General features: G+C 39.8%; 1 protein-coding gene across 1 annotated transcript; it reads left to right on the top strand.

The window, feature by feature from the left end:
- Nucleotides 1-12,726: 12,726 nt before the first annotated feature.
- Nucleotides 12,727-42,509, top strand: LOC107740439 (transducin-like enhancer protein 3). Its single transcript, XM_016552880.1, has 19 exons — nucleotides 12,727-13,359; nucleotides 14,101-14,292; nucleotides 14,994-15,094; nucleotides 15,436-15,499; nucleotides 16,867-16,911; nucleotides 23,586-23,648; nucleotides 23,757-23,861; nucleotides 31,397-31,601; nucleotides 31,752-31,768; nucleotides 35,201-35,320; nucleotides 36,037-36,087; nucleotides 36,171-36,323; nucleotides 36,737-36,869; nucleotides 37,113-37,362; nucleotides 38,009-38,258; nucleotides 38,961-39,208; nucleotides 39,324-39,471; nucleotides 39,970-40,147; nucleotides 40,818-42,509. The coding sequence occupies exons 2-19, from the start codon at nucleotides 14,269-14,271 to the stop codon at nucleotides 40,955-40,957; spliced, it is 2,295 nt and encodes a 764-aa protein (XP_016408366.1). The 5' UTR covers nucleotides 12,727-13,359; nucleotides 14,101-14,268; the 3' UTR covers nucleotides 40,958-42,509.
- The last annotated feature ends 26,754 nt before the right edge of the window (nucleotides 42,510-69,263 follow it).

Below are 69,263 nucleotides of genomic sequence, written 5' to 3'. Positions count from 1 at the left end.
TTTTTTGTTTTTTTTTGAAATTTTGGGGGGGGGGGGGGAATCACTGTTATTATGGATGATATAAGGTTTGGTTTTACTTTGATGAGGATATATCCATCTTCAGGTGCTCAGTTCCCCAGATGTAGAAGCACCTTTAATTATTGAAAAAACAAACAAAAAAAAACATGAAAATACAGATGTTCCTGAATGAACTTCTGCAGGACAGTCATGGTCCTGGATGAGAGTCTCCATACAACAGAATCTCCAACCTTCCTGCATCATCATTTTACCCTTTAGAGGGACACTGTATTGATCAATCTTACTAGCTGTATAAAATATTAAAGGGATAGTTAAGAGAAAAATTTAAATTCTGTCATTAATTACTCTCCCTCATGTCGCTCCAAACCCGTAAGACCCGTACTCTCGATAATGGTGGCAGACTGGTCCGGGAGAGAAAAAAATGGTTGAATAAAGTCATTATTTTTGATTTCTTTGCACAAACTGATATCACATGGACTATTTTAACGATGTCCTTACTACCTTTCTTTGAACGTGGTAGTTGCATTTCTGTCTATGGAGGGTCAGAAAGCTCTCAGATGTGTTCCAAAGATGAACGAAGGTCTTACGGGTTTGGAACGAATTTTTAATTTTGGGTGACCTATCACTTTAATATTTTTTTATATAGATTTTTTAGTTATACATTTTAATGATAGTATTTCAGTGGGTAAATGATGGGGCAACATAATAAAAATGTTTGTAAACAAAAAGTGTGATGACCGTCTTACGAACAGCTCTGCAAAACAGTTTTTTTCATTTTTCGAGGTTTTCGGCATTGCCCTCTGCATACAGCAGGTATGACAAAATGGAAAACAATACATTTTTAATGTGTGATTCAAAATGCTGACAAAGATACGGGACTCCCTCTGCTGAAAATCTATATCTCTTGAATAAATAATCATCATAGAAAACTTTTTTTTCTTTTTTGGTCAATTTCAAAAATTATTTCCCTGTGAAGAGATTTGTCACTTTGCGCAGAGCTATGGATTGATATCTGTTTGTGATCTGTTCCTAAGGGGTCACTGTTTAGCTGATTACAATGGAACCTTGCTTGTGGCATTTGAATTTGCTACAGCTAGTTCTAAAAAATGACCAGTGTATTCTTACATAAAATAATTTTTTCAGGCAATATATAGATCAGTGATATTAAATTGTGTGTTTTTTCCATTTTTTGCAGCATGGGGCTAGTCAATGGACTCTGCCATCTGCCAATTGCCAAAGTGTTTTCATGATGTCATGTTCTCATGATCACTGTGGCATTCTATGGTACTATGGCTACGAACACCAGTCCATGTATCCATCACTATGGTACCAGAAATCCTGTCTGGCCTGAACTCCAACTGCCTGACTGCATATAAAGGACAAGGATCACTTATTGGGCGGGAAGGACAGATGGTTGAAGACAGGAGTGAAAAGGGTAGGGTAACACCACATGTTAGTCATTTAGTCCATACAGTTCTTCCTGGGGAGTTTTGCCCTAATTCACACAGAGGTCCGGATTCACACCATCAGGAAAGAAACTCACACGGCGACGTGCAAGCCTTGTGACATTATGGTGTGTGACTCACAGAGCCACTTGGCAAAAATGTCTTAAATGAAAAAACACAGTTTCCTGGCTATCCACATGAGAGAAATGTGAACTGGAAACACAGGTGTAATAGATACAATCTTTTCAAAGGGTTGCAATTTAACAAGACTGACCTTGAAGACTGCTGTGAAATGCTTTCTCTGATTGTTTTAGTTTGAAGTGGATAAATACGAAATAAGTTCACTGGCACCAAATTGTACAGTAATTTAAGCCATTAGCGCCAGTTAAATATGCTATTTGTTTTTCGCTTGCCATCAGCCATACTCATAATAATTGCTTGAGAGCTTGTTGGAGATACATTAACATGGAGCAGTCTGATAATTAGAGAATTAAAAGAAAGTCCATTTTTAATCTTCTTTGGAAAAGAAGACTAATGGATTTCACACACACACACACACACACACACACACACACACGGTTAGTGCATTAATCTCTGTTGATTTGGCTAATCGCTTTCTCTCTCTTGTGTGTAAGATCATAGAAAGATGATTATGAGGTTTTTGGTTTGGAGACGTTTTCGGTCCAGAAGAAACAGCTGAATGTTACGATCGATGAATCTTGTATCAGACCCCGGTAGACTTCATGATCCGTGAGGAGGTTAATCAGTGCTAATCAGAGTAACTGACTGCTCTGAGCTAGCACACACCTCTTTGTGTGTGTGTGTGTGTGTTGAGCTTTCATGATTGTTAAACCAACACCATGCGTTTGTGAGGTGTGTGTTTGTGTTTATTAGGATGTGTAAGCGGGACTGTGGGTTTTAATGTCTGCATGATAAGAGGGAGCCTGAGGCGCATTTGATGTGTATCGCAACCCCTGCTCGGTGCTTTTTGATAACTCCATGTTTGAAGCGGTTCTGTGCCTTCACTCTCGCTCTTTCCCTTCATCTCTTTCCTTCCCTCCATCTCATCGTCTAGTTGAGTGTGTTCTGACAGGAAATAGAGCTCAACAACAATCCATTGCCAGTGAAGGGGATATTTTTAGAGAGACTGTGTCATTCAGAGACCATGGCAGTACTTGTGTGAAGTCAATTTCGCCTGGAGGGGGGATTTAAGTTGCAGTGAGGACCAGAGGGGAAGCTTTTTTTTTCTTTCATTTTTTTCTGGGAAGGTCATGAAATTAGCATCTAGGAGGAGTGAGTCAGAAGGGGCCTGCAGTGACAGATAGCCTTTGTGTTCAACAGGAAAACACAGTGGTGTGTATTGTCATGGCATGCCCGCCTGCTCCCGTCTCCTCCAGAAAGTGTGTGAAGTACATAGTGACCAGAACACTCTGTGTATGTGTCAAAGGGAACAGGCGGGATTTACACGTCTAAATCATATTGATTCATTGAACATGTAATTTTATGTAGAATAAGACATTTTTTGTTTTCCAGACTTTAATAGACTGCAGTCTTCAGCTTTTATAGCCTCAAGCATTTGGTCCAAGGTCTTAAGAGGTGATAGTGGACACTGAACCCATTTAGCACTGAACTGATAAGTCACATCCCCACTGCTGACACTCTTGGCCTCTTTACAAGTGCTCTTAACTTTCTTTCTCACCCTCTGCTCTGCTCATTGTCTATAGCAGGGCTACAAAGAAACTCAAGTGTTTGTTTTGCTTTCTCCACATGAACAAGCAGTTCACATATTGCATATGAAATACTAGACTTTAAACATTTCTGCCTAGTGACATACATATGGTTTGTAGGAGAATAAATTAATGTCGCCTTGTGTCATTCAAAACTCGTATGACTTTCTGTCTTCTGTAGAACAAAATATATTTTGAAGACCATTTAAATTGATTTTGTCCACACAGTGAAAGTCAGTGGGGCCCCAAAACAACATTGGACTCTATTAACTTTCACTGTATTAACAAAAACATACGAAGGCATTTTTTTAAGTATCTTATTTTGTTCCACAGAAGATAGAAAGTCATACTGGTGTGACATGAGAAACATGAGGTTGAAAGCAAAATAGGGCTAGAGTTTCTGTTGTAACTCATCAAATTCTTACTATTCACATTCCATCTCTACACCCATCCATCAGAATTTATTTAAGATAAAACAATACTTATATGAACCAGCTGAACACCTAAGGAGCAACCTGAGCAATATTATTTTCCTTTAGTAATTCTATTATCCAAACTACATTTTCATCACTCTCCAAATGAACACTGATGGCAGACTGCTGTACCTATGAATGAGAAAGTCTATTTGTATGGGCATGGGGGGGAACAGTGGGACCCCTCAGCTGTTACCGTATGCTGTTGATCACGTTTTGTCAGAAACTCATCTGCTCTGGATGGTTTCTGAAGAGGCCCCTGAGTGGGTCTGTCATTCACATGGAGCCTCTTGAACCTGCCCGCCCTCAACCTCCCTACATCCCAATTAATGGGAAAAAAGGCTGAGAGGGGGTGCTTGACTCTGACAGATGCTCTTTAATTGTTATCCTCCATCCCTACGGATACTCTAGTTTTCGCATTCGCAGACACAGGCTGCCTGATTGCTCTGCGCCTCTCTGCATAAGCTGAACACCCTCTGCCTTGAAGGAAGATGTGCTAAGCATATAAGTACTTTTGTGTTCAAATATCATTTTATCTTGTCCTATTTTGTGAGATATCTATCTATCTATCTATCTATCTATCTATCTGTCTGTCTGTCTGTCTGTCTGTCTATCTATCTATCTATCTGTCTATCTGTCTGTCTGTGTCCGTCCGTCCGTCCGTGTCTGTCTGTTATTTTATGTATCATTCTGTCTTTCTAATGTTTTTTCTGTCTGTAAGGCCTATAAACAAATTCAGCCAAACTTCATAAAAAAATTCGGCCGGCCAACAATAAAACTTTGTCTCAAAAGAATTTGAATTGGAATGACTGGATAAAGAATCTGTCTCTGTTTCTGTCTGTCCGTTTGTCCAAAAATTGAACCGGCCAACATTAAACATTTGTTTTGAGAATTGTTGCTTTTTTGTTCAAAGTAGAAATTTGTATTTATTTTTTAAATTACAATTAGTTTAATTATATATATCTTTTTACATTTCTTTTCAAATTATTATTATGCATCATGTTTGCAACCTCAATTAAATTGTAATTTGACGCCTTTCAATTGACGTATAACCCTGGTGGGAATTTTGCAGTTCAGTGTCATAGACCTTTCTGATCTACAGACTACATAAACATTGCAACTGACATTACTCAAATCTATACAAACATTTTCCTCACACGTCAGTCTGCGTCGATGCTTACATCAGCAGTGTAAATGCAAATCTCATTTAATGCCTCTGATCTTGGTCTTTGTTCGTATGTCCTCAGATATTTGCGGCTGACTTTAGCAAATAACCGTTGTGTAATGACACTGGCTACGCCCTAATGTGAAATTCATCGCCCTTCATTATAAGGAAGTGTACAATTCTAATCCATCAACTATGGTTTACACAAAATGCCTGTGATGTTTACCTTCACTTGTTTTGACTGTTTGCAGGATCTGGTTGGCTGAATTCACCTTTGAAACCATTTCCTATTCTCTCTGCTTGTGATGGCAACCAGTCACTCCACCTCATGCTGTCGAGTTATTTGTGTTTGTGGGTGTGTGAGTGTGTGTAGTGGGTTTTGTGTGCGTGTGTGTTTGAGAGAGAGCAGAGAGAGAAATTTCACTCCCTGTAGGTTGTAGGCTGTCAGTGACGCATATTCCAGAATGTCCGCCCAGGCCTCTGTCACAGCGCCATTAACACTAGTGCATGCTGGGAGTGCCACTCTTCTCTGTGAGTGCATTAATAGAGCCTTTAAAAAGGAAGGTTAAAAGCAGCCCATCCTGCTCAAATCAATTCTTTATTGTGGTAGTGAACAGTGGCTCCTGTGACTCTTTCCTCTTGTTAACATAATGCTTTAAAAAGCAACCGAAAGGATTTTACTGTATAAATAATGCAAATGGAAGGTTATCACTAAAAGCAACAGGTTATGGCACACTCATCACTTTTCAGTGCCAGTGGCAAACTGTACACAGACTTAAAAGCTTTCTGCTGTGAGAGAAGGAAAGAAGAAGGAAAATGCAGCGCTTTACGTGAGTTGAATAAAGCAGCAGCATTGATAGAGAAGTACAGAGACAGCGTTTTGTATTCCCAGAAACACCATCACCTCACAGAAGGGGACAAACCACTTAAGACCTGAGCATTAGATACAGCACGGCTGCTTTATTCCAGCAGCGTTCATTAGGTCAAGACGACGGCTTGGGCTTTCTTAAAGCACTCAAGCAGAGTTCATGGTCATTTATGAAGCAGGCAGTGGAGGTTAGAAGAAAAAAAAAACAACACATCACAACCATGTTGTTAGCAACTGAGGAGTTTGTACTCTTCAAGGCACTGCAAAAAATAAGGGAACAAAGAGATTGAATAGTTTTTCAATAATCTATTTTGTTTCAATCTCATAACCTTGTTTTAATCTTTACATAATCATGTTTCTCACCGGAAAGAGGTCGTGTTTATTCTCTGTAGCATAATTAGAACAGGATACGGTAGAACTTCATTGATCCCTGAGGAAAATCTCTTGTTATAATAACAGATCCCTGGAAACAGCAGCAGGACCAAATGCGTCATATCACAGAGAACATGACTTACAAACATGTTTAAGAAAAGGTAAACCTGTTGTGAAAAGAGAATTATATTTTTACTTTGATTTTTGCAAATGCATTCAACATTATATAAACACTGATTAATGGAAATAAAAGAACATTTGTTATAGTTTTGAATAATGTATAGTTGGTAGGAAAAAAATAAGAATAGTACTGAATTTAAAATGGTTAAAAGAGGGGGAAAATGCATTAAAAGTATAATTTTGAATTAAAAATGAAAGGATCTTTATTAAGTGATGTACTTGCTAAATGAAAGTAGCTTATTTTGGTGTCAGCATGCAAACTAAGAAAAAATATTTGAAATAGCTTCAAAAACCACAAAGTTGATTAATTTGGTATTTTGTGTACCGTAAATAGAAAACTAAACAAAGTTCAAAAGGAAATAAACACTTACCTCAAGTCCTCCGGCATCCCTCCGCCAACCCAACTCCTGTTTTATTATGTATTAAAAATTATATAAACATTAATTAATTAGTCTAGGGGTGGTGGATCCAGAGGCTTGAGGCGAGTTTTGTGTTTGAGTCCTTCATCATGGACAGAAAGCCAAGATATTTAGTAAATCATCTCCCTCGAAGGTTATATAAAAATTCGAACTTATAAACTCAGGTTATCATTGTTAGAATATATTTTGTAAATAGATATTTAGTAAATCATGATTTGAATACATCATTGATTTTTTTTACTCTGAAAACATTTTAGAGCACTATAGCATAATCTAATACCAAAAACACCCCCTTTGAATGTAAACAAAATAGTACCATCAACAAGAGATATCGATCCATTTTTCACTTATTCACCCATCCTCTGAGTCCTTCTGAGGTTATGAATATCATTATGAAAAATGCCTGCAGAAATGTGGGCCTGACGGTGGGTTGTGAGCCGTGACAATGAGCTCTGTCCTTCTGCACTAGTGTCAAACTCACTCTTTAATATCATCAAAGAGTACTTAACCTTATCTGAGTTTCACAATATGATTGGCTACACACCGATGGAGTTTGTCCAAGAGTTTCTGAAATGTGTTACTATCTATGAGACAGATAAAGAAAGAGAGAGAATTACAGTGGCAGAATAGTCAGCACTCTCTCATGAGTTAGATGGACCTTGGGCAGCTCCCTAGCCTTTTGCTAAGTGGACTACAGGGAGACACTGATAACAAGGTAGCAGCACTCTGTGAAGTCAACAGAAAGAGAGAGCGGGGGATTGGAGATGTTAAAAGCCTGATAGAGGTCCACAGGAGTTTCAGATTAAGGATGTGACAAGAATATCTTCCGCTTGTGTTTGTGTAAATGGGAGAAAGAGATGTTGTACAGTACATAAGTCCACACAAGGAAAACCTGTTTGTGTGATGTATTTGATAGTGTCCAGTGTGTGAATGTCTATGTATACACAACAGGTCTCTGGTTTTGTGTGGTCTGTGCGTATTTCAGTTCAAGTCCACAGAGATGAATAAACATACAGTGCTGTGTGTGTTTGCCATGTTTATTGGGGATTTATTTTTGATCAACATAAAGGCACAAGATAATGAGCAATAAGAATGATATAATGAAGAAGAGAGCTGCTGAATGATAGACATTTCTGAGTAAAGGACTAGGACAAAAATCTGAAGCTCTTCACAGGAACGACAGCTGGGAAAAATAGATAAAGGCCCTTTCATCATAACAATTACTGCTAAAATTATTTTAGAATAATCTATAGTTTCGTTTTTGGTCTTAAACTAAAACTCATATACAGACCTCTGGGTAGAAGAACTAAATAAAAGTTTGTTGTTTCATAAAAACCATTGTGAAATAACTGTTGTGAAGGAGTTTTGATCTTAACTGTCATGAAAATTAAGTTATGTTTAATAATTTGTGTAATAATAATAATAATAATAATTATTATTATTATTATTATCAGGAAGTGTTTTGTGTTTGTAATTTTTATCACAAGAGGTATCCCATATCTTGCAACTGATCCTAATTTAATATAACATCTCTAACCTTAAAAATAATACTTTTAATTACAATATTTAAAAAGAAAAACACTAGGATCTTTAATGCAGGTTCACTTTAAGTTTGTTGTGCTTGGGGGCTGATAGCATGGACAGATTGGGTGTGCTAACCTGATCACAGCTGTGTCATGCTAATGAGACCCTCAGGGCTGGGCTGGGCTGGACTACTGCTCTTTGTTGTGTGTTTCCCATAAGACCTGATCTGAGGTGATAACCTTTGTTTTACACTGGGCCTCCTACAATACTGCATTTAGACAGGTGTGTATGTGTGTGTGTGTGTGTCACTGGATAGGGGAATAGTTACATGAAATCTTCCTCAGAGAACAATATCTCCCCCAGGGAAATTTTGAGTGCTTGTGATTTGTTGAATTGTTCACACAGCGTCTGAAAGAGGATGAGAACAAAAGATACAGATAGGTCTTTCCATCATACAAAACCCTCACATTTACAGTCTCATCAGTTACAGTATGGATGGAATTGTCTTTCTTTTATTAGAACAAATGATGAGTTTCTCATTAAACAGTTGTAAAAAGGTACTTTTTGATGAGAGGTACCATGCGAGAGAGAGTTCAGTAGAGCCTCTCCACAGCTAGTAAGCATGAACAAGTGTATCTGTGGGTGTTTGTGTGTGTAGGTGTAGAGTCAGCTATATTTCCTCTCATCCACTGTTCTCTCTGTCAGATGATAGCTCGGTTGGCAGTACAGATACTGGCAGTGTTGAGGAGGTGCTTGACTTTTCGTCCCCCCAAGCTTTCACACGCACCTGGCCACTTTGTTGACCTGCTTTTAAAGCCCTATCCACTTGTGTCTCAATCACCAAAAATAACTGCACCCCCCTGAAGAACTCCAGACTCACTTGCTTCTTTTGGTGTCACTCCATTGCAATTTCTCCAGCACTATAAGTAATATTCCAGCAGCAATGGTAATTTCTTATCACTGTTTCTATCACTCTGTGTGTGTGTTTGTGTGTTCCAGACAGACACTAATGCACTAGTCTGTCCATTAGTGGTAGAGATTTTAGAGTGACTCTTTTTGCAGGTTACAACACTTCACCAGTAGATGGCGAAAAGTAACTGTCTTCATGAGTGAGTCACTGATTCGTTCATTAAACCAATTCGTTCAAATGCACTGATTCATTCAGCAATGAAACAAGTGACTCTTTTTACGAGTGAGTCATTGAATCAATCACTCAACCAATTTGTTCAAAAACACAGATTCATTTGCAGCTCCTGTATGTTGCTTAGAGATGTGAACAGTCGCTTCTGTGGCTTCATTTGGAAATTTTTGCATTGGCAATGGTGAAGTTAAAGTCATAAGTTCCCAGAAAAAATAATACTCAAGTAAAGTACCGATACTCGAAAAGTGTACTTAAGTACAATACTTAAGTAAATGTACTTAGTTACTGTCCGCCTCTGTTGCTAATGTACAGTTCGTGTGAGACAGCATTCATTCTCCAATAACCAATGAAATGTCAGACTCTTATGGATGCTAAAATGTTCTCCATTACTCTATTTTTACTAAATAAAGTCTAACATACTGTACACAAAGAGGCCCCATAAATGTTTTTACCCTTGGAAAATAATCCAGATTCTCTTGAAATGTGTACTTAACCTGTCTCTGAACCTAAGAGTGGACACAGCTATTGATTCCTTAGACAACATGGAGGAAAAACTCAGTAAAGTATATGGCTGCCAAGTTTTTTCAAGAGAGCTCTCATGCCCCTGTGGCTTACCCCTGGAGCTTTTCAAATAGTTGTGATAGGCAGCTGTGTCCCAAACAGGCTTATGAACATATAACACCCTCTCCAAACACACGCACACACACACACACACACACTCTCGGCTGTGCTCAAAACAGGCTTATACACACTCACACACACTGTGACAGACAGCTGAGTTCTCAACAGGCTTATGTGCCACAGGTTCCCGTGTGGAATCCCTTTCTTCTTTATGGTGAGATTATAGTGAATCCATCAGTACAGATGCAGATTGGATTGGGAGGAGAATCCCTAAAGAGAAGCTTTTCTTTACCCATCATCTCTGGCAGCTCCCAAATCAAAGTGTTGGATTAACGCTCACAGATCCACAAGCACCGAGTCCTTTTATACGGATATATATCATCCATTACCTGCACATTAGCATCTAATATATGCTGTTTCTGCGAGGGGCGTGTGAATCAGCACGATTACGCCGCAGCTCCTGTACTGAAGATATTACTTTTACTGGAACAGAATGAGAATTTCCAAGTGCTCATTGGCTCGATTTCTCTCCCTCGTTCTCACACACACATACTCCACATACAACAGGCCAGGGCCAACTGCCAAAGCCTCCATCTTTCTTACTCTTGTTTTCATTTGGCGACAGTGCTCATGTCTGCGTTTGTCTCTTTTGATAAGGCTTTTCATCCTGTTTGCATTGATTACAGTCTGACAAGTCGCTCTGATACACCATGGCCCATTCAGCCTAGCGCTGCACACTGAAGCTATTGTAAGCAGGAATGTCTCTTTTCAGGCCCCAATCCCACGTATGAAAGCACGTCAATAATCCAGAGACAAAGGCGCCCCACAATACATGCACGCCATGCAGAGTCAGACCTAGTTTTCTGCTCCACTACCAGGGAAATCAAGCAAAGAAGAGAGAGCTAGGTAGCGGAAGGTTGCATGCATGAAAAACAGGCAGGCAGAGACTGAGAAAGAAACATTTCTCACATACTGAGGATAATCCTGCCAGCTATCATTTGGAGCTGCATTAGCATGAAAATACAAAGCGTGTTTGTCAGAACAAAGGTGCGAATGAACAGGCACTTGGATATGAAACTGTTGTGCGTTTCCGCTCCATAATTACAGCTAAATCAGTTCCATCCTCTAGCAATGGTTATATAGCAACGCATAAATCTGTGCTGAAATGAATCTCTTGCAGGTATATGGCAAATACTTGGTTTTATAGCCCAGGCAGTAATTTGAAAAGAGGGGTGGAGTGAAGTCTGTCATCTTCAGCTGTTACTACGGTCGTCAAAATAGACTTGACACGACTATGGTAGCCCTTGTCTGTGGCTTGAAAACTCATTGAGTCACACTTTTGTTGTATTATACGGAACGTTTTTGTGAGGGGTCACTGAGCAAGCAGGAAATCTCTATTATCTCTGCACACACAAACGGTACACAAGTAGCTTGCAGAGAGCTTACTGTTCATAGAAGTGTGTCTGCCATTAACCCAGTATAGCATTTTGAACATTTTTGTAATTCCAGGAGAAAGAATCAATATTACATTTGTGCACTGACAAAATGTAGTTCTCTTAAATGTTAGAGCAGTGGTGTGTCAATAATGGCTCTCAGTATGACTCCATGCTCCATCCTCGGCTCCACTCCAGACATTTGTTCCAGCCAATAACCCTCTCAAATGGGATGGACAAAAGTTTACAGTTTAATCGAACAATGGTTAGCTTTTTCCCAGATCTTTGTATTGAAATGACCCTGAAGTCCCTGGGTGCAAACATCTTAAACGTGTCCAATTAGTCCGTTTAAAAGTACATTCCACCTTCCATGTTAAGGTAATGTCTAATAGCCTATTATTTTTTTAAATGATCAAATAAATAAATAAATAAGCACAGATGATTATTAAGCATATCAGATTACACCCCTATTTGGAGAAAACAAATAAAGCCAGAAACAATTGGCTAGGATGAACCAGCCTTTGAGTGGAATAAATGTTTTGTTTTGTGGTAATACGACTTGCATACATAGAAAAAAAATCTAACTGATATTTAGCCCCTACTAGCTTTTCCCTCTTTTGTTTTACGCAGGGCTCTTTTTACCACATGGTAGTGACAGATTGTTTGAGCTGGAAGGAAAAGCCATTCGAAGCTAATTAAGCAGCCATTCCAAGCACTATTCGCAGGCGGGAGGCTGAGAGGCACAGGCATTTGTCAGCGCTCTACCCCTCGTGGGCTTGATTGACAACTTAGGTCTCGAACTGACAACCCGTGTCGCTCTTAGCCAATCAGATACACGCAAGTGCTCTGATTGGTCAGCAGGCGCAGAACAAGGAGCTGCGCCCCACGTGGGTCTGAGCAACACATGATAGGTTGGGGTTTTTTCGGGCGCAGACGTGGGCATGGAGGGTGTTGCTGAGCAGACAGCGTGAATCAAGTAATGAGGGCTGATTTCACAGATTATGCTGTTAATTTGAGTTACATTCAAAATCGGTAGCATAACTATACATTGGCAATGAGGGTGCTCTCTCGCGTCACTGTGCTAGACGTCACTGGAAAGGATAAAACAGGACTTTTGATGGATGTTTTGGCTCAAATCAGTCGATCAGCTGCTCACATATTATTTTACATCAGTGACGGATTCGCAGTGCATTAAAACATTATTTATGGAACATCAAAGCAAGTATAACCAGATTTGATGCAACTTCCACTGCTTTTCGTTTAAACAGCAGCAGTCATGCTGATAAATAGGTGAATAGAAGCGCAACAGACAATTTCGCTTGTAATATGTATTTCTTAGGCTAGTACAATCTATCTCTTGAGATTTCAGTTGGTGTCTAGACTTCGAACAATCGTCGCTCATGTAAGTTGTTTGTCTCCGAGGAAAGCAACCTATTTAGAGCCAAAATGGCGAACATGAGGTCAGATTTTTATTGGCCAATCAGCACGCGCGGAACTGACGTGCCCCACGTGGGGATCCCGCGTTTGATTGGTCGGCGCGGTGAAGTCCTTTCCGAGCTTTGATTGGTTGCGTTCGCTTGTTCTCGCGGTAGTTGAGCCCGCGTGTCAGTGGGCAGTCTGTGTGTGGTACTGCGAGTGTTTGAGAAACTAGGCAAAGCGATTGCGAGCGGCTGGCACGTACGAGGCAAACTTTTCACAATCAGACATTTTTAAACAAACAAGCAAATAGGTATTGGGAGAATTTACCAACAGCGGGAATACTGCGAATTGTGTTCAAGCGAGAACCGAGTCTTAACTGAAGAAAACATTCTCGAAGCGATTGTAGGCGCTGTTTTTTAGGGTTGGGATTGATTCCCAACCAGCGCCTAATACTGTTCGTATAAAGTCACGAGTGGAGGACTTCGACGTTTCCTCGGTGCAAGGAATTATTGCTGTGTTTACATTCGTGGAAAAGGATTTTATGGAGACTAAAGGTAACGCGGAAGATAACTTTCAAAAGAATCCACTTGTAATCCACTGTTTATTTAGCAAATTCAACACTCTGCGTGCTTTATTTTCTCCGTTCCTGTTTTGTAATTTGCAAAGCTGCTATTGCCGTATTTACTACGACATTGTGCTAAACGGAATAAGTGTAATTAATTTTTGACCCATTTATCGAGAAATTTGCTCTAAGTTGATCGGGGTTCTATTGCTTTGTCTTATCTAGCGTGTTTTGACTAAAGGTAACGCGGAAGATAACTTTCAAAAGAATCCACTTGTAATCCACTGTTTATTTAGCAAATTCAACACTCTGCGTGCTTTATTTTCTCCGTTCCTGTTTTGTAATTTGCAAAGCTGCTATTGCCGTATTTACTACGACATTGTGCTAAACAGAATAAGTGTAATTAATTTTTGACCCATTTATCGAGAAATTTGCTCTAAGTTGATCGGGGTTCTGTTGCTTTGTCTTATCTAGCGTGTTTTACATTGTTCTGTAATCTTGTCGGGTTACATTCAAGCAAACAGCAGTCAGGTAATCTTGTTATTTCGAGAAGACTCATAAGCAGTTTGTTAGTCGCAGCTCGCAGCGCAGATGACAAGCAGCAAATGTGTGTTTGACTCGCTCTATACAACTATTCTGTGTTTGCAGCACGCGCAGCTGAATGCTTGAATCTTATTGGAGATAATGAGCCAGCGCGCTGTGTTTTTGTCTTGTTCCTCGGCTGTGTGTGAAGGATAACGGGGTTAAATCGGGTATAAGGAGCGGGAGAAGCGGTGGACGGACTGGGCTTTGTGTGTCCGCGAGTGCAGGGAGGGGTGACCGACGGGCTCTCGCTCATCTACTCGGATTACTGAAGAGCGCCACATCCCTGGATCTTCACCTCAGAAAGGATACATTCAGGATGTATCCGCAGGGCCGGCATCCGGTGAGTAACATAAATTATGTTGATGCATTGTGTTCAGGCAGCTCCGCGCAAGAGCGCGTTTACCTTCTCCGTTGAGCACTATTGTGTCGCGTGACGTCTCCCTCGCCTCGGTCCTTTATTTCTGCACAAACTAAACAAGGATGTACTCCTCTGGACGTCCGTTAACTTGCTTCTGAACAGTAGTGCGTTTTCATTTCACTTTAAAGTGGAAAAACGTTTAGAAAAAAATGAAAGGAGCGGAGTCAGCTGCTCGTTTTTCTCCGGGGCTGTTTAGACGCAGTGACCCGTCTGTGTCACGCCGACCGCTGCTGAGTGTTGGAGGCTCAAAACCATCGACAGGCTGAGCTCGAGGGAGCGCCTGGGCACTTCTGACAAACCGCAGTTCAGCTCCGATGAAATATCATTTCCCTGAAAATCGGGAAGCATGAAATGTGTTATTGACACCCGTGGTTATACCCATGACTTGCTCAAAAACACAGTGAAAGTAAAACCTGAAACCTATGGACTGCCGTAAAAGGAGTAATGGAGAAGGTCGTAGGTTGTGTTGGTAATGGTGGTAGGAAGTCAAAGGTACAATGACATGCTAAAAACACTGTTGTTGGAGTAATAGCATACTGCATCAGTGACTAGGTTGGATTGTATTAGTAACATGAAGTTTATCCTTTGCAACAGTTCACATAAATGATTGATATTTTTTTCAGGCACCTCACCAGCCTGGTCAGCCAGGCTTCAAATTCACTGTAGCAGAATCTTGTGACAGGATCAAAGATGAATTCCAGTTCCTTCAAGCTCAGTACCACAGGTAAATATGGCTGTGACTCATTTCACACCTGTTACTAGACTCTGAGGCGGCTCTGATGCTGCTTTGATTCTGTGTAAATCAAATGCAGCATTAGTGCAACCTTAAACTTTGCAGTTGTTGAAAAGTAACTATAACAATGTTGTACGTAATATACCTGTGTATGTGTGTGTCTGTGTAGTAACTCTAACGAACTGTTTATAGTTACATATTTGTATATGTAATTGTCCCTGCATAAATACATAATATGTCAATAAGTTGCATGTGTATGTGACCACCTAGAGATCTTTAAGTGGTTTTGCTATCCAGGAACGGAACTCATAATGGTCTTTCTCTCTCCTTAGTCTTAAAGTGGAGTATGACAAACTGGCCAATGAGAAGACAGAGATGCAGCGGCATTATGTCATGGTAAGAGCAAGATGTGGTTTGTTTTTTTTATCCGAGGTCTTCTATCTGTTGATCTTTTGTTCCTCTGAAAACATCAATAGGGTCACCAGCCAGCTATCTGAGCTGGTGTTTAGTATCCACTACCCCTATTTATTGTGTGATAGTATTTGCATTGATTGCACTGGAGGATCAGTGTTGAGATTATGAGAGTGTGGGTGTTTTTATTTGTTGTGAAATGCCTGGAGGCTGTTTTGGGCAGGGAGTTACTGCTTGTTCCATCCACTCTGACCCGAGGTGCTGAGTGTCTCTTGATTCGTGTGAGAGAAAGGCAGACTTGCTCAGTTTAATCAGATTTGGATTTTTGGAACAAACAGCATTTAAGAGACCAGTGTAAATAATTTGTCAAGATTAAATAATAATTTTATGATGATAATGTGCAGTGAATGTAATCAACAAAGATCTTGTCAGCTAACGAATTAAAAATCAACCAGTTTATTCAGTGGAGGTGTGTATAGTTGTTTTTGTCTTAAATTACATAGAGACCTGACCCAGATGAAACGTTATCAACCTTCAGAATGATTGCAGTCTCACTCAATATTGACCCTTGTGTGCGATTCAGGAATTACACTAGTATTAGTGTGGCTGAACGCCGCTTATTAGAAGTCCAGTGAGTGGAAACTGAATTCCATCAGGATGTGATGTAATAGTGCACAGGTTGAACACTGTTAACCGAGCTCTACTCTCTCTTATCTTATTTGAACATGCAGTAGATATTGACTCAACGTGTCGGCACCTTTGTTAAATATTATTTTTTGGAGGAATGCCGAGTGGTAAAAAGGCCACTACCAGATAAACGAAATGAAATACACAGCTATGCTCTTAGAAAAAATTTTTTTTTCAGTAGTTGTTCAGATGAACATAGTCTGAACGGCTATTTTGAGTATAGAAAACCACTTTTCTCTTGAATTGACAGAGATGCCTATGATGGAACTGAAATGAAATTTTCAATGAAAATAAATGTTTCTTAGAGATGGAAGAGCAGTGAGGAAAGGGAGGGTAAATAATGGTGGATGAGATGCTTATTTGTCAATCTTTGCATAGTTTATTTTTTTAAACAACTGTTTAGTAACTTTTATAAAAAGTGTGCTTTCATGAATGCTAGTAGTGAGTAAATGCCACTAAACAAATGTTGCCAGAGAGATTCATAAACATTGCTCTCTACTCCTATAATCAGGCAATTATCCTAGCTTTGTGTACACGTTTTTTCATGGGTGTTAAACTTGGTAATAAATTGGGTGCATGATATAGGTGATACTCTGCACTACTGCAGTCAATAGCATTATACTATTGTGTGCTAAATGCATTTCTCTTTTTTTTTTTTCTTGCAGTATTATGAGATGTCCTATGGGCTGAACATTGAAATGCATAAACAGGTATGTGATCTTCTCGGACCCCATATTCTTTTCATTGTACATTGCGTGGGTTTCATTTGTGTGATTATTTTTATTGTACAAGACAAATTCTTCTGGTCAGAAAGATGATAATGACATGGAAGGTTTCTTGCAGATATTACAACGGGTGCGTGCACAAAAACATGCAAGCGTACAGTTTGAGTAGTAATACGTATGATTAAATTGATTACTGTAGTTAGAGGTAGGGTTGTGACGGTGAGGAAATTTTCCCACCGGTTAATCGACGTGTGACAACACCGGTAATACCGGTATCACCGTGGGGGCGAGGCGTTCCCTCTTTTCCTCGCTTTCGCGCGGTGGGCAAGTGACGTAACCGGTGTTGCGGCTTAACTCCGGTATCACCGTCAACACCGTCTATCGCGGCAAGCCTAGTTAGAGGCATAGTTATTAGTGCATGGTTGAATCTGGCTTGTGCAAGTCTGAATCCATTTCCTGTTCATTCTGTTCCCTTTTTGTCTCTTTGTTTCCTATGCTGCCCCTATAAATAAAAGTGGCAGAAAGTGGTGTTTGCACGCAACAGAACTAAAAATAAAAGGATAAGCAAGAGAAAGATGGAGACCTGGCCAGATAAAGGTCACTAGGTCAGCCGTGTCCAGCAGGAAAAGTTATTTAACCTCTTTTAGTAATTGATGTGAATGGTTGGCATCACAGGCAGTCCTAATTGTTGTCAGCCTGTATGGGTTTTTTTTCTGCAACTGATCAATTGGGGTTTTGTAACCAAGTGAGGTTAAGAAATTGATGCATTTTAAAAGAGATACCAGGCAACACCCCCATTTCCTCTATTTCTCTATCTCTCGATGTCATTAGTAGTGATATGATGTATAGTTATATGAGGAGGGCTCAGTTTGAAGAGGCCCTTTATGGTTCTCACCCTGAGGCCTCACAAGGTTAATGGTATCAGTGTGAGGGTGGTGAATTGGAACAGCATGCACAATCCATCAGCTACTCCGAGTGTGTGTGTGTGTCTGGGCCACATGTCTCTCTCACAGACACTGCATTTTCTGAAAGGTTCTGTCAGGCACTTATCTCCAGCTGTGAGAGAGACGGAGAGAAAATGAAAAGGGAGGGAAGGGAAGGTACAGGGGCTTTGCGCAAACAGGTTAATCGACTGGCTTTTTTTTTCAGAGCCTCTTTTGTTTATCAATAGGGCTCTGACTGAGTGGACTCAAACGCATGAATTATTCATCGGAGCATGGACTCCCTGCTCTCTCCGGAGTTAGTGATGACAGCAGTCTGATAACACAGTCTGCCCTTCATGTAGTGCTTTTGGAAAAGAAAGGAAAGGGAGGAAAATGCATCTAGGTGCCAGATTTGTCATGTGCTTTCAGGATCCACCAGATTTGGATTAGTGTTAAATAACCGTTTAATGTAAACACACTCGAGAGTTTGTAATGGTGCGAGGTCAGTGCTAATCTTGCGGAACGTTAGAGCCTCGGGGCAGGATGGTGAGTTTTACGGTCATGAGGGGAGGGCTGTCCGTGTGGGGGCAGGAAGTGGACTGTGCTGTGCTTGTCAATGTAGCCCTTTAATTACTGAGCCTCCGAGGCCCCTGATCTGCTGTCCCTCTGTGTTTAACACAGTTCCCTCTGTCTTCATTTTCTTCCTCATTTTGTCCTGAAGTGCTCGCTGCTGAATGAATGCAGAACTAGTGTGTGTGTGTGTGTGTTATCATTGGTGTGGCCGTATTTGGTCATTTCTTTGTGTGCACACACTAAGCCAGATTCATTAAGTGAAGCTCAATCTGTGGCCTTAGAGGGTGAGAGAGAGCGAGGAGGGGGGTTGAGACTGGCAGCGGGGAGGGAACTTGTTCAGATGAATAATTTATTCAGGATTCCAGGAATTGTTTGCCAAGGTGATGATGGTCGATTTGATTCTGAGCCAAAGCAAACTGACTCGGAGCACACTGCAGTCTCTTTTCAGAAGTGTTTGTGTACATGTGAGTGAGATGTCTAGTGGTGACAAAATGCGCCCGCATTATCATGGCAGGCCAGTTAATTCCTTACAGAATGCAGGGTTATATTATAATATTTTATTCTGAAAGTTTGCCTAGTTTAAAACGCACAATTTTTTTTGAGCTTATCAGGGTTCATTTGTTTGTATTTTTATTTATTTTGTGTTACATTTACTTTATTGCACCAATAATCCGTTTTTATTTGCATAATGCCTGATATTAAGATCTGTATTTTTAAAAAAAAAAAAAACGTGAAATCGATTGCTTTAATAGTGAATTGGCATCACAACATTATAATTTGTAATATGCAACATTTTTAATTTTATTTAGCTGAAAATTGCATTTGTTTGAATTATTTAATGCTTTAAAAATTAACTTTAAGTGAGCACTCGGTTAAATATCCAGTATCAGCCAACATAACGTATGTTTTAAATGTAAACCAATACTCATAAGTTAAAAAGTCTCTAATATTGAACAATTGATCTATTTGTTTTCCTCCAGAGAAAAAGCTGCACTGAATGAAGTGTTTTATTGGACTGCAATATGTAATCAAATGCAAGCATATAGGACATTTTAAGCTGCTTGCTACATTGCATCTTCATTGTTGAATATAGATATTGTTGTGTGTGTGTTTGTGTATAAAGTTTGGGTCACATCTGTCTCTCAGCTCTGTGCACTGAACCAGGTGGTCGTGTCTGTGTCCTTTGTGTCCGGCTTCAGGAGATGAATGCACAGAGAGACACAAACATCACTAAACGGTTCCAACAGGATTTGTGCTGGATATGCAGCGAGGGCAAGACAGAGGCACCCTGTACAGACGGCTGCTGCTCAATGCAGCCTTTCAGCCCGAGGGAAGCCGAGGGTTAGAAGAGCCTGTGTCAGGCGGGAAGGAATGAACTCGAGTGTGTGAATGCCACTGAGTGCTTTGGTTTATTTGTTAACTTGTCTTATCCGTGAAGATGGCTTCATCTGTCATCAGAATGTACAGTAGTCAACATTTGAAGTGGATCAAAACCTTTCATCAAAGTTAACCTAAAACCAAAATGTGTTCTTGTCTTAGGACAACTTTGATGAACTTTTTTGATCCACTTCAAATGTTGAGTACTGTATATGTTTGAGTGAGCATGTAAATGTAAGTTCAACTGTACAAACTCGCTCTCTACTTTCCCTCTCTTTTGTGTGTAATTGTTCATTGAGTCACAGAGAGAGAGTGCAGTGGTCTGTGTGTGTGTTCATTTGTCAGTGAGTGGCTCTCCTTCAGTTGTTTTGCAGCATATTTAATCCTCATCAGTGTCTCCCTGCTCTCAGCTCGTACCCACAGCAACAGGTAAATGGCTTCTGGCGTGCCATTGACAGGGCTGTGTGTGAGAGCTCTTCACACGCTGCTTGACAGCACTGAGCACCTGGGATTGTGAAGATGAGCAGAAAGCCTCTCTCTGCTGAAGGGCCTTGTTTTCACTCCCTGTGCCCTATTTTTTTTTATCAGCCTGTGTGGGAGCTGTTCTAGTAGTTTACGGCACGCCTCTGGAACTCCGCAATACTGCTCTTCCTGTTCTTATCCCATGGCGCAGGGGTTTAATCTGAGGTTAATGTAGGTTTGTGTAAAGTGATTCTGATTCAAGTCTTTTTGGCTTTTTTTTATGGAGTCTGTCAACGGTAAAACTCACAAAATACGTCCAGGGCAGAAAAAAGAAAGAAAAAACGAGTTATTTCGCTAAAGAAAGAAAAATATTATTTGCATTGTGGTTAGGGATGCACCGAATGTTCGGCAACCGAAATTATTCGGCCGAAAATTGCAAAAAAAGCTCTTTCGGTGTTCGGCCGAATAAGTAAAAAGACTGAATAAATTGTACCAAACAATGATATGAACTGTCCGAGAAAGACGCAAAAATCATTACAAGCACCGACAGCGAGAGACCGTTTAGGACTGCATCGCATGTCTTCAATGAGAAGAGGAAGGGGTGATTGTTGCTGGTTACTGTATGATGATTGAAATTGTGAAATGGCCTTAAACAATTAGTAAATAAACTGCAGAACGTTGCGTTTTCTAAAACATGCACGAATTGCATGTATTCTGACAGCGCTGCATGAACTCGCAGCAGATCTGCTTGTTAACCACAGGGTTCAAAGTCCAAAGCGCGAGGAAAATCTTCGCTGAACCAGTGTTACTCGTCAGTTGCTCAGTCACATTTTTATGAATTTTTACAAGGCATGTGACCATGTGATACGTGCGACGTATTCGTAATGAGACTCATTTATAAATCTGCTGTTAACAAAAACAAGCGCTGAGGTCTTCCTGCGCGTTTCTGCCAAAATAAAAGCAAGAACTCATCAACATTTATAAATGTTAGTATTGTCATTTTACTGTTGTTCTGTAAAATAAAATAAAAAGTAAGACGATAATAATGATACTAATCATTACCACAGCTCTGTTAATACATTTATTATAACATTCACACATAGTGTTAAAATTAGGATCTGTAATATTTTCTAATGTTTTAAAAGAAGTTGATGGGGGATGGGGGAGGGGGGAAGAAGAACTCAAAAAATCGTATTCGGCCTTTGGCCTAGTGTTTCATTTTGTTCGGTTTTGTCTTTGGCCAAGAATTTTCATTTCGGTGCGTCCTTAATTGTGGCAGTTTCATGACTATTTTTTTCCCTCTCAATTTATTATTACTTGCTTTTTTTGTTGTTTGGTAATTCCCTTAATTATCTCTAAATTGATTCTCTTTTTTTTATTATTATAATGGCAGTGCAGTATTTTTTGTAGCATAATTAGATTAGAGGATAAAATGTGAGTCAGTGTCAATGCAAAAAATCTTATTTGTAGGATCATGATGCAAAACATTTTTGTTTTTATGAGATTCACCCTTGTATCATATCTTCCCTTAAAGTGTTTATTTATTTTTTATGAATGTAAATGTAGATATTTTTACCACAAGCTGCATTGTTTGATTCAAACTGGCATCACAACAGGAAGCTGTTTTGCTAAAGCAGGTGCTTACTGCTCTCTGTATTTAGATTCTGTGGTACATAGTGTGCCGTGTACTAACAAGTCATATGCCGTATATCAGTGGGAAAGTCATTTCTGATAATTGCTGTGGAATATCTTCTCCTTTGGACAGTCACCAGGGTTTTTTGGCTCAGGCAGCTGAGTAGTGTTTCCCAATCTTCCCTCTCTTAACACACACACGCGCACACACACACACACTTCACCCCACCCATGAAAGAGAAGCCGTTACTCCCCCTCCCCCATCTGCCCCCTTTCATCCCACATTAATTTGCCGAGTTGATCTGATCGACAGGCTGAAAATTCAATTTAATGACCTGCCCCTGTGCGCGTAATATGATTTTACTGCCTGTTATGGTCAAGCAGAGCTCCAATTTACATAATGATCTGAGGGAGAGATAGGGGCGGACCGGTTGCTGTGGCAACCTCAGAGTGGCATACAGGAATGGAAGCCAAGGGGAGGAGGGGGGTGAAGCGATGGAAAGAGAAGCTCAGTGTACGGCTGGCGTATGAGAACAGGCAGCGTTTTCATGTTCGAATATTTCCTCGCTTTGGTTAGATACCAACAGATTATTGTTGTTGTACGTGTTTGTTTTGCGAAGGAGTGTGTTTGTGTAGCAAAGCCGGGCTGAGAAAGCATTAATAGCTCAATGACTCTGAAGGGGTGTGGAGAGGGCTGAGATCCTTTGTTCACATCCCTAGAGACAGTTCATCACAGGTCAGAACTCATCCACTCTCGCCCGCTCTAAAGAGAGACCAAATCCATCAGAGTGCCAGGGTCAGCACCCTCCCACAGGTGCAGAGGTCACGCTGCCAAAAAATGAACGGAATGTGGCTTGCAGTGAAAGAGAGCGAAATTTCTCTCCTTCCTCACCTGCTGGGCCATCTGCTCCAACCTATAATCAATTTGTTCACCGCCCCATACTTCCTCTCCCCCCTCCCTCACGCTCTCCTTTCCCTTCTCTCCTTTTCATTCTGAAGCGTTACCATATCTCATGATGAAATATAGCTCTTGGGGGCTTCAGGTAGCCGTGAGTAATGCAGGAGAACCAGAGCATGTTGGCTGATTACCCTGTCCGTCTCTCCATATCAATAAAAGTCATTTTGAATATTGCTGTAGGGCTCCGGTTCCTCGCCTCCTGCGCTGCTGGAATGGGAGCATGGGGGAAAATGGTAATTGCTCAGTATTGCCATCGTTAATCTCCCAGCACCAAATCAGCATTAGCATATTTCTCCCTCCTTCCCTCTCACCATCTCTTGGCCAGATGGGCACCGCAGGCCTTCTGCCCATCTTGCCCTGGCAGAGCTGTGGATTTGGCCAGATCTGTTTCAGTAGCAGTGTGCTGGAGCGCTGTTTGGCTTTGTGAGCCACACACACACCATATCAGTGCTCAAATCGCCTCGTGTTCATTATGCGGCGAATCTGACACATGGCAACATCAGCGAAGACCGACGTTTCTGAAGTTTTTACTTCATTAATCAGGAGTTCTGGAGGTATCCCATCATGCCTCGTTTAGATGCACGGAGGCTTGATTAGAGCATTCAGCAATGTGAAAGTAACGTGAGAGTGTTTGAACGCATGCTGTCGTGAATTAAGTACATTTGAGTGATTAGAGAAGAGCTGACAACATTTAATAACCGTACTGTTTGTATGTCTCTGTTATTCTATTTCAGACTGAGATTGCCAAACGGCTAAATGCGATTCTTGCTCAAATCATGCCTTTTTTGTCACAAGAGGTAAATATTCTCAATTTCTGTTCATAAAATAAGCCATCTTAGTGCCATTATTTCTGTTAGCCCATGCTAATTTTCAGTTTATTGATTTGTCTTTTCTCTTTCCTCCAGCACCAACAGCAGGTTGCACAGGCTGTTGAACGTGCTAAGCAAGTGACAATGACAGAGTTGAATGCCATCATCGGGGTACGTGGACTTCCCAATCTGCCTCTTACCGTGTGTATACCCCTCTTTCTCCTTCATTTGACCAGGGCCAGGGACAAACCTGCACACATGCAGCTCAGTGTACTAATGCATTCATGCCTGGCTCCTAAATGACAATTGGATTTATAGTATGTAGCAATAAAGATCAAATTAGCTGCTAAAGAAGGTAAACTAGCCTACTCCCACAGGCGGGGTTTGGGTCAAAGGTGATACATCAGCTGTAATCCTCCACTGTAAAACCTTCAATCCGACACCTATCACCTCAACAGCTCGTAAACAGTCCAAGGGCAAATCCGTGATTGCCAGAGACGTTTATACTTGTGTTCTAGGCGGAGATCAGGATTGTTGGTGTGTCTTAGTCCCATCAGTCTCTTGCTGCAGATTTGCCCCTGCCCTTCATGGTCTGATTTTACTTTTTAATTTGTGATGTCATATGTTTACACCATGATGTTTGCTTTTTTATGCCATTGTTGTTTATGTCTCGTCGGTGTGTGCCGCTCGGATCATTTGAGTTCATTTGTGCGTGTAGTGCTTCTCTCTCTGTGTGTCTGTTTGTCACAGGGTTTGAGAGGCATGTGGAGGGAAACATGTTTAGGCTTGTGTAGTTAAGCTCTTGTTTTGATCACACAAAGGGAGTAGTCTAATTCGGTCAGGTTTGTCTGTGATTAGCCATGTTAAATACTTTAAAGAGCTTGTGTTAAAGGCAGAGTGAGTGATTTCTGGTAGCCAATGTTGATATTTGAAATCACCAAAACAAACACGCCTCTACCCCAAAAGGGTCTTGCCCCTATTTTGATAGCTCCGCCCCACATATACGTACGCAACCCAGGCAACGATTAGTTCTGTGAAACAAAGCAAAACCAATGTTACACCGTGTCTACGGACGTGAGCGGCGCGGTGCAACAAATCCCCGACAGAAAACTGCTGCCGGGTTCTATTTATGACGTGCTGACACAAATTTCAAATGGTTTTCAACGGCCGTTTGATCGCGTCCAGTGTAGGCAGACTTTAGCTGTTGTAGACGGTGTTACTCACCTATTGAGAAGAAACAACGCAACCTCGGCGTCCGATCGCAGGCCTCCGCTCCTTGAGTTCTCTCCAGCGCTGGAAAGCTGATCCGATATTTACACGGGTCCTACTTCTTGCCTTATCGTTCCGCAGACGTTTTCCTCTTTTGTTTTTTATCCGCCATCTCTATCTCTCTGTCGCTCGGCTCGGCTAATGTCCGTCCCATGCACTGAACGCGCTCTCATCCACATCACGAGTAGACACGCCCCTTATTGCTGATTGGCTACAAGTTTGTTTTGCGATTCGGCCCGAATCAGTTTTATAAAGTGTTTTTGAAAAATCACTTACTATGCCTTTAAGGAGCATTGAGAAGCTTCCCATTGACTTGGGCAACAAACCTTACTTGAATTTAACCCGTTTCTGTATTAGGCTAATTACACTGCCTAACCCTTGGTTATTGTCATTCTAAAGCTGGCTTTTAACCCTGAGTAAAGGTATTTTTCATACTTGTATTTTAGAAGCGGGGTTAGCAACGCTTTTTACCTAGAGTTGGCATATTAAATTGTGGTGCCAATCTTGTGCAAAGTGAAAAGATGCTGTGTTAGAATGTTATGGCTAGATGCTTAGCAACAGACAATCAATCACATACCTCATATTACCATTATGGAAACTGCACTGTGTATAAACATCATTTGATTTGGAAAATGTCAAATAGTGACAAACAGTGTCATGCTTATCTTTATAGTGTGTTAACTTATAGTACAGTCACCAACACACAAGATGAGGATGCCATTAAACATGTTGCTTGCTGTGGTTGTCCAGTCAATGACACTGACATCACATATAGGAACATTAACCTGGGATGTAGGAATGCACTGTGTGAAACGTCAGCATATGAGTACTCCAGTGTTAATCTTGGGTAAAGTATGAACAGTATGAAACGTGAATCAAGATAATCCAGGAATCTGTTTACCCCGAGTTTAGAATGATCCAGGGTTAACTGTTTCAAGTGTGAAATATCAGGCAATGTATTTGATTCTAATCTAATAAGAGATCATTTTATGCCGTGCTTAATCTAAATTATGCATTTCTGTAGGTCAGTAAACTAAGAACAGAAGTACTCTTACATGCGCATTTAATCACAGTTATGTATACATGATCTTTCTGTCCAAATATATATATATAGTGTGTATTATTTGAAAGATTAAATCTGCATTGTCACATCTGTCTTTCAGAGCAAGCACACAATGCTATGCTTGACAAAGACGAGCTACAATCACATTATCTAGGTCCAGTAGTAGTTCTAAAAACCAAACTAGTGTGCTTAAGCATTTCAAAAAGGTGAATAATTACTTTCTTGGTGTCTTAAAAGTTTCCATTTGATTTAAAAAACAAAAACAAAAAACAATGATTGTTTTAGTAAAATCCATTAAGTAACTAAAATCAAACTTGTATTGGATGTAAAAGTACTTAGTGTGTCTCCTGTGGCGAGTGTGGCTATCCAACTTTGATTAGCCTGGGCTGGGCTGGTGGGTAGGAGGTCCTGAGCTGGGTCAGGACAGCCAAAGCCAGATATTGGAATTCAATTAAGGCAAATGAGCCACGACTCTGACCCGTTTTCAAGGTAATTGCTTCCTCGAATCTGCCTGAATGCAACTGTCGACGGGGCTCCATCATTTAACAGCTAGCCATTCAGCAGAGCAGCTTGGCGAGAGGTGGGGGAGGCATGGGGGCAGGGCTTGTTGCTTCTGCTCACACATACACACACTTAGCAGTAGAAAATCGAAATCGAATCGAATTGAGAGCTTGAAAATCGAAATCGAATCGAATTGGAACATCTGAATCGATACCCAGCCCTACTTAGCAGTCACATGGTCATCATGATGGTGGATAAATAGATGTAGTCAGGCAGACACTTGCCGCACTGTTGCAGGAATTAACACACTCTCACACACATCCTCACAGGCTTGGAAAAAAAACCAAGCTTTTATTTGTTGGCAGGTGAGATTGCAGGAGATCAATCTGTGTGCCCTGACGGAGAGGGGGAGGGGGGTCATTAAAGATTCACTGTTAATCAGGAGCCAGCAGCGTTTGGCACAGAGAGAAGAGAGAAAGAGAGGAGAAGGAAGATTGTGAAAGGAGAGAGAGACATTGAGAGAGGGAGTGATATCCACAGGGAGGGGTAGAGGCAAATAAGTGGGTTAGCAAGAGAAGAGAGGCGCCCATGAAAGCTTTAGTCTGCGGTACCACTGACCTGTTAAAGTGACAGTGCTGTACATGTCTGTGGCTTTGCTAATAAGTTACAGCCAACAAGGTTTTTATGTTAATGATGCTGTAGTTGTGCCAAAAAAAAGCAACAGTATGAGTAAGGCGTACACTTGTGTATATATATATATGTGTATATATTAGGGCTGCACGATAAATCGCATGCGATATTTAACGCGCATCTTGTCAGTAAAGCCATTCTGTAATCAGCGGTAAATCTCCATCACGTGCGTGCTTTCACATTGAGCAGCATTAACTACACAGAGCCGTTGTTCACAGACGAGATGTATGTATGTATGTATGTATGTATGTATGTATGTATGTATGTATGTATGTATGTATGTATGTATGTATGTATGTATGTATGTATGTATGTATGTATGTATGTATGTATGTATGTATGTATGTATGTATGTATGTATGTATGTATTACTCATACTGTTGCTTTTTTGCCATATTTATATATGCATGCTAGGTCTGTGATTGATCAAATCAATCACAAAGTGATATTAATAATAGAAATATTACAGTAATCATTTCTTAAAAAAAAAACACTTTAGCAGTATTCTTTTTATTAAATAGAATTATTTTTTTTAAATTATCAAAAACTACAATTTAATTATTTTTCTCCCTAAGTTGTGCAGCCCAAATATACATACAGCCTTAGAATGGCAGAGGTAAATTCACACTTAAAGACCCGATTATAAGAAGTCCTAGCCCTTTTTATACCTGGAATTAAACTGTCTCAGGTTAATTGACGGCTATTAAAAATAATTTAAAAGCCCTTTTATCATTTATATGAAAGGACTAGGTATACACAAGTATAATCTGTCTTGGCTCACCACTTGAAAAGCATATTAATGCAGGTGTGATGGTTAAGCCAAACAAGACCTTAATTTCATGAAAAGTTGTAAAAATTGTCTTAATATAAAAGTCAGTGTGAATTTTATTATTATTATTTTAATGTAGGGCTGGACGATATGGCCAAAATTGATATCACGATATATTTCTTAATTTTGGTCGATACGATATAATTCCGATATCGATATGAACACTGTTTGTCTGAAATAGAAATCTTTTGTAACGTGGACAGCTGACTTTGGGCTGGACGATATGGCCAAAATTGATATCACGGTATATTTCTTAATTTTGGTCGATACGATATAATTCCGATATCGATATGAACACTATTTGTCTGAAATAGAAATCTTTTGTAACATTATAAATGCCTTTATCATCACTTTTGATCAATTTTAAGCATCCTTGCTAAATAAAAGTATTAATTTCTATAATTTCTTTCCCCAAAAAATAATAAAAATTATACTGAATGGAATAGTGTATAATGTTACGAAAGCTTTTTATTTCAGATAAATGCTAATCTTTGGATCGTTCTAAGCTCCGCTCATGAACGCTTCTTTATCAGATCAAATGAAAATGCCATCGAAACTTTTCTGAAGACAGTCAATTCCCTTCAGAGATACATTCATATAAAACACCCGCGCCGTGTTATGATTTTGAAACGTGCTGTGCCCATGTTTATTCAACGAAGTCAAACGGCACAAATAAATCAATGTATGGGAAACACTGGTAATGTATATCGGAAATGTGTTTAAAAATCATATCACCGTTATTGAAAAAAATTATATCGCGATACATATTGATACTGAATTATTGTCCAGCCCTATTTTAATGTAAAACTTTAGCGGCAGAGGTTTGCTGCTGGTTTGCTTTTTGTTTAGATACAGAACACCAGATTCATTTTGCATGCTGTTTCTGTTCATTTGCATTTCAGATTTCACACTAGCAGCATAAATGGCCTCAGTCTGACTCAAAACATGACTTATAATGATAAAGGCGAATGTTTAGCCAGTTATATTTGTCACTACTATGCTATTAGTGGAAGACTAGTAGGGATCATTGTGTCTTTCTAGGACGGTTAGGGTGTTCAGCACTGTGGTTAGGTTAGAAACACACATTTAAATACAAAAGCACCCTTCATTGCTGAAATAGTGTTGGTCAGCATTCATGTGCCTGGGTGGATTTGTGAAGTAGTGATGTGTTATTCATGAGTAAGCGGTGTGAGCGTGTAATGACATGCTCGTCTCTTTTCTCTCATCAGCAGCAGCCTCATGCTGTCTACCCTGCTCTGATGGTCAGTGCTAAATACAGCCTCTGTGTGTGTTATATTTGGGTTTTTGAAGTGAATTTGAGACCCCAACATTCTTTAGACCCTAACGCTTCTCAGTGTTATCTAGTGTGTGTGTGTGTGTTCTGCCTTGTGCTTTCTTTAATCGTTGGTGTCAAAGCAATGGCTGTTTACTGGGAGAATAGTAGTGCTTGTTCACACAGGTTTATAAATGTTCATTATATATTTGAGCCCTCTTTACATTGAGATGACCACTGCAGGACTGCTGATACATCAATAAAATGTTTGATACATATTTTGATTGCTTAAAACAACTGAATGCATTAAAACTAAATGTGCTACATTTTGCATGAGAAAATGTTTGTATGTAGAGCTACATTTCTGCTTACAAAGTCTTATTTGAAATTCTTTTCACAGCTCATACTTTCACTACTGTTCTTTTTGTTTGTTTGTCTCTTGTGCTCACCAAGACTGCATTTATTTGATTAAAAATAAATATATTTACAATAATTTAATGCATTTTAAAATGTAGTTAATGGCAAAGCTGGATTTGTCTTCATTGTGACATGGTCCTTCTGTAATCATTTTAATATGCTGATTTATCGCATTTAAAATTGACTAGAAATTTCTTGCATTTATTGGAAATATAATTTTTTGTAACATTTATAAATGTCTTTACTGTCACTTTTGATCAGTTTAAAGGGGTCATATGATGCTGTTAAAAAGAACGAGCCGTTTTAGGTAGGTGTGGCTGACTCTTAACTTTTATAAAGAATATCTCTTTGGATTTGAGACTTTAGTCTTTGCAACTTTACAGATCTTCTTTATGCACCAAGAGCTTGTAACACCCCAAAGAGAAAGGAAAAATTAAAATCGCATCATATGACCCCTTTAAAGAAAAATCATATTGACCCCAAACTTTTGAATGGTAGTGTATGTCAGCTTTTTGATCTGAAATTGAATTTTTTTTTTTGTTAAGCACTATATGGACTAGATTAGTTTTTGAGATTGTTATTAGTTAAGTACTGATGTAGACTGATTTGGGGTTTTGCAGTTATTACTAATATGGGCATGTCTATCTACTGTAGATTTGGGAAGGTCTTGTGCATTGGATGTATGTGTCACAGGACCGTTAATCCAGCAAAATTGGTCTGGTGATAAATTCTATAATTATGGTGTACAATTGTGGGAATTGATGTATAAAATTATACCAGTCTGTGATTGGACTTTTCACATGAAAAAAGATTCCGATATTTTACCCAAAAGGTCTAAATCCAAAATTTAAAAAAGACAAAACTTATGTATTTATTTTTTAACAGACATTAAGCAATGACCAACATAATGTTTAATCCAGATGGAATTAAGATGGATCACACAGTGCAACACACATTTACCTGATCTTATCAGCTGCATTATTACATCTTCCTCTCTCAGCTGTAAACAGCTACTGCTTTGACGCCACGTGTTACAGGCTATTAAATTAACACAAACATAGAATGGCTTGTCTGATTGGCTGTTGTTAAGGAGGCATGGAGGAGTGGCATAGCCTAGGAGATGGTAACCACGGACCTGTGTAAACTGAAATATTATGGGCTGTGATGTGACTGTAGTGGATGCCATTCATTTGATGTTTACCTACATTTTGCCTAACTCACTTGACTGTGCGTGTGTGTGTTTGTGTGTGTATATGTAATATAGTGAATGAATGTGTGTACATATTGACTCAGAAAACAAATACCAGAATGCACCCTTATTTTAATATTGTTTTTTGATTGTATAGGATAGGAGTGTGTAAAAATTCAGTTTGAAGCTCATGTAACTAGTCAAGGTTTTATGTATTTCTGGTTTGTTGCAAAAAGATGCATGTTAAGTAGTGTAGTTGTTAAGAGCTGTGCATGTTTAGAAAGCTGTAGTATGTGTCTGAGTGAGCTGTTCCTGCTGAGCTCAAGGAGGACATGTCCTTGTGAAGGGTGTCCTGCTTTGATCCAGCCACTAAGGTGTTAGGGTGCCAGTGTTCCTCTCCGTGCATCCTGTGAGAGTGGGGCTTAACCAGTCACCTTTATTCAGTGTGTGCTGTCCATATGCCTTTGCCCTCCGACCCACTTGATGTACATGTGTGTGTTGACAGCAGCAGCAGCTCCAGGCTCAACACCTTTCTCATGCTGCCCATGTACCCCCGGTCCAGCTGCCCCCTCACCCCTCGGCACTGCAGCCACCAGGCATCCCTCCAGTCACAGGCTCAGGTTCAGGTCTGCTGGCGCTGGGAGCTCTGGGCAGCCAGGCGCACCTGCCAGTCAAAGACGAGAAGAACCATCATGACCTGGAGCACAGAGGTAACGCACGTATGCACTGAAGAGAAAACAAAAACAAATGTCCTGAAGCGGTACGCTCATGCTTTGGTAAGAAAATAAATGTAAATGCTGACTTGGTGTTTTTCTTTATCTGTTTCTTTTAACGACTTCTTCATTCTCCCATGGATAAAGAGCGGGAATCTAGCACGGTGAGTTCTGTCATTTTCTGATTTTCCATGTCTGTCTCTACTTGCTTTTTTTATGCAGAACTTCAGTTTTAGTCTGTTCCTCCTTACACATAACTACTGTGTGGATTCATTTAGAAGTTTTTTAGCAAGTGTTCGCATCGTTCTTTGTGTACTTTAAGTACCGATACCACAATGGTGTTAAATGCTGCACTGCCATCTGTCAAAGTGAATCAGCATGATTTGTCTCTTAAATTTTATGTAAATTACACTGATCTTAATGAGTTTTAGAGAGAAGACTCTACACACCAGTTCCCTTACCTGTCCAACAACAACAAAAAAACCTGCCTTGAGCATCACATTTGTCCATTTCACATCTCTCACAAATGACCCCTGTAGTGTTCCACAAAATTCAAACAGTTTGAAGCGACATGTAAGTAAATTGTCAGAATTAAAATTTTTCGTTGAACTATTCCTTTAAGTCCTGGCGTTTGATGAAGAGGGGAGTCGGCGGCACGTTAACAGCGTGAGCAGGCAGCATTAGGGCACACTAAGCCTTTAAAAATAATAATAATAAAAAAGAGAGGGGAGCCTGCTGTATAATCCTACTTTTAATCCAGGTAAAAAATGCGCAAAAGCACAGGCCAGGGATTAGCAGCGCTATAATTTCATCACAATTAAAAAAGACTTTGACTCTCTATCTGAAAGGATTTGTCCTCACCCACTCTTCATGTCTGCGGCTCCTGGCTCAGATAAACCTGACTCATTCAACCATATCTCATTGCCTCCTCCTTTGTTTCTCCTTGTGCCTCTTTTCTTCAGTTTTGTTAACTGCTCTTTCGCTCGTTTCTTTGGCTCTTTGTCTCCACAGCTCTCGTTCTGTCCCTCTGTGCATATCTCTTGTCATGTTTATTTGCAGTTTTCTTATAACCACTTAAAGTCTCCCTATCTCCTGCTGGATTGCCCCATTTCGCCTCTTAAACTGGATATGCAGAAAGGTTTGACTTGGCAATAGAGTTTTGTGTGTGTGTTGAATGGGCAGCAGTGTGAATGGGTGCAGTCATGCCTGCAGAAATCAGACTCTGCTGCTGATTAGCGCTTAGTGCAGCAGTGGCCATCCTGCTCTCTGCCCGCCAGGACTTCCTGTTGTCACGGGTCATCTGATAGCACCGCTCTGACTTTGCTTATTGAGTCACGTTAAGCCTGTCTTAAAAGGTCAGCCTATTAAACCCGCAGCTGAGACGCACACATACACGCTCCCCTGTCAGGCTGAGAGAGCAGTCTAGGTCTGTTTATTACTTTTGGATTAGCAGAAGAAGGGGGTAGGGAGAGAAATGGGCTGCTTAGTGCTGACAAAAGCAACACTGAGATTGTTGTAGAGTGTTTGTGAGTGGGGTTTAAGCTGCCGGGATTCCTTTGTGTCGCCTTCAGGAGAGCATGGAGTTCCTTCTGCCTGGAGATCACTTCCTTTGGCCCAGCCACATCCTCCTTTTCATCTGTCTCCCCTTCTCTCTCTGCATGAATAGAGGTTTGTCAGTCAGACTGAGAGTGTGGGCTTGGCACTGAGATCATGCACTGGCAGTGCCACACTCTCTGGCCCAGAGATGGTGCCCGCCTGCCCAGCCGTGCTCACAGAGGGAGCGCCACTCAGCCGCTGCCACTCTCGGTGCATTCTGGGCTATGTAGCTTCAGCTGCTCTTCCTTCCTCCCTTCCTGTCTTATCTGCTGTGACTTTCTCCTATGGTACCCACACAAAGTTTAAGAATACTTTCGTAATTTTTGAAGCCACCCAATACAATAAAGTAGAGATGTGTAATTTGGAAAAAGATTATTGCTATTTTTTTAATTGATTATTATATAAGAATTAGTATTATTGGAATGGAAGCTCTAGGTTTGCTGTGCTTGTTTTTTGAAGGGCTTCACAATTTGTTTTTGTTTTTTTTTTATTTTTGCAATTTACAATATTAAACAAAATGGGAAATATTACTATTGTAATTCACTGTAAAATAACAAATTATTTTATTTTACAGAAGAACTGTAAAATTACAATACTAATAATTGTGGCTGTCTTCATTAATGTTTCAAGTATTAAACAATCAAGCTTTTTAGACCGAAAACCACAGGATTTCCTTAAATCTAATCTTTTTTTTTTTTTGACCGCTTTTCATCAATTTTAGGGAAGATGGTTGGTTGGTATGTGTTGTGTTTTTAAATACACATAAGTGACCCAGACTCAACTCATGCAGAGATAAAGTTAGTGAGGTTAAGAATTTACTGTGAACAAGCCACTTTGCTGCTTGCTTGTATAAGGAACGCTTCCCTCTAAAACACACTGCGCATATATTTATTTTTAATTCAATCACAGCATTTGCAATTTGATAATCGCTCTAAGCCATATTGCTATTTCACTTTTATTTCGATTAATCGTGTGGCTCTACAAGTGGTCTTGGCAGAGGGCCGGGGAGTAAAAGTGGCATACATGGACTCACTCCCTCTTTTAAGGCCTAGTCGTTGTGGTGAAAGAGTGGCTGTTTGCTGTGTTTTAGTCGGGGCGGGCATGTGCAGGAGGGTAGGAACGCAAGCTGTCGTCTGGCTGGATAACTCTTGAGGTGAGGGGCCGTTTATTCTGGTCTGGTGTTTGCGTTTCACTGTGTTATTCTCTCTCTTCCCCCCTCCGTGCTGCAGGGATCAGTTTTTGCTTGACCCTGCTGTCCAGTTTGGCGCATTGGCATTGTGTAATGCTCTGTGCAGGTTGCCCAGGGCTGCGAGGTTAGCCCAGAATGTTTGAAATGTGGTGTGGTCAGGCTGGTTTAGAGGCCTCACTCTTCAGGGATAGTTTGCTCAGCTGTCCCGCCTGCTTTGCTTCATGGGGCCTGGGCTTGCTTACTTGGCAGGCCCCACGCTCTCTCCTTTTCTCCATGCCAGGGAGTACGGGGTGATCTAACAGGGCCTGGGGCTTAACCCCCTCGCTTCTCCGTATTTACCTTGTACGAGCGAGGAATTTACACACATGGCTCGCTCAAAGCCACCGGTGGCCCCATGTCGCCTCTGATATTTGTATTTGTGCTACTGAGAGTCTGGGCCATCCTGAGCATAGCTGACTGTCTGCAGCTAATGAGCTGAACCTAAAGTGTCTGTTGTGATATTTTTGAGGGAGATGTTCTTACATGGAGTGTTTGTTTAAAATGTAATAAACCTGCTAATGTAAATATATGAATGCTACATGATATTTGAGGGGTTCTGTCAGTTTGGGTTTCTGACACCTTTTGAGGGAGGATCCTGAATTATTGATTTTACGCAATGCAAAATGTTTATATTCATTATGCTTTATATTATTATGTAAATGTAGCATTGTTTCAGGGGAACATTAAGTGTTTGTATTGTCACCAAGTGCAAAGTGGTAAGCTTTTATTTGTGATTTGTGCTGATCAACTTTTTATTTCTTTGTCTAAGCAGAATAATTCAGTATCACCGTCAGACAGCCTGAGGGCCAGTGAGAAACACAGAGGCTCGTCTGAATACAGTCTGGACCCGAAGAAACGCAGAGTGGAGGAGAAGGACAACATGAGCCGATATGTAAGATTCTGTATAATACAGCACCACATACAGAAATCAGTTGTTTTAAATGGGCATTCATATCGTGACTTGCAACAGATTTAATTTAGCTGTTCAATTAGTGTTTTAAAGAATAAATTTAAGTGAGCATCAGATGAGGCCAAATGTGATCTAAATGTAAATGATTTTGCACTATTAAATATCTAATATTTACAGATCTCTGAGTGATACGATACTGATATATTGTGCATCCCTAATTAAGTCATGTTCTTTTTGCTGTTAAAAACATATGCTACTGTTCAAAAGTTTTAGCAAGGTTAATCATAAGTGTCAGTAAATACTTTTACATTGTTACACAATATTTCTATTTAGTTCTTTGTGCTTCCTATCTGTCCAATAGTTCTAAAAAACATTTTGAAATTAGAAAGCTGTTATTTTTAATTATAATAGTATTTGTCAATATTACTGTCTTTACTGTATATTTGATCAAAGCATAAGAGACTTAAAAAACCCCCCGCTAAACTCTTTACTGACCCCAAACTTTTGAATGGTAGTGTATATTATGGTGAGTGTCTATATAAACTGTCTATACCGTGATAGAAATTTATGATTGTTCATACTGCCAACTTTTACAGGCAGCTGTGTTTTAGCCAAATGTTTTTTCTCCTATCCATGTTATTTTTAGAAATCCATTATTTTCTTGGGTCACTCCTGTAACTGTTGTTTATACACTACAGGACAGTGATGGCGACAAAAGTGATGATCTGGTCGTGGATGTTTCCAACGAGGTAAAGACTAGTATATCTGCTTCCCATTTTTGGTTGGAGAACTGCTACTCTTTCGTATGTGACGTTTCTGTTTCCCACTGTAGGATCCAGCCACTCCAAGAGTCAGCCCGTCTCACTCTCCTCCTGAGAATGGACTTGATAAGGCCAGAGCACTGAAGAAAGATGCCCCCAACAGCCCGGCTTCAGTGGCCTCCTCTGGGAGCACCCCCTCCTCAAAAGTGAAGGACCACCCACATGTAAGTGTTAAGGAATAGAGGATGGGCATTTATGGTGTCAAGCCTCTGCACATTTGCAAAACCCTCTTCCTCTCCTCAGCTTTATAGCTGCAGCGTAAATGTCAGATTGAAGCGTAACATGAATACATCAGCTACTGTCAGACAAACAGCGGCTTAGCCGCTAGCCTTGGCTAATATCTCAATGCGCTTAGCTAGCCTCAGAGGGGAAGAGGAGAGAAGATAGAGTGATTAAAGATGAGTGAGAGGATGAGGTCTCGGGGAAGGGTTCGGTCTGAAGTTTAGCTTTATCCTCCTCCGCTATAATGAGCTGTCAGTGTTTGACTGGATTAGTGCGAGAGAGCTCTCTGGATTTGAGCATTTGTGGTATGTAGCTTTAGCTCAGTTAATTCCATCTCTGTTCCTTCATCTTTCAGAACGACAAGTCCTCCACCCCAGTTTTAAAGTCCAACACCCCCACCCCACGAAACGACGCTCCCACCCCAGGAACCAGCAACACCCCTGGGCTCAGGCCCATACCCGGAAAACCACTAGGCATGGAAGCGCTGAGTAAGTAGTAAATGTGCACTTTTAAACCTATCCATTCATTAAGCATTCACATTCATTGAAACTTTTTGACCATATTTTTGAGCATTGGACAACTTTTTGAAACCAGCCACCTGAGCTGGTGATGCTATGTGGCTAATCTGGAGCCAAAGAAAAAATGATGGGGCTGTACTAACCAGTCAAACCTGTAAGTGTATGCGTGCATTCATAGCTTTTCAACTTTGGCTTTTCTTCATATATTCCCAGCAGCACCTGCTCTACGTACACCATTGTCGATTGCGTCGCCATATGGGGCTCCGTTCGCCATGATGGGTCACCACCCAGAGATGAACGGCTCATTGACCAGTCCGGGTGTTTACCCTGGCCTTCACATCTCCCCTCAGATGAGTGCCGCTGTTGCCTATGGACGCTCACCTATGGTTAGACTCCCTGCCTTTATATTTTTTGATTACATATACATTCCTAAAGGTTTGCAGAAGCTTGTTGTCCTGTTCCAGTTTTCTTTCTGTCTCTGTCTTACACGTACACTTCCTGTTCCTCTAATCATCTAGAATGGCCTTTAGCGGCTCTCTTCCATAACTCGGAGGCTAACTTTACATGCATACCCTTTTAGGATAGTATTCCGGTTAAATATTACCTTTTGCGTTTGTACTGCGTTTGTTCTGCATCTCTGTGTTTGTGCTAATGGCATGGGAAGTAACACTTCTCTGGGGGGTCTTTAATAATGGCTTGAGGGGAGAGATAAAGCGCGAACAAGAGCTAAACTAGAATATTAACAATATATTACAATATGACAATTAAGCTGATACAGGGAAAAATCAGACTTTAAAATCAGTTTCGGTTTGTTTTGCAGCTTACTCTTTAATGCTAAGATACTAAGATGTCTGTGTGTTGTCCGTTCATTCAGTAAACCTTTTTTTTTTTTTTTTTTGAAAGAAATGAATGCATTAATTCGGCAAGGATGCATTAAATTGATCAAAAGTGACATTTATGTTTTCAACATTGTTAATAAGTAGTGTTTCTCGGGCACCGAATCAACATAGAATGATATCTGAAGGATCATGTGACATGGTTGAGAATTTCTTACTGATTATTGATCATTCCAATTTTTTTATCTCATTCTTTTATGTTCTAATAAATAGGGCCTACTCCTTCCACGTTAGCGCAGATGGGCAGATGCAACCAGTACCTTTTCCTCCAGATGCTCTGATTGGACCAGGCATTCCCCGTCATGCCCGTCAGATCAACACACTCAGCCACGGTGAGGTGGTGTGTGCCGTAACCATCAGCAACCCCACGCGGCACGTCTATACTGGCGGCAAAGGCTGCGTGAAGATCTGGGATATCAGTCAGCCCGGCAGCAAGAGCCCCGTCTCACAACTTGACTGTCTGGTAAAAATTCATGTTGTTTAATCAGTCCACACAAATTACCGGAATTATTTTTTCTGAAGTACAATTTCCACTCTTTTTAATTTTTTTAACTATTTTTAATCTTTATCCTCCCTTTAATCCCCCTGCTAAATAAAGAACCAATCTTCAGACTATGTGTAGTTATTCTAGGGGAAAATACCATGATGGCTCTCCATTATCCCCCTCAGTCTGTGTAACTTGCTTTTTTGTGTGTGCATGTCCCTGTGCTTGCTCCATAGTGCAGAAAGCGGTGTATTTGATGAGCTGTTCGGCCATTATAAAGTGATTTAATTTGTCTGAAAGCCTGGACTTATTGATCTCCCTCAGGAGCAGGTCTAGAATTCTCCTGCTAATTTGAAAATGCGCTTCATCCTGGTGCTGCAACTAAAAACCCTTAAAAGCTTTTCCCTACCCACTTACCATTCTGTTCCCTCTTATCGGCCGCCTCCCCTCCTCGATTAACCTTCATAAACACAGGTTAGACAGGATTTAGAGAGCCAGAGCAAATAACAGGGAGCTGAACAGCTGCTTTTCAGCCCTACCATTTAGATTGGTTCACCACTTCAGCCTGATTATTGAGGGGCTGGAGAGGGACATTTGTACATATTCTTGTAAAATTGTTTTATCTCTATTAAAATGGTCTGTCTCTCAACATGTATTCCCCGCTTCTCTCTCTCTCTTCAGAACAGGGATAACTATATCCGTTCCTGTAAGCTGCTTCCGGATGGCCGCACTTTGATCGTTGGAGGGGAAGCCAGCACTCTGACCATATGGGATTTGGCCTCTCAGACTCCCCGTATCAAAGCCGAGCTCACCTCTTCTGCCCCGGCCTGCTATGCGCTGGCGATCAGCCCTGATGCCAAGGTCTGCTTCTCCTGCTGCAGTGATGGAAATATTGCTGTCTGGGACCTTCATAACCAAACCCTTGTCAGGTAGGAAGCATGCCAGGTGATGCTGCATGAAATAGTGTTTCTTTGAGGATAGAGATGTATACGCCGTTCTGATGCATTAAACGACGATGTGTATATGTCTTGTCTATGTATGTAGGCAGTTCCAGGGCCACACAGATGGTGCAAGTTGTATAGACATTTCCCATGATGGCACCAAACTGTGGACAGGTGGACTGGACAACACAGTACGGTCCTGGGACCTGAGAGAGGGACGACAACTCCAGCAGCATGACTTTACTTCACAGGTAAATGTTACACACCCAAAAATCATATATAAACATTGTGTAATATATAATATCATTGTGAAATATTATTGCAATTTAAAATAAGCGTTTTTAATTGATTTATTTTAAAATGTAATTTATTCCTGTGATGACGGCTGAATTTTCAGCAGCCATTACTCCAGTCTTCAGTGTCACATGATCCTTCAAAAATCATTTTAATATGCTGATTTGGTTCTTATGAAACATATTAATGTAGAAAACAGTCATGCTGAACCTTGCTGAATAAAAGTGTTAATTTTGAGGGGAAGAAAATTAACTCTAGTGTATTTATGAATATGTATGTGTATACATTGCATTGTAACACTACATTTAAACATTTTCTTGACTTATTTTAATGACTTCTGTACTATTCCATTTCTGATTATGTATTAAAAGTCCAAATCAGTGTTTATGCATAACTTGTCTATGCACTTTTAGATCAGTTTGTGATGGGCTTTGTGCTTTTGTGCTCTCATCTAGATCTTCTCTCTGGGCTACTGTCCGACAGGCGAGTGGCTGGCTGTGGGAATGGAGAGCAGTAATGTGGAAGTGCTTCATCACACTAAGCCTGACAAGTACCAGCTGCACCTGCATGAGAGCTGTGTCCTCTCCCTCAAATTTGCCTACTGTGGTAAGACACTGTTACTTCACCTTATATGTAGTGCATCTTGCACCTGAGAATAAATGGGGGGGGGGGAAACATTAGACTTGCTGTAAAATATATCTGAGACATGACATGGGAAAACAATTGCACAGAGTACTTCAGCCTTACTTTAGTATTCAGTGGTGTTTTTCCATTTTAGCGTGGCCAAGTTGCACTTTGTACCACCCCCAGTACTCTCTCACTTTTTCTCTTAATGGCCCACTCTACTTCCAAATAAGTCGAGCTGCAGTGAATCAAGTCATTTAGATATATTATTATTATTATTATTATTATTATTATTATTATTATTATTATTATTATTATTATTATTATTATTATTATTATTATTATTATTATTATTATTATTTTTAAATTTCCTCTTTCTTTCAAGTTGACTGCTAACATGATAATCTGTTATGATAATCTATTAATACTGTTTAACACAAGGGGAATTCTTGCTGACATTCAATTAGACGATGGCCATTAAATTGTTTGAGCGACTTAAGTCTCCCTGCTTCAGGCAAAAATCACACAGCTCTGCACTGCTCACATACATTGCCAATTGTCTACACACCTACTTGCCTCGCAGAGTGGCTTAAATGCTTCAATTAATATTTAGAAGGGAGTGGTGTTGACATGCTTCTCTGTGGTTTATGATCTCACAGAGTCTGTTTGATCATGTCAGCTAATTGTTTTCCTGCTTTCCTCCCTCCACAGTCCAAGGAGTCGTCCTCTGTCCTGAGCTGTGACATTTCAGCTGATGATAAGTACATTGTGACAGGATCTGGAGACAAGAAGGCCACTGTGTATGAAGTGATCTACTAAATTCACTGCTTCGCCAGATGTAAAGACCCATGTATGGAGTTTCTCATTGGGCCTGATATTTAATGGATTCAAGGGATCACTCCTCTACTTTTTCCTCCTTTTATAGTGGGAACCCAGGTTAGGAACTGGTCGGTCCATTGGGATCGGTTCCCAGATGTTTTTATTTTTAGCGCACCTGGATTCTTACAGCAGTGGAGCAGTCCTCTACAGATCCGAGCGGAAACGTGTTAAACTGTCCCAAGGACTTCCCGACCGCACTAATGTAGTAAATATTGTCTTGCCTTTGCTTTCGGTCTGCTCATGGGATTGTGTGTGCCTATTTCTACCGTAGTATTTCCCCCCTGCCTTCGTACCTTCCTTTTTACAAAAAGTGAACAATCTGTGATGTAATATGAAGCAGTGCTTCAGTTTTAGCCTCCCGCTCCCTGGACAATTTGTTAAAAAGTGTATATATGGAGTAATAAAGACATTTTATAAATATATAATTATATATATTTCCATGTCCTGATATACTTGTGATGGGTTTCTTTGTCCTCATGTCCTTAATGCTTGATGAATGTAGATTAGGACACACTTTTTCATTTAGATTTTTGTAAGCACACTCTCTGGGCTGGCCATTTGCTAAAAGGCTCATGTGGAAAACCCCTTCCTGTTCTTGGTAATTCTTTTTTGCTTTTTGAGCCTATGTGCTGTTCATAGAATTGGGATCAGACTGGAATCCTGCGGAAGTCAGAATACGACGGAAACAGCCCAGAGGAGAGTGAGGAGATGTTTGTAAATTGACAGCGATCTTAAACTTGGAGAATGACTTACCGTACTACTTTTCTGTGCCCTTTGCATTGTGTGGCGTCTTGTTGGAAAGAGGAATTCAGATAATGAAGTGTGATTGTAACATGCTGACTCGGCGTGGATCGTACATTGATGAGTAACTTGCCAACTGATCCCATAAGCGGCCCCACTATAGTTCGCTGTTGTTGAAATGGGATATGACTCACCCCAGTGATTTACAGCTTTCCTTTTGCTGTAGAGCTCCACCCTAATGAGCCTGCAGCCTTGTTTTCACTCACAGATTGATGTTAACCTTCTTCTTCGTGAGTGTTCGGAGTCAATTGGGGATTCATTTCTGTACAAGTTGAGCCAGTTTTCTAATGAATATATTCATTGCCTGCACTGACTTTGGTGGAAGCTCGGGTGTGAAAGTGTGTGCGCATGAGAGCGAGAGAGAGAGAGAGAAAAGAGAGTGGCTCTTTTAAACCTGATCCTGGCTAACCATTTTTGTGTAAATGTGGACTCTTTTAACTGTGGGACCTGGAGTGACCTTCATGGGGCCACAGCAGAACCGGTCACGGCAAACTCCGACTTTAGTACAGTACAAAACCTTGGCCCGCCTGCCTTTCACAACCTCTCAACTTCACACCAAAGTATGTAGCAAACTGTGTCAGCACTTATCATGTACAGTTGTTAATAATTCAATAAACTTTTTTTTTTTTGTAAAACGTGTCATGAATGTTGGTTTAATTGAGAGCACCACTGTGGGATTTGAATCACAGGCTGGGTGTCACGTTAACCCCATATGTCTTAAGTATGGAGAACAATGACAGAGGCTGGGAATGCTGGATATGTTATCTAGATGTTCCCACATGATGTCAAGCTGCTGAAAGGCTGACTGAAGAGTTGAGACATGAAGTTGAGTGTGTGTGTAAGTGTGTAAAAGAGACATAGTCTCTGCTGCCTCGGCTATCTGTTGTAACCACAGATCCAGCTGACTCAAATATGCCCTGCGGTCCCCCAACCACAGCTGGTGACACACACAACACACCCTTTTGATTTTCTCACCTCAAGTGGATTATCGGCCAGGAAGTGTGTTTGTGCCAATTGATTTATTTTGTTGGTTTGAGTTGGTTTCATTAAGAGTGTGATTTCAGTAAATGTCTGTCTCACCTCCTGCAATCTGATGCTCTAGAAGTAAAATGACTGTAATTTAGAGAAATGAAACTTCACACTTCCTCTGCCAGTGAACTTTGCTGTTGAAGTTTGCCCACAATAGCCCTTTAGTAAACATGTTATTTAAAACATTGCATGGCAACGTCATGTGTATACTCAAATCTATAGGAACCATTTCTACTTGGCACTGAGGGGTGTTTTTTTTTTTTTTTTTTAATCGAAAACCTTACAGGATTAACTGATTAAAAAAAAAAATTTTTTTTTTAAAATTACTTTTGGCCTTGAATCTTCCTTGCGCCGTAAAAGGAAAGAGGGAATGTTTTCAACTTGATGCTTATTTTGATTTTGAGAAAAGGACTGGAGACTAAAAAGCCCAGATGAAATCTGTGGACTTATTTAATGCATTGTCTACACTGGTTATGTCAAACGGCACGTGCCTATTGCCAGCTGGAACAATATCCAAAATTAGGCAGAATATATATTAAATTAACTTTCAAGTGCAAAAAATCATTGTTCTATTTCTGTTGGAAGTGTGTAGTGCTTCCTATGGTCAGTTTCCATGTGGGGTTTATGTGGTTAGTGCATTAGAATGATACTAAAATTATAGGCATCGTCCTTTGGTATGAACAGGCCTTTATTGTCCCGCCATCAAAAAAGAAACTTAAGTCTACATGATGCCACTTTCGTCACGAGTGTCTTAAGAAGTGCTGAGGACTCTGTTGCTCCTTTCTTACACCTGTTGGTCTCTCACAGGAGGCTTGATTTCACATCGGCATGAGTACAGTCTGTACTGCTAATGTGGGCGTTCCTGTCTAAATACACCAGACTAGATGATGAACTTGGTCTTGCTGTTAGCAAAGGAGTGTCAGCAGCAGATTGATCAAGTAAATAGATCAAATGAGAGATACTGATTTTCACTAATCTCCGCAGATTTCGATTGTCTCCGTCAGATGATGACGAACTGACCCACTCTTTCTCCCTACTCAGTGAGTCAGGTGTCTGCATTATCCTCCCTGACCAGAAGCCCTTTTAGAATCTCAAACCCAAAGCTAATTCAGTTCCTGTGAATTCTGTTTAAACTCCACTGACGGGGTGCCTTTTAGCATTTGTGAAGCCAGTTCTTTTCTTCTCTCCTTTGGTTGCTTTGTTTTCTCCTTCAGTCTCTCTGAAGCTTACCTTAGCTGGCAGCCCTTAGTTTGACGTTCTCCTCAGAAAGAGTGCTGAGAGGATGAAGGAGAGGGAGAGATGCACTCCAAATCCCAACATACTGATTTTCCTGCAGGCTCTCGTTCTGCTCTTGCTCTGGCTCACTCTCATCTCTTTCATTTCTTTTGCTCTGATGTGAAAAAGCTGTACATAGACAAGGTGTGTTTTTATTTTCTCTTTTTCTTTTTGTTTCTTCCTAGTTTCACTCTTAATAAGGGAGCAGCTGAATAGGTGGAGATTAAAGGGCTATCCTGTTGAGTGGCACCGCTGAAGAGGGAGAGAGAAAGAAAGAAAGAAAGAGAAGAGGCTCTGTCGAGAGAGCGAGAGAGATAGAGAAGGGCTTCTCTATGAGAGCGACCAGTGATTTGATACAATCCTCCAGTCTTTTCTCTCCTCTGAAGAGCTTTCATCAGGCCTGCACACAAGTGCCCTCTCCACTCAGGCCTCAAATTAGTCCGGGCTTACTGAGCCAGATGAAACGGTAACCTCACTCATCCTCCGCTGCCGTCTCTCTCCTCCTGTGTGACGAGCGTGCTCAGGAATCTTTCCTGCAGCTCTTGAGGAGACTCCTACTGAACTGGAGGAGAAGTCGGTGTGAGAAGATTAGTTTCATCCGTCTGATTAGACACTGAGAGGGCAGTGTGGTATGTCTATGTGATGCTCATGAGTTTCTTGCAGCATCTGCAGGTGGCGGCTGAGGTAAATTTATTGCGTTATAAAGGCTCAAACATGATAGTCTCATCACTTCCCCTTTTGTGTTGAGTGTTACGTTTGTATAGTCTGAACATTACAGCAGAAACAATCCACTCATAGTAAAATTTTGGGGTCAGTAAATGTTTTTGAAAATGTTTACTGGGTCTGCATTTATTTGATAAAGTAATATTGTGAAACGTTAAATCTTAAATTGTTTTCTATTTTAATATATTTTAAAATGTAATTTATACCTGTGATGGCAAAGCTGGATTTTCAGCAATTACTCCAGTCTTCAGTGTCACATGATACTTCAGAAATAATTCTAATACACAGTGCTGCTTGGAAGTTTGTGAACCCTTCAGAATTTTCTGTATTTCTGCATAAATATGACCCAAAAGATTAGCAGTTTTTCACACAAGTCCTGAAAGTTGACAAAGAGAACCCAGTCAACAAATGAGACAAAAATATATAATTTGTAATTTATTTATTCTGGAAAATGATCCAATATTACATATCTGTGAGCAGCAAAAGTATGTGAATCTCTAGGATTAGCTGTTAATTTGAAGGTGAAATTAGAGTCCATCTGTTCAGAGCTGTTTTCAATCAGTGGTATGACTATTAGGTGTCAGTGTGTGCCCTGTTTTATTTAAAGAACAGGGATCTATCAAAGTCTGATCATGTTTGTGGAAGTTATTCATGGCACGAACAAAGGAGATCTTTGAGGACCTCAGGAAAAGAGTTGTTGTTGCTCATCAGGCTGGAAAAGGTTACTAAACCATCTCTGAAGAGTTTGAACAAATCCACAGATTGTGTATAAATGGAGGAAATTCAAGACCATTGTTACCCTCATGCGAGCATGCGATAGTCCACAAGGTCGCAACGGACCCTGGGGTAACTTTGAAATAACTGAAGGCCTTTCTCACATTGGCTAATGTTAATGTTCATTAATCCACCATCAGGAGAACACTGAACAACCATGGTGTGAATGGCAGAGTTGCAAGTAGAAAACCACTGCTCTCCAAAAAGAACATTGCTGCCCGTCTGCAGTTTGCTAAAGATCATGTGGACAAGCCAGAGGTATATTGAAGAAATGTTTTGTGGACATAAGGCCAAAATAAAACTTTTTGGTTTAAATGAGAAGCGTTATGTTTAGAGAAAGGAAAGCACTGCATTCCAGCATAAGGACTATATCCCATCTGCGAAACATGGTGGTGGTAGTATCATGGTTTGGGCCGTTTTGCTGTATCTGGGCCAGGACGGCTTGCCATTGTTGATGGAACAATGAATTCTGAATTATACCAGCAAATTATAAAAGAAAATATTAGGACATCTGTCCAAGAACTGTATCTTGAGAAAAAATGGGTCATGTGTGCTTGGGGTCATTGTATTACAACAAGTATTTCTACAAAAGAATTGTAAAAAGAAGAACAATGTTAATGTTTTGGAATGGCCGAGTCAAAATCCAGACCTTAATCCAATTGAAATGTTGTGGAAAGAGCTGAAGCAAGCAGTTCATAGGAGGAAACACAACAACATTGCAGAGTTGAGGTGGTTCCCCACTGAGGAATGGGCTAAAATTCCTACAAGCCGTTGTGCTGGACTGATCAGCAGTTACAAGAAACATGTACCTGCCATTATTGCTGCAAAAGGGGGTCCCACCAGATACTGAAAGCAAAGAGTCACATACTTTTGCCACTGACAGATATGTCAGACACTGGATCATTTTCCTCAATAAATAAATGACAAAGTATATACTGTATTTTTGTCTCATTTGTTTGATTGGATTCTCTTTGTCAACTTTCAGGACTTGTGTGAAAATCTGATGATCTTTTGGTTCAGAAATATAGAAAATTCTGAAGGGTTCACAAACTTTCAAGCAGTACTGCTGATGGTGCTGCGCATTATTTTTGTGGTTCCAGGGGCTGCCCAGGGAGAAATGTATTTTAGAAGTGTTTCTTGAGCAGCAAATCTGCATATTAGAATGATTTCTGAAGGAGTATTTGACACTGAAGACTGGAGTAATGGCTGCTGAAAATTCAGCTTTGTCTTCATAGGACTAAATTACTTTTTTTTTTTTTTTATATTTAAAAATAGAAAAGTTATTTTAAATTGTAATAATATTTTACAGTATTGCTGTTTTTACTGTATTTTTGATCAAATAAATGCTGACTTGGTGAGACTCAAAATCATAAAAAAAAAATATTGCTGACCACAAACCTTTAAACAATAGTTTGCATTATGTACACATATTTAAGATATTACAAAGTTTATCACATCACAATATAATTGATTATAAAGTTTGCTGTATGTGTGTGTATGTATGTATGTATTGTTTCTGCCCATTTCATTGTTTAGATCGTGTACAAATGCTATTGTACCTTACAGTTACATCCACCGTGGTGCCCTGACAGACTGGACAGAAAAGGAAACAGCAGCAGGATGTGATTATGAAGTTAATCATCAGGTATGTCCATAATGGTCATTAACTTTAAACCCGTTGGACGTGGAAATTTATAACTTTAGCAATCAGACAGGATTAAGGGAACATTTCCTGCAGTGGTCATTAAAAGTGTAATAGCTCAATCTCTCTGCTAAGGTCATATAGCAGCAGTGCCAACAAACCGTCCATTTCTTGAATGGCCTGCCCTGAACAGTTTTGTGGCCCATCTCTCTGACAAAAATCAGATGTAATAACCACAGGAGCCGAGTGCATGCTGTTCCGCACAGATGGACCGATAAAGTTAGGAAAGTTTCACCTTAATCCTTATTCGGACAATGTTTTTGAAGCTCTTTTGAGACATTGATCTGCTTTTTACTTAGGTTTTTAACACAGCAAAGCTTACGCTATCATCGCACATTTCTCCAATGATTTATTATTATTGCACATGCAGTTCACATCGTCATTCTTACAATGATAAATGTCCATCATGTACCAACATTTTAGGGTGTTGAGAAATGATGATATATCGGCGCTGCTTTAATTGTTAATATCCTGTTTTGGCAGAGCGAGTGGAGCAGGCATCTTCAGGATGATTCACAGCAGATATGAAAGATTTGCACCATGCTGAGAAGGTGACTGTTAGAGGAAATATTTTATTTGCACATAAATTACATTACATATGCAGTGATGCATCACACAAAGAGTGGGACATGAGTATTGGATGATGATTCATATTCTGTGATGAGTGTGTGAGTTGTGTAGGAAAGTGTGACAGCCACAGATCATCTCAGCACAGTTGGGTTCTTCCTCTGAAACGCCACCTGAAGTGACTTTAATGCTGGTTTTCATCAGAAGAGTGTGAGCTTCCTCTGACATGTTCCCCAGTGTGTGTGTGTGTGCGCGCGCTCGCGTGCTCTAATGAAGAGGGCTTCACACTGGCATGATTACAGCTGCTACTGGTTAATTCTGAGGTGAAAAGGGCCGTTAATGGGCTCAGTAAAGCAAATAATTGGGACAAATAAGTAATTAAGAGATTGGAAAGGGTAAGATTAAATCTTAAGTACCTTTAATTTAACATGATTATGAAGTTCTCCTTTTGCTCCTCAATCAGACGGAGCAGGGCTGAAATGAGCTCTTACTGCTAATGATTTCCTGTGGTTACTGGTGCACTGAGGGTGGTTGTCAACCCGCTGCCTCAGAAATGTCATTAAATCCTTAAAAGCTGATGTTTTTATATTCATGAGCATCTTCTTTCCATTATTTTCAGTTGCTGTGTTGTTCTTGAAGACCTCAACCTCAGCAGTCCAAGTAAAGCATGACCTGTTTGTCTGGTGCTAACACTGATCGATGAATCTCAGTGCCGACGAGGAGCCAGTGGTCGTGCTCTCAAGGTATGTTGTGAATGACGCTGCCATGTGAGAATGACTACTGTGACTCTAAATAAACTGTCGTAATGAGAATAATTAGAGAGTTGATGATAATGACATTGAGAGAGTGAGAACAGATGGGGCTGGTTGTATTTCATACCTCTTGACACCATAAGCGGTTTTCTTCCTAATCTGATGAGGTACTTTTTTCCGCCTCTGTCCCTGATCGCTGCCGTGACTGAGCTGACCCACCTACACACACATTTCACAATGCTAATATGTTCTCACATCGGGCTATCAGCGCACACAGGAGCAGATGGTGATGTTTGTGTGTGTGTGTGTGAGAGACACAGTTGGTGGTTGGTGCACAACTGCTTCTGTCAGTAAATACTCTCTCCACCTTCACGCCATTCATACGCTCGACTGTGTATTACTTTTCATTTCCCAGGTTTACATGCAGATGAGTGCGTTTTGTTTTGTTTAACTTAATGCAAAGCTGGTTTCGATGTGAACAAGTTAGTAATGGATTATTCTGCTTCACTAACAACACTGTAAACAACCAGCATAACCTAAATTACATGCACCTTACAGTAAGTTGAGGAAATTGTTTACAATTATATGAGATGCTGCATAAATTAGAGCAGGGGTTTTCAAACTGGGGTCTTAATCAAAGGGCCATGAGAGAGTTCACATTTTAGAAAAAAAGGGAGACGATTATACTAAATGCATTTGTAAAAAAAAATATATATAAAAAGAAGCCTGGAGTAATAGCTGCTGAATCATCATAATGGCTGCTGAAAAATAATTGCCTTTATATTTTTAGAAAATAGTCCTTCCCAAGGGGATTGTCATATTTGGGGGTCCTTGACATCAAAAACATTTGAAAACCCCTGGATCACAGAAGAGAGGGAAAGGTTACTAGTAAGACAATGAGGAACAGAGGCTATTGTTTATTAGGCTGGAAGCCCTAAGGCTTAAAATTGGGTGGGGATGTGCAATGGTGTGGAGGTGGAAAAACGCAGTCTTTACAAAAGAATTCCCAAACATATAATTCGCCTCCTCTCAAAGACTTTGGCTTAGTCATCTTATCCATTAAAGCTGTAAAAGAGAAAAAAGGTGCATCCCTCTTCTGCTGATTTGACTAGCATGTTGATGGCCAACAGTGTACATTAAGTAATTATACCCATTTCTAGGATATAGACCCTCCACATTCCTCCCTATGACACATATATAGTAAGACAAGTGAAGCAAATCATACAACATGTCCTGCTTTAATATCACATTGCTTTGACTTGAGGTGCCCATTGCACAGTATGACATCTTTCCATCCCTACCCAACAGCATTACCACCAAGAAAGGGAGGAGACGGCAGAGGGAGGAATGAAAAGGAAAGGTTGAAAGAGTGAAAAGGTAAGTGCTAGGAGGAGAAAATACTGATCACTGAAAACCCGCATGGCATAAGTGCTCTTCTTTTCTGAGTGACTGGAGAAAAGGAGATAGTTGACTGTGTTGTGGATGTGCCGTTGAACTTTTGCTTTGTCAGGTGAGGATGCAAATAGAGACGTGATGCTTGGATGATTGCTTATCTTCAGTACTACTGTTTTACATCTGAAATTTGGCTACAAGGGAAACATGTTTTTGTGTATTAAGCACTTCAGATTTATGCAAACATGTATAGTATGTATGGTAACACTTCAGTATAGGGACCAATTTTCACTATTAACTAGTTGTTTATTAGCATGCCTTTTATTAACATACTGGCTGTTTATTTGTACTTATAAAGCACATATTCAGCATGACCATATTCTACATCCCTAATCCTACCCATTACCTAAACTTAACATCTACCTTACTAGCTATTAATATGCAGCAAATTAGGAGTTTATTGAGGCAAAAGTCATAGTTAATGGTTTGTTAATAGCGAGAATTGGACCTTAACATCTTAAAATAAAGTATTACCGTATGTATGACAATAGTTATATTCTAATATACTGTATGTGTACAGTCAGTACAGGCTAAGCCAAATGTCGATATAACTAAATATTTTCCTAAAATTTTTTATAGTTAAAATATTAAAATGAAATATTTAAGTTTAAATGCATATGCATATTCAAATTAAAAAGAATATTCAATAAATACCTGCACACTGTTATGTTTGATGAGACTCAGGGACGAAGGCAAGAGGATCCGAATGCAGAGAGTTTTATTAATGGAATTAACAGGAACCAAACAATAGAAAACCATGAACAGGAACACTTTACAAAACAAGAGTCCTAAAACACAAAAACAAGAGAGCACAGGTTGGAGTTATGACACACACATACACAAGAAATAATATGCTCTGTGCTCTCAAATGTATTCAAAGTTTTACCTATCTAATTTAAGAGGTGAGACAGAGCACCGATTTCTAATGGACCACAAAACGACTCATCATTACCCACATATTTTTATTTTTAATTGCATTGTTTAATTGCTTTATTAAATTGAATAATGAGAAACAGAAGTAGAATCAGAAGAGAAATGGAAAACAGATGGGAGAGAGCCCTTTAGTTCTGATGACAGCAGTTAATCCCACCATAAACAGAATTGTGTGGAGTCGAGAATAAAAGAACTGTTTTGATCATTTTGGTGAAGTGGAAAGCAAGCCAAATGTCAAATTAAATACTGGCAGTTTTACATGTTTAATCTTATTATACTTCAATAACGATTTTATGGTATAATATAAATAATTGCCCTTTTTTATATTCAGTTATGTGTGTGTTCCAAAAAAGTGAGGGATGGATATTTCTGCCTCTGTTCTTTTTCTGTCACTCTGTTAGCAAGCCAAAAAAGTTTCTTGCTAATGCTAGCAGCATGTAAGTGTGTGCTTTTTGTTTCATGCATGTGTGCTAACAGGAAATCCCAGGAAGCGATAATAAGCGTGAAGCTGCAGTGGTCAGGGCTCAGGACCCGTGCCAGGCCCTGTCTGCATGTCCTCTATGGGTTGGCAGAGGCGAGTGAGTGGGTTCTGTCTGTCCCTGGCACAGCAGGATGGATGCTTTGCCACCATGTTGGGCATATTGTCTGTCTCATTTGATCAGCGTAATCCACTGATCAGTGGTGGGAATAGAGAACGAGAGAGGAGGGTGTCTGGATGTGAAAATGCTTGTGCTGGATCTGGAGATGATTTGGTTTCGGGTTTTGTTTTGCTTTCATTTTTCATTTTATTTTCGGATACTCCATGAAACTTTTACAAAAAGTCAAATATGACTCATAGTTTAAATGTGGTACAGTATATGTTCATTTATTCAATATATTATCTCTATGTTCCTTTACTTATATTCTTTAAAGGGTTAGTTCACCCAAAAAAGAATATTCTGTCATTAATTACTCACCCTCATGTCGTTCCACACCCCTAAGACCTTCGTTCATCTTCAGAAAGAATGAAAAAATGAACGAAGGTCTTAATTAATGACAGAATTTTCATTTTTGGGTGAACTAACCCTTCATGGAATAGTTTACCCATAAACAAACATTGTTAGCATTTACACACCCTCATGTCGTTCCAAATCTGTATGACTTTCTTTCATTCTTTCAAGCATTACACACTTACATTTTTCCACTTACAGCTGCATCTTTTTTCATTCTTTAAACCCTTTGTTTAATTTCTTATGCAAGCTTCTGTACTGGCGTAAACTTGTTCTGTTTCTGTTTTAAAACTTCCTCTTTCACATTTTAAGTCTCTCTGTGGAGTGCTTTGGAGGGGTTTAATGATACAGCAGTTTGAAATGTAAACACAGTAACAGCTGCTTAGTGACAGGAAGTTGAAGCTTCACTCACTTCTGCATTGTTAATGTCTACATTACTATCAAATGAGGCCAGTGAGGAGATGCATTGACACTGTACTTGACACGTGGTGTCAGATCTGATTTACTAGTTTTTTTCAGTTGGCATACATTGTTGGCATATATTGGTAAGGATAGATTGGGGTATTAATATGTGAGGCTACTTGTCAATCTTTACCTGTACAAAGTCTCTTTAAGCCAATCAATCCACTTGATGGCCATCTTGGAAAAAACCTCGACCAGTACAACTTGTATCTACTTGAATGGGGTGCGTCCGAAATCACACACTGTCAGTGAGTGGGTACTGTACTACATTTGATGAGGGATGAACTTTGTGAATGTTAAAAACGTACAGTGTATATACTGTAGTATGAATGTTTGTAGTATGATATAACAAATTGGGAGTTAGTACATTTGCTATGTTGGCAATTCAGACATACTACTCATTTCACATACTGTTTTTCGCCTACTGTATTGTAGGAAAGTAGACATATTTAAACGCAGAGCAAAATCTCCAAAACAGCTGGTCAAGATTATGTTTAAAAATAAAGGTTCTTTATTGCCATTGATAGTTCCATTGATGGTCAAAAACTTTAACATCCATGTAATATTTCCATTGCACAAAAAGTTCTTTATAGTAGTAAAAAAATATGGCCTCATTGTGAAACCTACCTTTTGGAACCTTTATTTTCAAGATATAGATGTTTTGGCTGGTGCTAGCTATATGCAATATTACTAATATAGCTATCAAATGAAAAAACTACATGCAGTGTTCTTACAATGATGAGAGCATGGTTTGGGAATGTTATGTTAGATGAGATTTCTGCAGTCTACTTGCACAAACACACACACACATACACCACTGCCTTCATTCTTTGAGGTCTAAAAAATGCTCTAAAAATGTATGCCCCCCCCCCCCGCTCTCTCTCTTTTTTGATCTCTCTCCCACTCTCTCTCAGACTCAAATGAAAAGTTGATGACTGTTCTCAGTACTTCAGAAGTTGGGCTGACCAAAGTTCAATAAGGTCATCTTGAAAATGTAAGGTTCAAAAACCTTTCAGATGAACCTCTTTGAAAACTGAATCACAGTTTTCACTGTTTATGCTGAATCACAGCATAATCATATTTTCCCGTAAAAGCCCTTATAGGAGCGCTTGCAGAAAGTCTCTATTGCCTGGCCGGAACAAAAACAGCCATTCTTTCTTAATGGACCGAAAGGTGAAGCGTGGTTCTCCCGGCACTCAACAATCTAAGAGCCCCGTGTTTCAAAAAAGCCACTCTTTGCTAATAATGAGACCGTAGTTGAGGGTTTCTCGAAGCGGAGATGAGTGCTGTGACACAACCGTTCTCCAGACATAAACAAACTACACCACCCAAAACCATCTATTTTTTTTTGCTTGTTTGATGTCTTCTTTGAACTACGTCAAGGAATAGTGACGTTTCCGAAGCTTTTGTATGTGTGTCTGTGTGGCTATGTGTGCAAACTTGTGAAGATATGGTGTCATTGTTTAGGTTTCGCAATTAGGGCGCTGTTAGTCCGTCCAACTGTTGCCATGGGAGATCGTGACCTCATGTCCTGAGGGGGCTACGAGTGGTGTCTGAGTGCTGGTGGAGTTTGGAGAGGAGCTAATGAGAGATCCTGTCTGCCTGCTGTTCCACTGAGCTCCCAATTAATCAACGACTCCCCCTCTCGCTCTCTCTTCCCGTCTATAGGGGTGTACTACTGATACTTTTCCCCTATTGTTGTGTAAGCCTGTGTGTATGTGTGTGCGGGCAGCTCTGTTTGGGAGGCAGCCATTACCGAGAACAAAAGACATTAATTGGCAGTTAGAGCTTAATGAGGCGGGAGAGGAAATTAACAGAGCTCGTCAACAGAAACAAATCAAATCCTCCACTGAATTGATGCGGAGAGTCGCTGCCACTAACCATCCAGTGCTACAATAAAGAACGGCTCATCTTAGACTCCAACTTTTTCCGCTCTCATCGGCCTGCTTTGCAATTCATGGCAAAACTGAGAAGGTAAGAGAATTACAGAGAGGAAAAAAATGAAATAACAATGAGGAAGTGGCTCCCTATTACATCTCCTTGTTCCTGGATTTCAGCAGGATTGTGATTAAGGAATCAAGCCTGTCTGCATTAGCATGTGAATAGACTGGGCCCTGAGAGCTCAGCCAGAGCCAGGAAGGAGATTGGGAGGATATTTAGCGTCTATTCAGGGTGCAACAAAGGCAAGGCACCCAGGCGGACAGACAGCACAGGCCTCGGGTTGATTAGGTGTTGGGAAGCTATTCTTACAGATCGGACTCAAGTAGTATTTTGTCTAATGCTAGCTTAAATCTCTAACAATCCTTCTCAGAAGACATGTACATGTGAAATCCACTGAGAATGGAAGGTTTTAGGGCACAGATAATTTTCTTCTTTTTTTGTTTTAAGTGGTCTTTTTTTAATTGGAGAAATATTTCCCACAATTTCTGTATTTTTTAGATGTCATTTTTTTTTACTTCATTGTGCCTTTATACAATTAAACTGCCTCAGTTTGACGAGGAGTCAACCAAATATATTGAAAGGTTGTTTAATCTGATTGTGTCTGGTTAAGTGGGTGTCTGAATGTCTGCGAGCAGTTGTAATTATTTAGGGGGAATTAGGAGGTTGAGGTAAGAAGCCTGTGGAGTGGGAGGACTGTGTGTGACTCCATAAAATAAAGAGTTAAATTTAGACCTTAGCAGCAGTGTATTATATAATCAATCTATTTTATTTTATTTTATTTTTCTGCCTTATTTTATTATTCCCAAACGCATTTTTCCTTGGCCAACACGAGTGGAATTGTTTAAAAATTGCATTTTTAATCATGTATCACACATTATGTTTCATTGTCACCAGTCGAGATCTTTAACCACTGTGACCACAATATTGGATAATTCAGGTTTCTTTTTTTTCATAATGCTGTGTTCCCGGTCTTGTTATCCAAGCCTTTTTCCTGCCATACGTCTCAATTGACAGAGTATTGATCAGGCACTTGCTACATAATTGAAAACGTCTGTTATAAAATTACCTCAAGAAAGTAGTACATTATCACAAGGTTTTTAAATTTGAATGTGTGATTTATCACTGAAAAAGTCTAGAATACTTTTCAGAAGCTGAGCTGGATCCTCAAAAGGCCTGCAGCTCTCTCTCCTGATTTCACACTCACCGTTTACCTTAAGACAGTTTCAGGGGATTCATTTTCAGTGCTGTAAGAAGAGTGGGTGGAGACAAAAAAGAGAGCATATGATGGCTTATGTAAAAATGTACAATGCATTAGGTTTCTTCTATAGCCGAGTAAAGGAAAGCATACAGAATAGAACATGCTAGCTGGTCACTCTCTATGCTGTGGTCGCTATACTGTTTGAAACACATGAATATAAAGGCATACATTTAAATATGAGGAGATGCTTTTCAGATCAGTTGGTAACCACAGAATGGTCTGAAATGGTCTAAGCCATCGCTCAGGTCTAACAAACGCAAGCTAGAGCAAATGTGATGAGTACATTTAGCAAATTCCACACAGAACAACACTTTCCAGACCGGAGTGGAACTGATATTATTTCTTGTGTCTCTCTCTGGTTTTATTAAAGGATGAACCTTAGTGGGTATCCGATTGATCCTAGCCTCCTCAGCCTCTACACTGATCCCAGGTCAGTAAGTGCTGTCTGCTTGTTTTGATCCTTGATCAGCATTGCATTGCATTGCTTACCTCTTGCTTTATTTTCAAACTGATACTAGATCAGTCTGAAGGAGGATGTATTTTATTTTTTTTACTGTTTACAGTTGCTGTCTGTATTCATAACCAAGCTCTTCCTGTAATCCTGGATTACCAGAGTGCTTCATTCTCTGATATTATCATGTTGATGTTGCTGAGAGGTATGAAGTGCCTTTTTGCCTTGTTGGAATGCAAATCTTAAGTGGATGAAGTCAAGGGATCTGACTCGTGTGGTAATTGCCAGGACTTTTTGTACTTTAAATGCCATAAACCAAAAATGGTGACACAAAGAGGGGAACATTCTGATTTCAAGGGAAATGAGTCTGAAAAAATAGTCAAAAATACTTACGCCATCAAATGTGTCCATTTTAGAGCTTTCACATTTAAATGCATGAAACAAATCCAACATTTAAAGGGATAGTAATGAGTAGCGATGACAGAATTTTATTTTTGAGTGTAATTTCTCTTTAAATGCAAATTCTGTAAATTCTCTTTAAGTTAGTACGACTGAAATTGTACTAAATGTTAATCAGACTACAATTGGCTTTGATATGACTCTTGATACGACTCTGAATTGAATACAAATATTCAATTTATGGATTGTGTCATGTATACATGGACAGACAGATGAAGACTGTAGCTCGACTGCACAGATTTCAAGTGTGCATGTAAACATACTGACAGCTTAAAATTTGACAAAGCAATGTGAACTTTGCCGTTAGCTAAATCTGAATGTATCTTGAGTCTGAGAAGCAGGTCCTCTAGGGAGCCCGTGGGTCCTGTAAGTGCACTCCTTCTTCTAACAAGCGTTCCATCTGTTGGGATCCACAGCTACATCTCTGCTTTTACCCCCTGGAGACCCGTAAGTCTGAGAGACCGAAACACAGCGAGGAGAAAGGAAAGAAAGAACATGTTATTATGAGTCATTCGCAGCGTAAACAATGGCCCTTTGTTCAGAATAGCGTGTTGTTTTAGTATATCCTTGTACACATGGTCTCAGTGTCAGACATACTAACGTGTGTGTTGGCAAGGTGTTGCTGGGATTCTAATTGGCGTGTTTGTGGCAGAAAACACAGGGATAATTATTAGGTGCTTTCAGTTCCCTCTCAGGGTTTGTCAGTTATTGCTCTCACCATCTGCTCAATGTGGTTGCACAAACACACATAAAAGCACACATACGCACACACCTGCTCCCCGCAGTCCCAGAATGCCAGCGAGTGTGACCCAGGTGTGAGTCAGATGTAATGCCTTTGAGAATCTCGATGACCTATAGCATGCCTATCTGACACCTCCTCTTACTCTTCTCTTTGTTCGTGCCCTTTTGTCTTCCTCCACATTCACAGGTGGAAAAAAAAGAGTGTTTATCTAATAGTGAAGCTATTTTTTGGGTGGGGTGTTAGGCGACCAGATGCATTGTGGTTATGTGTTGTGTGCATCTGTGCCAATGTGTGCACCGGGAACTCCCTGGGTGCCACTGTTTCAAACACTCAAGACAGACAATACCACACACCTGTCTGCCTTTTGCTTCTTTCTCACTTTATTTGAACACACCCTCTTGGTGCAAGGGGAGTGGAGGTGTGAGACGACAGATAATTACAGTCCACCCCAATTTAGACTCGAAATTTCTGTTGATGATGCTACTGCTCTCCATTAAAAAATATGCCACACATGACTGGCTCTCATGGCATGTCTTGGTCTTTCTGAACCAAGGTTACAATAGTGCTGGTTTACAACACAAAAGAGAACTTCTCTAGATATTAAAGGTAAAAAGAGAAAAGTGTTATTTGCTCAGCACCATTTCCTTCCAACCCTGTATGACTTTATTTCTTATGCAAACACAAAAGAAGACATTCAGAATTTTTTTGTTTTTTTTGTTTTGTTTTTTCTCCAGTGAGTGTCAGTGGGGTCCAACACGGTTTTGGACCCCAATGAGTTTCAGCGTCTCTGTATTAAAATATTATTTTAAGTTCAACAGAAGAAAGACTACAACATGAGGTTTGCTACAACATGAGGGTGAGTAAATAATGAGAGAAGGGCGATGTTCTTTCTCTTTCAGCTTGCCACTAACTTGTAACACACCATTTTCTCTTACAGCTCTTTCTGTAGGCCGCTAGAACACAAACACACTCTAAGTACGATATAAATACAAAAACATTGTGGACTAGACAAAATCTGCACAGCAAATCTAGCAAAATAAATGCTGACCCTTCCTTAAAACCACATTTAAGAGTGTTCGAGAGAAACTAAAGAAGATGGCTGCTCTAGCATTACACTGCACTTCAGATTACTAATCATATTTTAACACCTGTGATGATTTTCTTATTGCTCTTTGCTTAGTGTTGACTTTAATACGTTAACTTATTTCAACATCATCTGCTAGGTCTGATTTCTGTGTGTACCAGTATCAAGAACGACATGCTTTCATCCTAATCTGTGTGGAATAATCTGTTTAGGGATGTAATTCACATGGTATGTCTTTTGACTTGGATTAGCACATTCTATCCTCTTAGCAAACAGCTGAGTGGAAGTTATCAGTGACATAGAGGTCCCCAAGAGCTGGCGAATCCACCCAGCCAAAACCAGCCAGCTAATTCTCATTCGCTCTAATCTTCCCAAATCGCAACCTCCAAGTATCTCTTAAAAGACATCACAAAGAGCACTCTGAAGATTATTCTGGGGTCACAAATTGCCTCTGCCATTGTTCCTAAATGCGTGTCAATGAGATATAAAGCTTCTGTAATCAGCGGCAAGAAAATTTGCCATTTAAATGAGTCTTCGTAATTCAGCACATCCCTGTGCTTTCACTTTGAAAGCCGAGTTTATTTACATAGACTTTCATTAATCAGTCTAAGATTCCTGTTTGTTATGTGCGATTTTGGATACAGCCTGCAGATTTCTGATTTGATTATTGATATTTTTTGTTCCATTTGTTTTATTGGCTGTCAGTACTCCATCAATCACATGCTGTTCTAGGATCTGCCTCCCTCTGTGAGAATGAGTGAATTATTCCCTTTAATACTTCATGCATTTGGAACAAATAAATGTCTGCGTCTGTTTCTCAAGCGATTTATCCCAGTTCACGTCTGCTGTCACACGCTCACAAAGCTCCCCTACTTCACTACAATCCCATTTCATCAAATAACTCTGCAAAAAAAATCCACAAATCGCTTAAATCCTTGACTCGCTATTCCTGATCCTCATGGATTCTTTATAATTTAATAAACAGGATTAAAGTCATCTGTTGAAGCAGTGTAGCCTTGTTTCATTTCTCTGTTTTAACTTTCTCTCTCTCTGTGTGTGTGTGTGTGTATTATTAAACCCTGCAAGATTACAGTGGTCTAATCTTCGTGAACACATGTTGTAAAGAAAAAAAACAGTTTTATTTGGGGAAACTGTTGTTCAAGTTTAGCAGTAAATATCCTTTCTATTTTTTTAAATAAAATGGAAAATGAATGAGACATTTGTGGACATGCAGGTCTATTTATGGCATATCTATATTTTTGGAGACATAATTTCTGAAACATGTCCCCACAAGAAAAACAAGTCTGGACATCCTCAGAAGAAAATAATAGGTTCATAAAGGGACCCTCATAAATCAAATCATTTTTATTCATTTTTAGAATATTTTTGTGGTTAGTGTTTGGGTTAAGACTGGCCTATAGTAATTATAATTAGCTTGATTTAAGAACAATAGAGGTTAATGGAAAGTCTCCATTTAGAAAGCTTGTTAAATGTGTGTGCATGTGTGATTTATATTTTCTGAGTGCTGGGAACAATGTGAGCAATCATTTTTAGAGCTGAGGTTCTACATATGACCTAATCTTTGATCCAGGCAAATAAATCCACCTGTTCAAAAGGAGCTTTTTCAAGAAGTATATTTATTTCTCATTTTCCCTTCTCTCTCTCTCACTCTCTCTCTGTGCATTTGAGATGCAGGGATTTGTGTTGGTGTTGGCTGTTCGTAGAAAGACGAGGGTGAAAATATGAAGCTTAGCTGTAAATCCCAATCTCAGTTTTCTTATCCTGAGCTACAGAAATGTATGTGTATGTGGGTATGTTTTTGTAAGCATTTAATTCAAACCCTGAGTCATCTCTCTGTCCGTTTAAAGTCCCGTAACATTAGCTGGCACATATTTTCATAGGGTATTACTAAAATTAGGATTATAAGCTTTTAAATATATTTGAAACATAAAATATGTGGATTTGGTTTCTCAGATTATTGCATTGTTGCCAAAAAGCAACTAAACAGAAACTGTAGCATTGGTGTTTGCATTTACTAAAGTTTCAATTTATTGATAAAGCAATTTATTGATCATTTGCTAAGCCTAAAATTCGCTCTTAAAAATATTACTGAATAATCCTACCCTTGGAGAATACCCTCAACAGCTGTTTATGATCACTGTTTATTTATAGCACACAATTAATCTAAGCTTTTAAAAGCTCAGTGTACAGTCTCTGGATCACGGTGTCCTGGATACTAATATTTTAAGATTCAGAAATAATTAATCACTGGCCAACTGAGATTTCAGTACGGAGAATGATTTTTGGACAATGATTTTGACAATGATTTTTCGGTAGGCCTAGTAATACAGCACACTGTAAGTGTATATTGCCACTGTTTATTGTTTCCTTCTGGGATCTAATAGACAGTTTAGGCCTGACAAATGTGTGCACAGATAAATCATTTATAATCACAGATTTCTTTCCATTTTTTGTCAATTTTGTTTTCATGGTGACTTTAAGAATTTCTTTAAGAATTCAGAAATGTATTCCTTTAATGTCAAAATTAATTCCAGCGCATGTATGATTAATATCCAATCAAATTTCATGACTTTATACACACATTTTACTGAAAATTGAGGTCAAAGAAAGGGTGTGACCTAACGAACACTTGTTCACCTTCTGGAGGCCCCACCCCCTTTGGAGTCTCCTAACAGAACATTTCTCCAAAGCTGTTCACCAAGCTTACAATTAAATTTCATATTTTAAATCATCAATGAAATCTAACAACAGCTGTCTCATACATTTTGTTTCTTATGCTCAAAAAGCATTAAAAAGGCTACTTTTCAGGCCCAAGCGCATGTGCAGTGCTAAGCGTGAAGTGCACAAATCTCCGTTCGTTAAGACTCGTCTGCCTTAGTAACAGTAACCAAGGGGCAGAGTTCAGCGAAGAGTCGCGTCTCTCAACAAAGATGACTGAAATGCTCACCAGTTGAGTAATTGAATACCGAAAAACACAACTGTATTGTTTGTCATGTATTGTATATCATAGCCCAGGACACCGCCACCCTAACCGTTCACACCTTCATGCTTTCTTTCCCTTTGTCCTCCTTTACATAAATCCACACAGCGCTCCCCCTCCTCCCCCAGCGGTGTACTCTGTGCACTCAGGTGCATTGTGATGGCAGTAATGAACTCCCAGGTAGATGTACACACTCCACTGCTTCTTCCCAGACGGAATGCCAAAACAAATCTTGTCATAATTAGCTGTAATCCTGCTCATTACCGCTGGCTTAATTAGCCTATTAATAACACTTCCTGGGAAAGCTTGTTTGCTGCACAGGCAAATGTTTGTTCCTAAATTAGCAAACAAGGAAACAACAGCATTGTTCAAACACAGGCGCTCTGACAATGCAAATCAGCCAGGATTAATAGTAGTCAATGGCGGGGCTTATCTGTGTGTACGTATGAGTGTGGATCCTGTGCCCTCTGCCTCAGGCTGCCTCTGAAAACCTGTGTGCACAATGATAGATTTCATTGTAGTCCATGCACACGGATAATGAAGATAAATTAGATGTATTGCACTTCTTATGAAGCACAAATCGCATTCAAAGCTTTTAAGCTCAGGAAAGCATCTCCTGTTGCACGATTATGATCACAAAGAGCTCAGGCCATATCCAGTTTCATTCTAATGCCTCCTTCGTTGATCAGCGTCAACTTTGACCTCTTATCAGTTGCAGTTTGAGAACCGCTCTTGGATGAGTAAGATAAAGTGGTAAGAGCTTCCGATCGTGCTGATAGATATTCAGAGCTACTATCAGGTGTCTGCACGGTCCAGTCAAACACACAAACTCTGGTTCGGTAGGAAGCAACAGCCTTGTATAAGTGAATATGTGAGACATGCAAAAGGAGCATGAATAAAATATCTGACTGTCATTGTTAGCCCACATCACTGGAAGAAGACACATCTACTCTCTGGCTTTTTTTAATGTACAAATTAGCTGCCCTTTGGCCCTTCTGTTTACCCACAACCCCTTTCACCCTGAGCTGAGATCATCTCGGTGGTTTCCCATGTTGCAATTAAGACTCAAATTTAGATGGAGCCACTGGTTTCAGATCAGCGAGAAATAGTAGCTTGCAAATCTCATGTTGAATTGGCTGGTATTTCCTAAAAAATACACACACACATTCCACATCAATATTTTACAGCACATTAAAAACAGCATGTACTTTACTCTCTACTGCACTAAGATGCTTTTCTTTTTCTATCCAGGGATGTTTTGTCTTGCGTTTTAACTGTGTGTGTGTGTGTGTGTGAGTGAATTTGACAAGGCATTGTTAAATGAGATGGAAAAGCAGTGGATTTGGCATTCACTGTGTTATGGGTTGTTTGGGGCAGGTTGTTAGGGGGAATGTGTTATGTTGTTATGTCTAATTTTACACCACAGTTATGCAGGTTATGTTTCATATAATCCAGAGAATATCCTGTCCACTGCTGTGTTTTGGTCCATGTGTCTGTTTGCATTATGTGCTTGCTCATTCAGTGCTGTTAGTGTATGTAATGTAGTGACACAAACAGGGTTTTTAGTTAGCTAGCTGATAGTTAAGGCCAAATTATACGACAGTTTTGATCGGAATGATCGAGAATGCATATGCATAACAATTAAAGAAGTGTACTTCATTGTATGCTACTTTGTACGGGCACAGGTACTCAACACATGCACACTAGAAAATTTCCTCTGTCAAAGTCCTATTTAAGAAAAGTCAGTTCATTCAGCTTTCATATCTCATGTATCCAGACAGCTATTTTAGGCATCCAAAACAAAGTACTATCTGCTTGAATAGGGAAATATCAGAAATTGTGTACCACACTCATATTTAAATCACATATATTTTAAATAGATCAGAAACAATTCTGACATGATCTGTCTGATAAATGTTGTTTCACATATACGCACATATATGCACACCTTAGCATATGTGTAAAAACCAAAGTGTACTTTGAGCTTTAGGTAGCACACTACCTGCTAGCTATTTTAGTATGACAGCCTTTTTGTGTTGCTCTAATGGGGCCACAGCATTGATGATTAAGTCAGCCAATCAAAATGAAAATCTGCCTTTTTCTTGTGAGTGAATAAATAAATAAAACTCCACACTTTGAGGCAACACTTGCGCAGGTGAGACTTAGGTTACCCGGGTTTTTGTGCAGCTGACTGAGAATGGAAAAATTAAACGTAAACGGTTTATTTTATATTAGACTGGTAGGCGAATTTTAATGCTACTCATGAGTGCATAAATAATTAATAGTGTTTGTCTGTCTCTCTGTTACTCAGATGTAGTGTGTGTGTGTGTTTGTGTGTATCACACAGATGTATTAAGTGTGTGAGAGAGAGTCAGAGAGTTCTGATTACAGAGGGATTATATTTTATAGGCATATTAATCATTCATATGTGGAACTGGAACTTTGCTTGCGTACGCCAGCAGTAAATAATCTCTTTGCTGTGGGTGGCTTTGATACAAGATGTGTGTGTGTGTGTGTGTGTGTGCGCGCATGTTGAAATAACACCTGATGAGGCAGAGTTCTCACTATCACTTTCACTAATGGCTAATTTCATTAGGTATTTGTTTCCCTTGGAAAGAAGATGTGGAGAATGAGAAGAACTCCTCTGCAGTCCAAATGTTCAGATCTCTTCAGGAGGAGGCAGACAGTGGGTGTGTTGGACTTTGACCATTCAGTCGGGTGTACCTGTATTCCACTCACACACACCTCAATGCTTCAGGCACAGCAAAAAAAAGACTAAAAAACTTGGCAGTAGGAATACTGCATGTCATACTTCCCATTGTCTTTGTACTTTCCTTTCTCACCTGTCTCTCTCTCTCTCTCTCTCTGATGGAGGAAGAGGGAGATGGAGAGAGGAAGAGAGGGATGGTGTTTGATGACACTCAGTCTAACTGTCAGCATCCAGCAGGCAGCCAAAGGCTGACAGCAGCATTACAAAGACTGAGGCAGACAGTGCGATATGCCTTTTTCCACTTAAAGTGCCCCTATTATGGATTTTTGAAAATTACCGTGTAACAGCTCTAAGTGAATGAAAACATCCTGCAAAGTTTTAAATCTGAAAGTGCACCGTGTATAAAATTATTGTCTCTCAAACGAAAGAGTCGACTGAATCATTGAAACGAGTCGTTTTTAAAATGAATCCCAAGCCGTTTCATATTGACGTCATCATGAAACTTTAGCATATTGCCCGCCCACTTGTTGGTCTTTTCGCATTGGTCTGAATGAAAATGCAAATTCATTCTTTGCCACTAGGTGCCGCTTTTGGAGCGGTAAAAATAGCTGTTTTCCCGGTAACGGCTGTACACAAGGCAGCACTGCGCTCACAAACGCTGCTTTATCAGGCGTTACAGGTGAGATTAAATTAAACTGAGACCAATCGGACCAATCACCGCAGATTAGCGTCATGCAAAGGAGGGGTTTGGAAAAATGAATAGTTGAGCGAATCGTTTGGGAGTCGTTGAGCAAGTAAGGTAAAAAATAAATGCATATTATAAGACAATGAAAGTGTTTTTTGACCTTGCATGCATGTCAACCTGTTGTTGGGGACTTCCAAAACCAAAATATAAAACTTACATTACCCATAATAGGGGCACTTTAATGAGAGAGATAAAGAAATTAATTTGTTTGTTGCATTGTTATTTTAGTATTATTTATATACTATCATAGTATGTATTTTAATGTTTTGAATTAGCTTTTATTTTTGTTTCCAGTTATTTTCAAGTTTAAGTTTTTTAATCTAATATTTCTATTTTATTTTAATCTTTTTCAATTATTGAAATTTTATTTTTTATTTTAAGTTTTAGTTAATAACAGCACTGGTTTGACATGCCTCTGTAGAAAGGATCTAAATCAGGGATGGACAATCCATGAGACATTTGCCTGTAATTTTCAATGAATCCTGAAGACTTCCTCAAAGAAATCACATACTTGAGTAGGTGCAGTGGTGTAATGTAACGAAGTAATAATACTTCGTTACAGTACTTAAGTATTTTTTTGGAGTATCTACTTTACTTGAGTTTTTATATTTCAGCCAACTTGTGAAAGTGAGGAAAAGCAGCATCTATTTCGTGCACAATTTGAACAAACTACAACAGGTAAAGCTGTCAGCTGTGGTGTAATGTAACAAGGTAATAATACTTCGTTACAGTACAAAAAAAGTATTTTTCGGAGTATCTGTACTTTACTTGAGTTTTTATATTTCAGCCAACTTTTACTTTTACTGCACTACATTTCCTAATTAAAATTTATACTTTTACTCTGATAAATTTCCCCGAAGCATATTCGTTACTTACTACAAAATAGTCAGAAGTCAGAAGAACACGGACTGCAGGAAAGCAGGTTTGACGAATCAGTGGTCTGGCGTTTGCAAGTTAGACTCCTAAAAAACACCTTTGCTCATGTGCAAACAAGTGCGCTTGATTCATTTTCCACTAAAGTCGAGTCTGGGGTGTGCGATATAGCCTACAGTATATCTGCGATAATATGGTAAGTGTTGTTGTAATGATGTGCGATCTGACATTATCAAGTAGGCTATATCACCAGATCACACACAGAGTGCACGCACGTTGATTTATAGTCTATTAAAACTCGAAAATCCAGGCATTCTAAATTGTAGACGGCAAAAATGCTTCTGTATGCTTTTAAAATTTATATAATTTAATATAGTTAACTTAATCTATATCACAAAAAGAGTGCCATTTTTCTGCAGATATCAGCATGAACGCATTTAATAATAATTTTATACAAGTTCAGTAAAGCAATGTGACTTACATTTCTGACATAATATTGCTTGTTTTTGCTCAATTTTGCTAACGAAAATAGTTCCAAACTAAGATCACAGCACTGTTTTGCATCTCTGAGCAATGGACCATGTTTACTTATTGAATAAATCAGCTATTTGAACGAATTGGTTGATAAAAATGATTCAGTGATTCACTTATTAACACAGTCAAATGCTTTGTTCCTGAATGAATCAGCCGTTTGAATGAATCGGTTGAATCTCAATGACTCACTCATTAACAGTCACTTGCTGCCATCTACTGGCGGTTTTAATTTCACATTTCGACTATTTTTTTTTTCATGTTTTAAATAATTTGAAATATCAGTATTAAAAATACTTTTCATACTTAAGTACAATAAATATCACATACTTTAAGACTTTTACTCATTTAATATTCTAAACGGTGACTTCAACTTCTACCAAAGTAATTTTCTGGTAAGATATCTGTACTTTTACTTGAGTATGGCTTTCAGGTACTTTATACACCACTGAGTAGGTGCTTAGCGACCATTAAAAAAGTGTGCTCTATATAGTATGAATGTTATCTGGACATCCCCACATAAAGTTTTTCACATACTATATTGTTACTTAGCGACCATTAAAATATGTTCTATATAGTATGAATGTGTGTAGTATGTAGTCCCCCACCCAGTAGCCCCTCACTGCAGAACACAAGATCCAGGGGGCGGGGTTGGATCCACATCTAAGGGGTGGAGATTGGTAGGTTTAGAGGTGGAGATGGGCAGGTTTAGGGATCAGGGGGTGGAGACGGGTAGGCTTGGGTATATGTAAGGTGGGAGGAGTTGTATCTGGATCCAATCACGCCCCCTGGATCTTGTGTTATGCAGTGAGGCATAACACAAGATCCCCCCCCCATACTGTTTTTTACATACTATATTGTTGGGAAGTATGCATATTTGGGTGCAGACTTTAGATTTTTTCTGGTGTGTTTGATTAGAGATTGAGCTAAACTTTGTAGGACAGTGGTCCTCCAGGACCCAATCTGCCCATCCCTGGGCAAAATAATGTGGTAACATTGATGCATGCAAAATGTAGGACACAACAACATACTATGTATTTTGGAAATTAAAATCTGCTCTTTTAATAAAAGATAGTACATTGCATTACTGTAATTAATTTAATAAATTTTCAGCCTCTAATGCTGTGGAAAACATCAAGAGGCAACAAAGTGTACCATATGACCATTTGATTTATCATATTTAGTTTTATATCTACTTCAAGTGAACTGAGCTGAATTAAAAACTGAACTTAAAAAGAACGAGCGAGAGAGAGTCTGAGAGATGGAGGGAGAGTATTAGCATCTCTGACAGGCTGCCATAGACCAGTGCTGGGTAGTGAGACTGACTGAAGACTTGGGACATGCTTAGTGAAGCAAAACAAAATGGCGGGCAGTCACTGGTGATACATCATCACTCTGTGCCAGACTTGCTTCTGTTTGGTCCCTTCAGTTTGGACACCTAGCGCCTCAAGGGTGTGTGCATATTGGTAAATACGGTATTGACAGCCACACAGTTCAGTGACTCAAATCTAGTGTGTAAGCTGTCTGGATATAGCCTGTAGGGTTTTTCAGACTGAGCACTGGACAGGGCTGAAACAAAATCTGGGGGAGCAGTAGCACATATGTTCATTTTTATTTGTTATTTTTTTATAAAAATGAGAGCAATAGCAACAACAAAACACACCTGCATGAAATATGTTGGATGGTTTCGTACAGTAGTGTAGGCCAAAAGGTCTTCGCCATGTTGGAAAGTAACCAGCTCGTCACCCTGTGTATCAGCTTATTGTGACATCACAAAACACACGCAGCAAGCCCATAATGCATTGGGACACGCTTATGGCAGATGGCAGAGTGAGTCCTGCTTGGTGTCTGGGTTGGCAGGGGCCCAATGGTGGCGCAGGCATGGAGTTTTTGATGAGCTATGCACATACGAAACCAGAACATCTGGACCTGCCATGTGTCCAGCAGGCACAGCCAAAGCCCTCAAGCCAGGACACACACATTTCACACTCCCACATTTCCTTTAGCCAGCTGTGGCCAAACTACCGTGAGCTAATATGAATTATGCATTTGCTTCCTGCGTGTGTCTGTTCAGCCCAGCTCATATTCCAGTCCATCACTGACTTTGATTAAAATTCTGAAAACACTATGAATATTCAAAAAGCATTACATCAGCTAGGAGAAACTGATTTGTCCATCGTCTGCATTTTATGGAGATTGAGTGGTGTCTCCCAGGTGCGCTAAACTGAGAGAGACAGAGGCAACGGCTCTATTAGATTATTGCATTATCTTAATTATGAGGCTCTTCCTCAGTTTAATGAAGGATTGGCATGGCTTTGGGAAGCACTGTGATTGATGCAGTGAGTGCACTCGTAGAGCAAGTGATTGTTAGTGCGTGTGGGTGCGAGCTGAATGCTTCATCTCCTTTCTTCCGGCTCGTATCCACCGAGTGATTATGCATCCATTAGATTGCTTTAATTAAGCTTAATTAGAGCAGTGTTTTTACGATGATGATGTGTTTGATACCTGGTATTAAATCATTCACTGTTAAATGTTGGGTTTAAATGGGAAAGGATGGGCAGAAATAAATCATTTGCCAGAGAGTGAGAACGAAAGAGGGAAGGGGAAAAAAGGAATAAAGAGTGTTGATGCAAAACTCTCAGCAATTAGCAGTTTAGGCATGAATATACACATTTTTAATCTATCCTCTTAACTGGTATTACAGGTGCCTGTTCTAAATAAAACAAATGCATTGACTGCAAATAATATAATCCATCCAGCCATTACCAGGAGACATAGATATGTCTAAATATCCTTGGAACTAATTATATCCATGTTGATAATATCAAATTTGTGCATGTGAGCATGAATCTGGGGGCCAGAACAGCTCTGACTACAGGACACATGCATTGGACCTTCAGCCAAATGCTGGAGCCAGCACTGGCTCAGTGCAGGGCCCAGAACTGGCACTTTCTGCATTGGCAGTATTCTGTGTGTCTGTTTTCCTGTTGAT

The sequence above is a fragment of the Sinocyclocheilus rhinocerous genome, unplaced genomic scaffold, assembly GCF_001515625.1.
Source record: "Sinocyclocheilus rhinocerous isolate Xijiao unplaced genomic scaffold, SAMN03320098_v1.1 scaffold225, whole genome shotgun sequence".
Lineage (NCBI taxonomy): Eukaryota > Metazoa > Chordata > Actinopteri > Cypriniformes > Cyprinidae > Sinocyclocheilus > Sinocyclocheilus rhinocerous.
Note: the sequence above shows the minus strand (reverse complement) of the source record. Positions and strands in the feature narration are given on the sequence as shown.

Coding starts and splice junctions, on each gene's coding strand:
- LOC107740439 (XM_016552880.1), top strand. CDS start 14,269: ATGTATCCGCAGGGCCGGCATCCG. Junction 14,293..14,993: donor ATCCGCAGGGCCGGCATCCG/GTGAGTAACATA, acceptor TATTTTTTTCAG/GCACCTCACCAGCCTGGTCA. Junction 23,862..31,396: donor TTCCCAATCTGCCTCTTACC/GTGTGTATACCC, acceptor GTGTGTTGACAG/CAGCAGCAGCTCCAGGCTCA.